This window comes from Cupressus sempervirens, chromosome 8 (assembly GCF_028749045.1).
Source record: "Cupressus sempervirens isolate cs-2001-9-10 chromosome 8, ASM2874904v1, whole genome shotgun sequence".
Lineage (NCBI taxonomy): Eukaryota > Viridiplantae > Streptophyta > Pinopsida > Cupressales > Cupressaceae > Cupressus > Cupressus sempervirens.
The window spans coordinates 501,709,975-501,782,063 of record NC_143125.1 but is presented as its reverse complement, the minus strand read 5'-3'; the positions used below and the strand labels follow the sequence as shown (position 1 = coordinate 501,782,063).

Sequence of the window (72,089 nt, the reverse complement as noted above, 5' to 3'; positions counted from 1 at the left end):
CTCTATGGCTAGCTTAAGGGAGTGATCTATGTTTATTAAGTTGGATATGGCTAACGCTTATGATAGAGTCAAATGGATCTTTCTACGAAATATTCTTCTTGCCTTTGGCTTTAGATCACAGTGGGTGAGTTGGACTATGAGTCGTGTTACTTCTTCCTCTTTCTATGTTCTTCTTAATGGCCAACCCTCCTAGTTATTTGGTGCTTCTAGAGGCCTTTTCCAGAGTGATCCTCTTTCCCCCTATCTTTTCATTATTATGGATGAGGGTTTGGGTAGATTCATTAAGCATCAAATGTCCCAAAACTCTATCCAGGGGTGGTGCTGGGGCAATATTGGTTTACCTTCTCTTTCTCATCTTCAATTTGTTGATGACTCCTCTTGTGAGAATTGCTTGTGTCATGGAAGTTGAAGATTTCTGACATACTTTGGATATTTATTTGGTGACATGCTAGAAATTTAATGAACACAAATCTTCTATATATTTATTTAACACTCCTGAACCTATGCAGTGGAGGATCGCTAATATCCTTAGGTTCCATATTGGTTTTCTCCCTTTGACTTATCTTGGCATTCCTAGCATTGTTTCTAGGCATCCACGAATCTTCTAGCAAAATTTGATTAAAAAGCTTAAGGAGAAGGTAAGTAATTGGACCTATAGATGGCTCTCTATAGTTTCTAATGTTACCCTTCTTCAATCTATTATCTAGGCACTCCCTGTTTATAGAAGCATGGTTCAAGCTACTCCTTTTTACTTTCTTAAGGAATTTGATGCTCTTTCTTGGAAATTCCTTTCGAGTGGTAATTTGTGTAACTCTAAATAGAGTTTGATCACTTGGGAGACTATTTGCAGGCCTAAGAAGGAGGGTGGTCTTGGTCTCTAATATGCTATCTTGAGTAGCCAAGCTTTGGCCAATAAGATTTACTGGCAATGGTGCTCCGGACAAAATCAAGTCTAGGCTTGCATAATTACTCATAAGTATTTTCGAGGTATTGATCCTTGGTCTATTTCCATGCGTCCTCTTGAAGGTTGTGGCTCTATGGTGTGGAATACTCTCAAGATTGGAGCTCAATTGGTTAAGAGGGGATTTTTTATGGATATGTAAGGGAGGCTCTAAGGCTTTGTTTTGGTCTAATCCTTGGGATGGAAACCCTCCCATCTTATCCATTTACCTTCATCTTCAGACTCTTTCATTGCTGCAGGATGGATAAAGTGGCTCATTATAAGACTCCTTATCAACAGGGTCTTATTGATGGATATAGATGGAAGCACTCTTCAAATTAGCCTCATGGGGGCTCAGAGGTGGAGTACCAAGAGCTTTCTATGATTTTGGCTTCTAGGGAGTGTTTCTTCCTATTAGGGCCAGATGTTTAAGCCTGGGGTGGTACCCTATCTGGTAAATAGTTTTTTTCTGATAGATACTAGGAGATTACTAGACAATTATTAGGGGATATTGAGGTCCCTTTGGTGGAAATAAGTTTGGAATAAATTTTCTTGGTCCAAATCTAATTTTTGCATGTGGCTGGTGGCTAAAACTTGTGTCTTACATGGGATAATACTTATAAACACAGATTTTAGGGCCCATGCTTTTGTGTGATTTGTGGTAATGGAGAGGAGTCTATCTCTCATCTCTTCTTCCATTGTTCTTTTTCTACCCACTTATGACATCTTTGGTGGAGTGTTTGGGGTTTCTCTTGTTGGCATGCTTCCTCCTTGCCTGAGTTTTGAAATTTCTTGGGGAGTGCCACCTCCAAGGCTTCACCTCTTCAAGCTACATGGATTGTTGGCTCCTCTTTTATTCTTTGGCATATTTGGTTGGAGAGAAAATGACAAATCTTCTAGGATGTCTGAATCAAATTCATGCATCTTTGGTGGAAGATTTCCCACTCTCTTTAGAAAATTATATAGGCTAAGTGTAAGTTAGATAGAGGTATAGATCCTAGTGATCTTTCTATTTCTAGTTTTCTTAACTTTCTATTTCAGGATGAGTTCTCAAGGGCTACAGGTCAATGGTATCATAATGTTTCAAACCATCCCAAACATTAGGGGAAGTGACAGGTGAACTATGTGGGTCATTGGTCGCCTCCTCCACCTAGAGTTATTAAAGTCAACATTGATGGTTCTTCTCAGGGAAATCCATGCCATGTTGGCATTGGGGGTGGGGTTCAATGCATCTCTAGAGAAGTTCAATTTATTTTCTTGGTGCATAAGGGTTGGCATACTAACAATCTCATGGAGGCCCTGGCCATTATACATGTTGTGGAGCAATGTTGTTTGAGGGGATGGAAAAAGCTTATCTATGAATTTGACTCTTAATGGTAGTGAATTTTCTTACTTTGTAGTTGCTTGATGATGTTAGTTGGCAATTGGCTTTAGTTGTTAATCAAACTCTTCTCTTTTGTACTTCTCTAGAGTCTGTTAGTTTTAATCACATTGCTCGAGAATGGAATAGAGTTGTTGATTGTTTGGCCAAATGGGCTTCTGATCATGTTCAAGATTGGAATATCGTGGATAGGGAGAAGTTACCCTTAGATCTATCTCATGAGTTAGAAGGCATTATTTCTCAAGATAGAGCTCCTTGTTGAGCTCTCCTTTTTGTTTATCTTTTTGTCTTAATAAAAATTTACCCCTCTTTTGGTTTTAAATAAAAATTAAGTAAAGTTTGTAATTTTTTTAATTATTATGAAGTATAAGTTGACTATCATTAGCACATTTAAAACTTATTAATAGAATCTTAGTTATATTTATTTGTTTATTTAAAGTTAGTAATTAGGAGGTTAAATATGTATGCAATAAATGATAAGGGGAACATAAATCATAATAGTATTGTGGTTGAAGCTTTCTAAATTTGGAGGTTAGATGTCTAAGTTTGAATTAAATGAGTAGACTAATTATTCTTAGTATTTTACCTCAACACAAAAATAATTGATTAACATATGCCAAACCATACAAAACATCACACTATAGGCAAGAAATTTGACGCTTGTGTCCCCTTGTTTTTTAAAGGGTATTGGTCAAATTGTTTCTGAAATTAGTTGTAACATAAATTTCTTTATTTTGATTAATAAAATAGACAAAGAATTAGGAAATGCAACTGGAGACTTTAAAGTAGTAAAATATTATAAAATAAAATTGTGGTTGACATCAAAAAGTAAATTCACTCATATATATTGTAATATTTTCTACCATCTTTTTCTTATCGCAATTATTTCTTTATATGGCACAAAGTTTTGTAGGGTAAAAATTAAATTTCCTATCGGCTCCTTGTTGCATGCACAAAAGTATGCAACTGCTAGTTATTATTATATGTCGGGTTTGAGTAGATTCAAACCCAAGACCTCCCACATGAGAGGCTCACAAGTTACAGTTGCCTATAGGTTGATTAATATTTTGATTCTTAAAAAACTTCTCATTTTTTTCAAAAAAATGACGATTCTTTATACCATGTTCTACCCTGATTTATTAGAAAGGAATGGTCATTAAAGCTTTAAAAAACAAAACTTGAGTTAATGCTATGAATGAATTATACTAAACAATCTCAATATTTAATAGTTTAGCACATGGTAATGATATCACGTGGCCAACCCCTTCATGGATCAATTTTTTTGTTACTATCTTTTTTTCTTTTCCTTTTTTAATCTTATTTCATTATACTTATCTCTTAAACCAAGTTTTCTCTCATTTTGCAGTCAGTTTTCAATATCCCTTCAACTATTAAAGCTTTGTTTCTAACCATGAATCTATAGACTATTCCATATCATCATATGACTCATGCAATTCAAGTGGATAATTCTTTATCTCAATGTTAGTTGGTCTCTCCAAATTTAAATTTTAGCAAGTCTTACCTCTAGGTGGGATAGATTTGTGTACAATCAATGTTCCTTCTACATATTAGGCATTAGAGCCAAAAATATCTTTAACTTGGATTATAAAATACTTGTCATCACTATCATCCTCACTTGACTCATCATCTATTTCCTCAACTAATAACATGTTACAATTACTAATAAATCTCCTTCCATGCCTTATTTTTCATCATAAAACGTTAACATTAATCACCTTCCAGTGACTTTTTTCATTTAGGATCTCAAGTCTCACTATCCCCTCCTTTTACATAACATCATGTTGGTGTAAATAAGTATTTACTTATTACACTTACTTAAGTTTACTTAGGTTAATGCATTATTTAATTATTTTTATTTGTGAGACACTTAGGAGTTTGCGCACCTTTTGAGTTGTCATGTAGACAACATAGGAGTACGCAACTCTATGTAAGCACATGGTGTCTACAACACTATTTTGCATGTCACACCCTTGTAGGCTTATCCTCTCATCACCACACTTACTTCCATGCTTAATGGAGGATAACCCATATCTGGTGGACATGTGCTTGGTTGTATGACACATCATGGTGCTGATTATGAGGCATTCTAGATGTATTTCAAAGGCCTTTATATACAGGCACTCCTAGTGTACTTTTACATTGCATTATTGATGACATATTGAATACATTGTCATTCTGATCATACTCTCTCTCTCTCTCTTTGGTCTACTGTGTGCTTGTGTTTGAGTTCTTAGTTCTTGGGTGAATTCTGCCCTTAGGCAAATTCTTACATGGTATTAGAGAAACTTGGAGATTTTCTCATCACATAGCCATTCAAGACCACGCTTGCTTCATCACCTCAACCCGAATCTGGAGTGCTGCAAAAATTGAGAGTGTCTAGAGCCAGATCTGACCTCACCATTGCGTCCGGAACGCTGAACTGGTGAAAATCAACTATAAACTTGGCTACCTTGGCCCAAAGTCGATTGTTAGGCAAAAAAAATTTGCAAATCGAAACCCGAAGGCCCCGATTTGCAGTATGGGTATGGTCTTTTTTCGCAGATTTAATTAATTTTGGATATGCAATTTTTTATTTCTCTGCATTTATTTTTCGTCAATTATTTGCGAAAATTCAGAGAAATTTTTTTTAGCAGACCCAGGCAGTGACACCTCGAATTTACCATTTTCTGAGGGTTTTGTATGTTTGCAGAGCTTTAACAAATTGAACCGTACTATAAATTGCCCTAATTTCGCAATAGTCATCGCCGAAAGTCTAAATCAAAGTTTTCGGCTAGCATAACAGGCCTGGCTACATCCTCCACCGACGACTTCTTTCTCTAGCTTCATTGGCGGCCCCTTCATCATAGCCTCCACAAGCTCTTTGTTTGCATATGGCGGAGGTTGGTTTTATTCAACGCTTCAAACGCACCCACCTTCAATGTGGGATTAAACCACAAATCTGGTGACAGCATATTTTATTCAGCGGCTCATGCATTAATAACAGATTTTTGGCCAGTTTGCAGGATTTTTCAATGCTCGGCCCTACTCCCTCTATTACCTGCAACACTACTCAAAATTTGACGACTGCCCGTGAAGTTTGGTATACCAGTGTTCTTTTAAAAACAGACGGCGACCGTGGTATTGGCTCCCATTCTCAACCCCGTCTCTCTGCGCAATTTCTTGGTGAGGGTTTAGCAGGTTCCCGGCATGGACTGTGGCTCTTCTGGCATCGCGATTGAAGATCCCGGCAGATGGTAAAACCCAGCGTCAGCTTGGCATTTTCTGGCCCACCCTTCGTCCTTCGGTCGCGTAGTTTGTTTCTGGCAAGGTTTATTGCTCTAGCGCAGACTGTAGCTCTCCCGGTGTCATTTTTTGGGGATTTGGCACTTCGTGATTCCCGCCCATGACTGCAGTATTCTCGCCCAGCGATAAGCCATGCAAACCTATCCGCATTCTCGACACGGATTAATCCATAACAGCCACGTCAGGCCTTGTTAGCATTGCTTGCCCACGACTGCGGATAGCTCAACCTCCACACCAACAGACAGGTGGACTACACAATCAACATCGCGGGACTACCACGTCATCTGTGGAACCTGCTGATTCTTACCACCTCAGCATATGAAATTTTGACACGTGTCATTTTTGTATAGTATGGACAGGCACGCCAGCTGACACATCATCCCCAGGCATAAATTTATGGCCGATTGATCGTCATCTTTGGGTATTTTACAACTGCAATGATGACCATTTGACCGTCAAATTTAGACTCACAATTTTTCTTCTAGACCCCTCTCCAGATTGCTTTTTAGTTTGGCAGCCTGACTTTGGGAGCCCATATCTCGGACATTCGGACTCCGATTCTGGTGCAATTTTTTTTGAAATTAGGTAAAATTTCCTGAATTTTTCTAGTGGTGATGGTGTTTTCTAGTTTTGGTGCACAAATTTTGTAGAAATTGCATTTTTTGGTGACTGTACCTGCATAATCCTGCGTTTTGCAACTTCAGAAGCTTCGTACGGGCACATCAGGTCACTTTTTCAAGTTTTTTTTTTTTTTGAAAGTGTGTATTTTTTCGTCTACTTTCCAGATTTGAAGTTCGATTCTAAGGTTTTTTGGACCAATTTCTCACTTTCAGAATTAGGCCTTCTTTGGCATTGTAAAGCTTTGGTTCTTTTTCAGAATTGTTGTAAAACTAAGCTACAGTGCTTAAGTGACAGATTTCAGCCTTATAAGGTAGTTGTAAAAGCAAAATTAGAAAGTCCACTTTGTTCATTTTGACAAGTGGCCCATTGTAAACACACTACTTATAAAGTGCCAACAACATCTTTTTTGGGGGGGTCTTTTGATTGAGTGAAAAGTGGGGGTGTGTACTATGTTTCTTGTGTCTCTATTTTGTGCTCTTTCATTTCTGCATCATGGGTTTTAAATGTCCTCCTCTAACTTCACGCAACTATTCTACATGGAAAGATATTCCATGGAGTAGATTAATGGAAAAAGGATATAGTCTTTATGTTGATGGTACAATTACCAAACCTACTGATGCTAAAGAACTCATTGATTGGCAAAGACAAGACCGACAAGCTTTAGGTGTTATCAAGAATTGTGTACATGGGGATATTCTCTTTCACATTAAAAATTGTTTAGAATCTAAAGAAGCTTGGGATAAACTTGAGCAGTTGTATGGTAAAGTTGATGAAGAAAAGAGATTTCAAATTAAGGATGATCTACTTCTCTTGGATCCTAAGAACTATGACAAAATTCAAGATTACATCATTAAAGTCAATGAGTATAGGGCACTTCTGAAAGATTGTGGAAATCCCATGAAGGATGACAGGTTGATTCATCACATCTTGAAGCGGCTACCTTCTAAGTACACTAACTTTGTTTCGAGTTTTAATACTCACAGGTTAACCATAGGATTTGCTTACCAGAAGCCTTCCTTTGATGGATTTGCAGACATGTTGATTGTTGAACAATCTCACTTGGTGGATTTTGGACTTCTCAAGTCATCTAAGACCAAAGCCTTGGTGGCTAGTGATGATCACAAATCAAGTCAAGGGGGAAAAAGCAACAACAAGAAAAAGAAGCAGTGGAAGCAGAAAACACAATCTGAGACACAACAATCCTCCTCTCAACAAGGCAGTTCTTCTTCAAACAAGAAAGGAAGTAATGTAAAGAAGGACAAACTCTTTTGTGCATACTACAAAAAGCCAAATCATGACGAGCATCATTGCAAGACAAAAAGAATCGATGAGTTAGAAAATCTACTCAAGAAGAACAAGATTCAAGTGCCAGGTACTTCCAAGGATTCTACTCCAACCTCTTCAAAAGGTAAAGGTCAAGCACTAATGGCAAACACAAGTTCTTCAGAATGGATACTTGACTCAGGTGCCTCTTACCATATGTGTTCTTCAAGAGAAGACTTTTCTTCATTGAAGCAGTTAAAGGTACCACACATCTTCATAGGAGATGATGCTAAGATGGAAGTTGAAGGGAAAGGACATGTGGAAATGGAAGATGGGGAATTCAAAGATGTTCTCTATGTTCCAAATCTAAGCTCCAATCTCCTATCAGTTTACCAAATTACTCACCCTGGAGATGGTCATAAGGTTGAGTTCCTTCCAGATTCAGTGATGGTGTGAAGTCTTAGAGATGATTCATTGGTAGCAGTGGGGAGAGTCAAAGATGACAAGAGGCTTTATTCCTTCTCCCACTTTATGCCTAAGTGTCCTTCTCAAGCCTTGTTAACTCACTCTACTTCACAAAATAACTTATGGCATGAGCGGTTTGGTCACCTTGACCTTCGCTCTCTTCAACAACTTTGCTCAAAACACATGGTCAAAGGTCTACCTGATATCAGCTTTTCTAAGGGAGAGTGTTCATCTTGTTCAACGGATATGAATCTCAAGGAGAAGTATGATAAAAGGAATTCTTCTCGAGCTCCAGTTGTTCTTCAGCTAGTTCACATGGTATTAGCAGGACCCTTTGCAGTGACTTCAGTCAACCAAGGCCACTACATACTCACATTTGTTGATGACTTTTCAAGATTCACTTGGGTCTTCTTCCTTCATCATAAAAATGAATCGGTTCATAAGCTTCAAGACTTCAAGACTCATGTTGAACACAAGTCAAGAAAAGCCATCAAGGTACTAAGAGTGGACAATGAGAACAGATATGTTGACAGAAGACTCAAGAACTTTTGCAAAATTAAGGGGATTGATCTTCAAAACTCACTAGCATTTAGTTCGCACAAGACATATGTTGTAGCTATGAGGATTAGGACTCTTAAGACCATGGCAAGTTGCATGATAAAGGCCATTATCAGTGCTACTCACATACTTAACAAGTCTCCTCATCTAGCCTTAGATGGCAAGACTCCTTTTAAGGCATGGTGCGATAGAAAACTGGTTGTGAGTCACCTTTGAGTCTTTGGTTGTCCAGCATGGGCAAACCTATCCTCCAGGAGCTGCAAGGCACCGACACCTAGGCCTTGTACCTTTATCGGCTATGAAGACAATGTGAAGGCTTATAGACTTATGGATCCAGAGACTCATGAGATCTTTGTGGAGAGGGATGTTCACTTTGAGGAAAGTTCTCCCAGCTTATCCTCTAATCCTCTCCGCACATCGTACACAGTGGAAACTGATAGTGACACCAGCGATAGTGCTTCAACAGGTTCATACATGTGGGGTTCTATCGACAGCTGCAGTGAGAGGTCACATCAGTCCAGTCCACGTGCTTACATTACCATAGTGAAAGGTCCATCACATCATGGTACATCTCATCTTCCAGCTCTAGCTTCACTTGACTTGGGAGATAGACTTGAGGACTTACATCTTCTCATTGATGATGATTCTTCTACAGTTGTTGTGAGGGCTCACTCTGACCCTCATGTCCATTCTCTACATGATCAATCTTCACGATTTGGCATGATTATGGATCATTATGAACAACAATTAGTGGAGGTCTCTTTGTTAGTTGAGGAGACAGATACAGTTGGAAGGGGTGAACTTTAGCATCAATACATGGATACTTGAGCAGGTTTCAGGGCCACCATACATCTTCAGGGTTGTACCGTTGCCATTGTTTCTTCCTAAGGGGAGGAACATCTTTCTGCATTCTTGGACCAGCTTCTTCATCGGAGCAACTTTCACTTGTTGGCATTCTTCTTTTGGGGGGGGAGCCTGTACTGTCTCTCTTCCTTCTCTCATTCTCTGTTTTATATACTGGATGTATGTCATAATGGGGGGGTCTTGATTATTCCATCCATCGATGCATCCTCTTTCATCTCTCTTTTTGGGGGAGGGTTTTTCCCATGAGATTTTTCCTCTTTCCCTGCTTTATGGGAGATTTGCATCTTCATTATGTACATGGGTACCTAATATGGCCTAGTAGCCGGGACCCATTATGCATCTTCATCCTAGTTTTGTAAGCTTAAGGGCATTCCCCTAAGTTGCACATAAGGGGGGGTGTTGGTGTAAATAAGTATTTATTACACTTACTTAATTTTACGTAGGTTAATGCATTATTTAATTATTTTGCATTATTTTATTATTTTTATTTGTGAGACACTTAGGAGTGTGCACACCTTTTTGAGTTGTCATGTAGACAACACAAGAGTACACAACTCTATTTAAGCACATGGTGTCTACAACACTGTTTTGCGTGTCACACCCTTGTAGGCTTATCCTCTCACCACCGCACTTACTTCCGTGCTTAATGGAGGATAACCCATATCTGGTGGACATGTGCTTGGTTGTATGACACATCATGGTGCTGATTACGAGGCATTCTAGATGTATCTTAGAGGCCTTTATATACAGGCACTCCTAGTGTACTTTTACATTGCATTATTGATGTCATATTGAATACATTGCCATTCTGATCATACTCTCTCTCTCTCTCTCTCTCTCTCTCTCTCTCTCTCTCTCTCTCTCTCTCTCTCTCTCTCTCTCTCTCTCTCTCTCTTTGGTCTACTGTGTGCTTGTGTTTGAGTTCTTAGTTCCTGGGTGAATTTTTCCCTTAGGAAAATTCTTACACATCATTTATTGTGAGTTATTTAATTTTGGGAATAAGGTTCACACTCATCATGTAAAAGCAATAACACAATAAGAGGAATAAAATATAATTAGGGGAGCATTCACAAAAATAAGAAGATGTAAAGGAAAGAAAGAGGACCAATATCTCATGTGCAATAAATAAAACTCACATGAAAAAAATTATGAATTAAACAAAAATTCCTTATTGGTAAACTAAAATGTGAGAATGTATTCCCATAATTTAATGGCTAACCTCAAATTATGCATGTACTAAATTCACTCTGTTCTATTCTTTGAAAGAAAAGCCTTCATTGTTTATGAAGAGCACCTCCAAAGACAAGTTATATGTTTCATTTTTCCTCCCTCTTAATTAGGTGTTAATGCCACAATTTTGATTTTATTTTCTTTCCATTTGAGAGATTGGAAGAATATCCATTGAGATCAACTAGTCTTCCACTTCCTTTGATTTATTCAAAACCTTCAACAACCTCATTTTTTAGATCACTATTAATACTTAAAAGGACAAATTCTACCTTTTCATCCATACCTTTGAGGTTTGAAGGCATCATAATAATCTACTTGCTAATATTCAAGTTAGTGATGGGAATGCTCTTTTAAAAGACTATTAGTGATTTATCCAAAGTTAATATTTAGAGAGCTAGATTTTGACGTCATGCAAGGCTAGATAAATCCCTAAAAGAGATGACCAAGACCCCAGCTAACAACCACACAATGCAAACACAACACAAGATACAAGACATGATACCAAATTTAATTCTTTTATTCATAAACAAATGATTACATGAAATGTTTCGGGTTGTAAGGACTTCTTGATTATGGCCAAATACAAAGCAATTAATAGATTTGCAAGACCTCGTAAGATCCAACCTAACTCCCTAGCTAGTCCAAACTTGTAACATCACAAAAAATTGGTAGAAACCTCAAGAAATATCTAAATTTGTTCTCACAAGCCACCAAGCAATCCCTTGTTTCCTAAGCCTGCACTCGACTACTAGCTTTTTTCACAAATTTGCAACTCTAGATTCCTTCACGAATCTCTTATTCTCAAGCATGCCTACAACTCTACCCAAACCCTCCTTATATACTTGCACAATCACAAGTTGGCATGTTACAAATAGAATAATCTAGAACCCAAATAAAAATAATATACCTTAGACAACTTACAAAAATTAATAAATGCACATAGGATAAAGAATCAAGACCCCAAATAGGTCCTCATGCATCACAAGATTGATCCACGTCATGATCATGCACAACACAAATTAAATGCACCAAGTCAATAGATCAAACCTCCCAAGAACATCATTTGGTGAGCCAAACCATTGATCGTCAACAAAAACCATTGAGAAAGCCAAGCATCATCAAGTATACCAAGAAACCACTTTTAGAGAGCTATTACAAGCATCACCGAGAATGGGTTCCATCAAGCACCTTAATCATTATTGAGTCCCTTCAGTCACCAAGCCCCTCGAGAAACACTATAACTACAAACTCCTCAATAATGATCGGGCATCACCTTCTTCAATCGAGTCCACCAACTCCAAGGTCAAAAGAAATTCGACATACCAGATTTCCAACTACCCTAGGATGCTCCTGCATTAGATACCCCATGTATGAAAAGACATTCTTAGTAGCTAAAAGAACATCTTCTAGGATTCAACCCATAAACCCCAAACTGGTTCTTCCCATACATGTCCTCCAAGTTTCCAAATAGTACACCCATTCCTTTGTTCCACTTTTGCAAATCCTTTTCAATAATAGACAACTTATTAGTTAGCCTCTTCACATCCCTCATTGGTGTATCACATATCTATTTTCCATGTTAATATCTAACCCTTTGAGAATCTATCAACCCAACTCACCTACTGAAACTCATGCTCCTCCTACTGAGTTTTGCATTCTGTACAAGAATTAGTAAAAAATTCCTACCACCCCTCACAATAGTAAATACATTCTTGACACAATCACACACTGAACTACAATCATACTGCCAAGGTCTACCAAGTAATATGTGACAACTGCTCATGTCAACAATATCACACAAACTTTGATCAACATACTACCCAATCTAAAAATTTACAAGACATTGCTCCCTTACTTATAAAGAATGCTCATCTTGTAACCAACTGATCCTATAAGGATAAGGATGTCTCACTCTCTTCAAGCCAAGTTTTTGAACCATCTCCTCAACAACTAGGTTATGTACTATCACTATCCACAATTACATTCCAACATTTACCTCTAGACTTGCAACAAGTTTGGAACAAACTCCTCCTCTGAAAAGACAAACTCCTCCTTTGACAAGGTTCTACCTTTTTACCAAGCACCACATGTTGAACCAACATGTTGTCCTCTCCCTGCTCAAGCTCATTCATCGAGTGGTCAGTCTCATTCACATGATAGTTCTATGATCACTAGCCTTCTGGGAACATTCAAAAGATCGACGTCCTTCTCCATAATGAAAACAAGTACCCTTAAATGAACCTACACATGTCCTTCTCCTCTGTTCAACAAGATTTGGTTCATCCTCAGTAGTCTGTTTCTCCTTCACCAAGTGATCCTGCTTCTCCTTCCCTTGAGAATTATCTTGATGTCTGATCTTCAACTTATCTTCTACCTCCAGAGCATACTAATAAGAATCCCCAACTATATCAATCTTTTGCATACCAATCTTATCTTGAATATTGAATATCATATCATTAATATACCTAGCCACCTTTTCCTTGAAAAGTTCTCTATGTCTAGACTGAATTGTTAACTTGTAGAATTCCTTGGCACAATCCTTCACAGTCATATCCTTTTATTTCAGATTTTGCAATCTCTTAAACAACTTAAGTTCATAATCAATAGGAATGAACTTAGCCTTCAATTTTATCACCATCAATATTTATCTAATGATATTCATTTCACCTTCTTCTCTATGTATTTGCAATTCTTTCAACCATAAAGAAGCATGTCCCTTTAACTTAGTATGTGCCAACCACACTCTAAGTGGGTCTCCAATATCCTCTAACTCAAAGTAGTCTTCCAACTCACCAATCCAATCAATCAAGTCTTCAAGATTCAAAGTACTTGAGAAATTAGAAACATCCATCTTATGCTTTAGTTTCCTTCAAGCTCCACATCTATCCAACCGACCAACTTTGTCTTCTACAAATCTCTCCACCCAATCGGTCCTATCCTCACCACTAGCTCCAACAACCTTAAAGTCTTCAACAACTCTTCCTCATAACCATCCTAAATATAGCTCTCATGATCTCAATGACCATATCATTCTTCACCAACTCCACCTTAGATCTGAAATCTAATCTAACCTTCTCTGAAATTTTAGTTTCCACAACATCATAGAGATCTACAATTGCCCTATGGTCCAATCTTCCTGGAGGCACCTTCCAAGATCTTCGTAAACCTTCAACAAAAAATCCCTAACAATCACCTACTAGATCAAACTTGGCTCTGATACCACTTGACACCATGCAAGGCCCAATGAATCCCCAAAAGAGATGACCAAGCCCCCAACTAACAACCGCACAACACAATATACAAGACTTGATATCAAACTCAATTCTTTTATTCATAAACAACTAATTATGTGCAATGTGTCGGGCTATAAGGCCTTCCCAATTATAACCAAATACAAAGCAAGTAAAGGTTTTCAAGACCTCGCAAGATCCAACCTAATTCCCTAGCTAGTCCATATATATAACAACACATCAATCTAGTAAAAGCTCCAAGAAAGAAATAAACTTGTGCTCGCAAGCCATCAAGCAATCCCTTGTTTCCTAAGCCCACACTTGACTACTAACTCTTCTCACAAATTCACAACTCCAGGGTCCTTCAAAAATCTCTGCTTCTCAAGCATGCCTACAACTCTACCCAAACCCTCCTTATATACTTACATAGCCACAACTGAGCCTATTCCAAATAGAATAATCTAGAACCCAAATAAAAATAATATGTCTTATTCAACTTATAACAAACATTAAATGCACATAGGATAAAGAACTAAGACCCCAAATAGGTCTTTACGCATCCCTAGATTGATCCACATCACAATCATGCACAACACAAATTAAATGCACCAAGTTAGCTGATCAAACCTCCCAAGAACATCATTCAATGAGCCAAACCACCAAGTATTAGCAAAAACCATTGAGCAATCCAAACATCATAGAGTATATCAAACAAGCACGTTCACTGAGCTCCTATGAGCATCATCGAACATAGGTTCTACTGAGTAGATCATCAATTGAGCACCTTAAGCATCATCGAGTCCCTTTAGTCACCGAGCCCCTCAGACTAAACTACAACCAAGAACTCCCCAAAGTGACCGAGCATCACCTTCTTCAACGAAGTCCGCCAACTCTAAGGTCAAAAACACTTCAACACAGAAGATTGTCAACTACCCCAAGATGCTCCTACATTAGAATTCCTAATTCACTTCTACAAATAGAAAGAGAAAGAACCCAAAGACCAAATAGAAATTCAACCGCAACTTTATACCCTAAACTATTATAGTAAAAATATTTAAAAGGAATTCCTTGATAATTGATAAATTAAATCCAAATACCCTAAGAACTCAAGTTTCCAATGGAGTAGAAAATTGAGTTGGGAAGATGTACAATGACATACATCCAAACAAAAATATATTTCAATAACTAGGTGATTCCTTGTCAACTTTAATAAAAATACCCACCTTTTCACCAAACATCTAAATTAAAATAAACACTCTCAATACAAATTAGAGGTTATACAGTAACAAATGCCTTAACTATCCCAAAACAAGGGGCATATGGATTAACAAATAAATTGAAGCTTCCAAACGATGAGTGAACCTTATGTTTCATGAAATCCTAGTACTTGGGGCTTTGGAATTATCTAAGAATTTATTTTACAACAAAGAAAAATGGGGATAACACTTTGAGAAAATCTTAGAGTGAGAAAAATCTTCAAAATAAAGTTTCTTCTCCATGCAATGACACATTAATGACCTACCTTCAAGATCATCTTCATTTATCTTTTGAAAATCACAAACAATGCATATTTTAGGGTCCCCCTCTATCACTATTAAAGAAAAATTTCATAGATATAGTAATGAAATATTTGTGTGTGATATATCCATCTTTGATTGGTTGTCTTGCCATAGAAAGAGTAAAATCCCTTTTTAATAATCAATTTACAATTTAAGTTGGCCTACTTGAAAAAGAGGTCACAAGTTCATATCCCATGAAATATAAGATATGGGCACTTTATTTGTACTATAATTAAATGCTTCTAACAAAGTGTACACAATAATCCTATATTACATCACTTATATAATACACTATAAAAGTTCTTTTCATTTTTTAATCTAAATCATATAAAAATAATACTTTTCTTCCCTACATTTATGAAACCAAGAAATAATACACCTTACTATTATTAACTAGGACTCGCATGATTTTATGCCCAACGATAAGTTGATAGAAATGATTTTTAAAATTTTAATTGTTTATATTCAATTTATCTAAACTAGCAGTTGCACGTTTTAGTACGTTCAACAAGAAGCCGATAGGGATGGTATTGAAATTGGTTAATTTGAAAATGATGACAAACATATTTATATTTTGAATTACGTAGAAATTTGCAAGTTATGGTTGATTTTAAATTTGAGAATTTGAAAAAGAAGTAGCATGCATTAAGAAATAAGAAAGAAAAAAAAGACTTTTTTAAAATTTTGTATTGGATAGAGTGAAGAATAATAGTTTGTAAAAAGACATATTTTTGTAATGCCTGTAAATCTTGAAGCACCATTGTAATAAGGGAGTAGTAAAATTGCATTGTTTTTGTAGGAGAGTACTTAATAGTGCAATGTTAATAATTACAAAGCAATGAAAGGAAACACAAAATAAGAGCATTGATTTTATGTTGTAGTGAATGAGGTCAATGACTTTGACTGTATTTGAGTTATCTCCAATCAATAATTGTACAATTGTTAATTTGTATGCCTTTTGAGTATTAGATAACATGATTTTATGGTTGCATTTTTTCAAAGTGAAAGAGTAATCTAAGTTACTTTATAAAGGAAGAAATATTTGTTCCTTCATTATTTCACGTTAGTTTTAGTTAAATACCTTGAGATGTGTGGAGTGTGAAGTTGGCAATACTTACCCATGAAGATTTGAATGCATAGTTGAGAAACAGTTTGTAGCAACCAGTTGAGGAAAGGTTATGTATTATTTTCTTGCAATTTTTTTTTTCAAACTAAGTTAGTAAAACATAATATAAATTTGTGGTTAAATTTTATTTTTACTGTAAGGATGGCTATGAATTTATGAAATAATCAATTTTAGAAAATATGATAACAGTTAGGTTAAATAAAGTAGTAGTTACTTATATAGATTGACATGGTTACATGTGTACATCTATATGCATATTCTTAACAAGCATGATAGTAGAAAGTTAGCCTTCAATAATTAAGTGAAACTCGTTTTAGATAATATTGTAAAATTAATTGCTAAATTAATTTAGAGGAAAATAGTAAGGTAATATAGATTCATGTAGATAGTAATATGACAAATATATGTATTTCATGCTCATTTTAATAATAAAAAACTTTGAAATGGAGAGATGTGTATATGATTTTTGTGAGAGGAATAGAGAGAGGCACAATGAACAAGTTAAAGTTAGTTGCACTTACCTCAGTGGAATTTTGTCCTTCCTGAAGGTCTAGAACTTTGTTGGTAGTTTGCATTAGTTCAGATTGTGGAGAAGGCAATACGTTTGAAGGAGTTTCCTACATAGTCCCAAGGAAATTGATTGAATACTTGTGTTTGAAACATAAGTGTCAATTTATTATTTAAGCATGTAATTTTACAGATGGGTATAAATATGAAGAGACATAGACAGATATAATAGAAGTTGAACATACAATATTGGCTATTCTTCTTTGTTGATAGGGTGGAGATGCACTTATAGTTATTCCATGTTCAGATTGTGGAGAGGTGAGTATGGTTGATCCAATGTCCTGTTCAACAACAATGTAGGTATGAACAAGGAGAATAACTATATTATAGAGTCATGAAAATTAATTTTCTATGAACAAACATGGAAATATAGTATCTAACAATATAGGTAAATATATAAGTAGAATAAAATATAATAGATAGAGAGAGGTAGATGTTAACATACAAAAGTTGCATTTAAGGATTGTTGATAAGGTGGAGATGTTGGTTAGGTACCCATTGTGGAGGTGTTGGGGATGCCAATATGTTTGAAGTAGTCTCCTGCACAATACATTTGAGGACATTTAGTTTTAGAACATTTAAGGAAAAAATTTCATGTTGGTAAAGAAATAGTTTAAATACATGAATGTATGAAATTATAAACATATGTAGAGAGAAAGAGAGTCAATGAAAAGAGTGAAAGGAAGGTGAACATACCAGATTGACAAATCTCCTTTGTTGGTAGGGTGGAGATGCACTGTTATCTCGTTGTGTTTAAGAATTTGGAGATGCCATTATGTTTAACAAAGTGTCCTGTAAATTGGTAATGTAATTATGAATTAAAAAAATAGTGACATTTTCAAAATGAGTTAGATTTTTTTTAGCAATTTAAAAATAAAAAATTGAGAAATAAATGAGAAAAATTAGCACTTTTTTCCATATATATTTTTGATTGTTGCAGATTAAAATACTAACATTTACTGATCACCGTTACAGATTCATTTTAACATTTAATATTAAGTATTAATATTTAATAACTCTTTCTCCTCTTTAAAATTTAAGACTAAAATTTTATCAGTATAAACTTGAACTATCTAACTTATGATTTTATATTATACGATCAAATAGATCAAAATAGTATCAGTTAGAAATACGATTTTACCAAATAAACTTTACCAATCATTTTCATTTGCACTCTTTTATCAAAATTGTTAATGGAGCACATTAAAACAAAAATATGTAAAGGTTTCATCATTTTATGATCTTTGTAATTGTCTTTCATTCTTCCAAATTTTTTGACTTGATATGAAACAAAAATAATTCCTTACCAATCTACCATATCACAAAGAATGGCAACCTTTTCAAAAAATGCCTAAAAATTGACAACCTTCTTGAAACATGCCTAACATTGTAGTTTTATGGATCGTTTCCTTTTTAAAAAAATGAAATTTTAATTACTAATCTAATTCGTGAATGTTTTAGAAAATTCTAAAAAATTAGTAAGAAATTGGGGTTGGAGCTGAAAAGTTTCAGGTAAGAAATTATAAAATGCGGGAGGCCTGTGGGCTTAAGAAATTGAAAAACATAAACATTGAATAAGACTAAGAAAACACCATATCTACCATTAGAGTCAACCCAAATCTACCTCTATAGCATAACCTTCACCACAAAGAACCCAAAGAGCACCAGATTTGTATTACCTACTACACCTCGCGTTCCCACCGCTTGGCCACTGGGTCACAGCACACCTAAATTTTAGTGAACTCTAATTGGCATTCGATGTTTGTCCCACGCAAGCATACGCGGAAACTCGATCTTTACATGGCGTAATTGACTCATTGGTAGAAAACAAGGCTAGATGATACTGAGCTACGAGAAAAAAACATGGCATGCAATGTGTTGACGCTGGACCGTTAGACTATCTGGAAGCCGTTTTGCGCGTGGTACTTGAAAAGTGAGCTCTCAAGCTGGTGGGTAGGTAAGATTTCAGTTTACACTCAATAAATTCATGAGATTCTTCAGACGCTCAAGGCATGCTAACATTTTTTTGCTTCAATTTTTGTGACCATCTTGAAGGCGTCAAGGAGTGCAAACTATTGTAAGGTTTGCTGTTGGGAGTTTTAGATTTCTTCAGTGAGAATGACTATGAATGGAGATAGGACTTATGGAGAGGACCGAATTGCAGAAGAGCAGGTTGTCACTCCTTGGAGTCGCTCGGTTGCCAGGTAAAAGCATCATATTTAACTTCAATGTAACCAAGGTTGAAGGTGATTGATCAAAATGTTGGTTCAGCATGAAAAATGTCTTTTTGTTGGTATAAATGTGCTGACTTGAGGTTGTGGGTGTATGGTGGAAGTTTTGGTGATTGGTTCAAAACGTTGGTCTAGCATGAAAGATTGTTCCTTAGAACTTCTGAGTTTATTCTCTTATTTGTATAATTGGGCTCTTTTGGTGTTTTGGGTGTACGATGTAGGGGAAAACTTTGTTTTAGCATGAAAGACTGTTTTTCGTTTTGGTTTCTTCCATTAGTTGCGCAATTGGGCTCATCGGGTGCTTTGGTGTAGGATGTAGGGGGAAGCGTCGTTCTAGCATGCACGATTGTTTTTCACTATTTTTTCTTCCATTATTTGAGTAATTGGGCTCATCTGGTGCTTTGGTGTAGGATGTAGGGGAAAAAGTTGGTTTGGTGTGAAAGATTGTGTTTTTTTTCGTTTTCTTCCCTTATTTGTGTAATTGGGCTCATCTGGTGCTTTGTCTGTAAAATGACTTTTTCGTTGATTGAATGTGGTTTTAAGTTATTTGTGCTGTGTATGGTAATGCAATATTTCTTACTGTTTTGGACTGATCACAGTGGGTATGAATTGCTGAGGAATCCACGGTACAACAAAGGATTGGGGTTTACTGATCAAGAAAGGGATTATCATTATCTCCGGGGTCTTCTGCCCCCTGCTCATCTGTCACAGGATCTTCAGGTAATGTCCACCGGAAAACCTTGATTTTGATGTTCTTGATTGTGTCATGGTACAAGCGAAATGACTGCATAAAATGGGTGTTTTTAAAAGATTTAATTTGAGCAAAACCCTGGGAGGTTGAGGTAGTGTTTTATGTGACATTCGGTTAAAAGAGAAGAGGCCTAAAATGGTAAATGTCTTGTTTGTTTTCTACGTACAGATATTTCATGATAGCTCTCTTTGTTCTTCGTTCATGACTGCATAATGTGTAATATTCAGAGTTTTTTTTTTCTTTTGTCAGATTTTACAATTCTGTTAATCATCTGGGTGTAGGTCACACTTCTTTTTACATTACAATCTCATGATAGCATAGTACATTACAATCTCCTTTTTCGCTGCTGATTTGTACTGTGTATACTTCCATACTTCCTTGTATGAATTGACTAGAGAAACACCTTATTGGAACAACACCATGATTCTGATTTTTGAATATCCTTTGCTCCATTGTGCTTACAATTGTATTGGTAAATTGTTCACAAGATGATCTTGGTTTTAGCACTATAACTTTCCACTCCTAACATGTTCCCCAACCGTGTGCAATACATAAATAATCTCCTGTTCAATCCATAATAGTAGACTGTGATCCTCTCGGAGATTTAATGGTTTCTCTTCTATATAGTGGCTGGATCTGTTTCCTAGCTATATGCGCTATTTCTGACATGACACAAACGTATACACATTCATCATATTCTACCTTTGAGTAGCTTATACTTAATAACAGTTGAACAGAGGGTGTCTTTAGGCAATGTGGATGATTCACAAGTCTTGTTGTACTCAATTCTTACAATCTTTGGTTGGTAAGTTTTTTCTTACATTTTCATCTCCTCCTTTTTCAAATATATAAGAAAAAGGTGGATGTAATTCTATGATAGAGAGAATACCTAAAATAGGACTTGCTGGATGTTGATCCTTAGTTAAAAGCTGCAATCTTTGGCAATATACATTCCCATTAACCTTGTGTTATTTTACTCTGGAGGATATGTTGCTAATACTTGGAAAGAAGACAAAACCCTTTGTTAATGAATACAGATTTTCAAAAACAAAAAGATCAGACCATGATCTCTGGCAATTTACTTTTTCTCATATTAGTCTACTGCTTGTTTATTTAATACCGAGGTTTGCAGTCACATGGCCACAAAGGAATGTGAAATATATAATATGAAGAAATGATCCTAATTCTTGTTTCATGGTTGCTACAAATATTTATTATATCTGGGAGTCTCCATTACACTCTTGGCTTGGAAAATGGCTGTTGAATGCAGGCTTGTCAGATTTGTTTCTGATTTCATGATATTGTTGATCAGGAAAAGAAGCTAATGAATATCATTCGGGCGTACCAAACACCTTTGCAGAAATACATGGCTATGATGGACCTTCAGGTATTTTCTTTTTTGTTCCAACATATTTTTGAGTGCTATCAATGGATTCTAGTATTTTATCATTTCACATGATAATGTCCAAAGCTGCAGAGTTGTATTAAATTTGGATATTAAATAGTTTTTTGGTTTATGGACCCCTGAAAGGCGAAACCTATATTTTCTTTAATTTTTATTCTCTCTGATATCACCACAATATCTGTGCTGCAGCCTGTATTATATTAGCTTGCTTGGAACTCTTTGAACATCCCTCTTATTTGAAGATAATATTAACTTATGCAAAGAAGCTTTTGTGTAATTAATTTACACTTGCAATTTGACATGGATATACATGTGTAGGAGAGGAATGAAAAATTGTTTTACAAGCTCTTAGTTGATCATGTTGAGGAATTGCTTCCTATAGTCTATACACCCACTGTTGGTGAAGCTTGCCAAAAATATGGAAGCATTTTCAGGCGCTCACAGGGCCTTTACATAAGTTTAAAAGAAAAGTATGTATATCTATATCACCTTATTCTGTTACTTATTGACCAGGATCGGGTATTCATTTTCTTGCTAACCAGGATCTTGTAGCTCATAGCTGTATGGTAAATGAATGCAATCTATGTCTGTAACTTTCTCTTCTGTTTTTTGTCAACACTTCTTTTAATACAGCTTCTCCTAGGACACTTTTTTTTGTTCAATTAATGCTTGTAACAAACATCTGAGTTGCAGTGCTTAATTAATCATCATTTATTATTTCATGGGTGGTAAATTAGAATAATAGAATGCCTTATAACCTGCTGTATGCAACTTTGTAGGCACTGACATGTTTCCTTCATTGAAGCATATGCTATGAATATCTTACATGCTTCTGTTACGAAGTTGGATTATATTATCTGTTCTCTTGTTCCAGTTTGGAATAACTACCACTTCAGTCTAAGTCTAGCATATGATTTAAAGGTCATTGATATTGGCAGGGGAAAGGTCATTGATGTTTTGAAGAACTGGCCTGAACAGAACATTAAGGTTATTGTTGTCACTGATGGCGAACGTATTCTGGGACTTGGAGATCTTGGATGCCAGGTAAGTCTTGCTCTGACAACTTTACTACCTATGTGCTAGGTATATTGAATTTTCTTTAGTTCCAATTTTTTTTTCTCCCCAATAAGTTACATTTTAATTTTTCTTAGCTATGTTATAACTGTTGGAATCTGAGATGCCTGTACAAATAATTATTAACAGGGAATGGGAATTCCTGTTGGAAAACTAGCTCTGTATACAGCTCTTGGGGGAGTTCGTCCTTCAGAGGTATTCAGTCCTACTTTTGAAGTAGCTTTCTGATGATAGGTTATTAACCATTTATTTTTCACTGGATATTGATAATAATATCAATTGATTTTAGTTATTATTGGCAACTTATTTCTGGTTGATTCTCAGTACGAATGAAAACAGTACTAATTTGCAAGAACCTCATTTTTTCTTCTGATTATTGGATCATTGTCTGTATTTCTTTTCATGTTCATACGCACATGATTCATTTTGTGTTATTTGGATTTCATCTAGTGAAATGCCATGCTAAATGTATCAATATTTTATGTTTTTCTTGTGTAATTTTCAAAATGTTGGCACTGACTTGAGAAAAATGCATTTTGGATCCTGGGGTCTGAATTATGTTGCATGATAGCCATTAATGTCCCTGACTCTAGTCTGACAACTTGTATGTGAGCAGTGTCTTCCAGTAACTATTGATGTTGGGACCAACAATGAAACATTGCTGAATGATGAATTCTACATAGGGCTTAGGCAGAGACGTGCTACAGGCCAGGTACTAATCATTGCTAGATTGTTTGGGATTTTAATATTTATCATATGAATAGTCTTTACTTTTGTAATTCTGTCTATGGCCCAAATCTACATAGCACAAGTTTCTAATGGTATCATGTGCTAAAGGAATATGACGATCTTCTTCACGAGTTCATGTTTGCTGCCAAACAAGCTTATGGAGAGAAAGTTCTTATTCAGGTCAGGTGGAGAACTCCTGTTTTCTTCTGAAATGGATCTTTAACTTGAGATTGTCTTTTTCAAACTGGGTTAATTTTTTTGTATAAACTTTATTTTAGCTTTCCCCATGGCAAGTGATAGTGAGTACTTAACAATAAAATATCCATAACAATTCCATATTCAACTACACCCAGACTACAATATTTAGCTGTTAGAAGAAATAATATATGCATAGAATTTGTTGGTTAATTATTTGTGAACCTTATATCATTAATTCATATTTAGCTTTCAAAATCATAAGGAAACTGAAGAAAAGTATGCTCTTGTGACAGTTTGAAGACTTTGCTAACCACAATGCCTTTACCTTGCTGGAGAAGTATTCTTCAACTCACCTTGTCTTCAATGATGATATCCAGGTATGTTCAGAGCTCGCTGTGAGTTTATCGTCACAATTCTAGAATGTTTTCATTTTTTGTTAAGAGTTTGTAAAATGGTGATCATGTAATCTTTCTGTCATTGTAAATATGGCTCCTTGGGCATGTCTCTGTGATAGAGACATATATTGAAATGGGATATGGTTTGGCTTTACCTAGAAGATGCCTGAGACATTTTTGGCACACTCCAGACTTTTGTGGAATGTCTCTTATTTTTCAGGAGACTTATAAGACAGATTGAAAGCAAAAACTAACCAAATTGTCTGTCAAACATTGAAAAACATGTCCATCACCAAATATCTTTCAGAAACATAAAAGAGTGCATGTTCTATTGAAAACAAGGAAACAGTGAAGGTTTTCAGGGAGAATCTATAGGGATTTTGGGAAGAATTTAATGTTTTTATATTATTTTTCAAAAGGTGTACCCATCCTCTATACCTGTCCTTGTACCCATGTACCCTAGAAGTCATTATTTTCATCTTACCTATAATCTGCATACAACTAGAATATTGACTTGGCCATATGTAAATGTTTTTGTAGTTGAAAGATTGGATAACACTATTACATACAACATAGAATAGCTTTTGTGACTTAATTAACCCGTCTTATAGCAACAATGTGTTTGGCATTTGCAGGGGACAGCTGCAGTGGTACTTGCAGGCCTTGTTGCATCATTAAAACTGACTGGTGGGAAGTTGGCTGATCACAAGTTTTTGTTTCTTGGAGCTGGAGAGGTAAGGCAAAGAGACAGTTAAAAATTTCTGTGCAATACCATGAATAACTCATGAGATATCAATATATTTGGGGTAGTTGTTGAAGAAACTTATAGACTGTATGAAAGCTTTACTGTCCTTGTAATCTTTAAAATGAAAAGATGCTGAAATTGTCAATCAAATACTAGATTGTTCAGGATTTTGTCGTAGAGTCCTAATCACAGAGATTGGGCTGAACAAGTAAATACTTATTGTTAGCAATAAAATGCAAATGACTGGAACTGGTATGAGAGATTGGCACTGGTAATGGAGCTGGTATGTCTTTGAAAAATTTGAGTAGAGTACTTGGAGTGGGGTACTTGTAGACAAAATTTTCTATGTAAAACACACAAATGATAGTGAGTCAAAGAGTTTCATAGTACATTTTTTATATTTCATATTGCATATTGAAATTCATAAATGTCAATTCATTCTTCTATCTATTTATATGGAAGCTCATCAAAACCTAGGATTGTTTTTTGTTTTAATTGAAAAATTAAGGAAACATTGGTGGGACATCTCCAATTAGTTTTGGTATGGGGAAACAGACTTTGGTATCCAGGATGCGTCCCAATGGCCAGAGATGCATCACCGTGTTTGCTAAGTGACGGTCCATGGCTTGATATGTTTCTGGATTATTTTTTTCACAGCCATTGTGAATGGAAGTATCCTTTAAATTCAAACCAAATATTTAGGAATTGTAATTCATGACCCACAGATTATAGCCCTGGTAGAAAGTATAATTAAAGACCATGCAAATGCATCATAGTGGAAAAGACAAATGTGCAGGAAAACTACTTCCAGCTAATTTGCAATGCGATTGCGCTTTATACATTTGAATCTCATTCAGCTAAGAAAGCTTTATTGTTCATCATGCGAAGCCTTTAGTTGCTGTCATTTTGAAGAATTAAGAAACTTGATGAAGCTGCATTTTCTTGCAATCAGGATGAAGTTGGTCCTCTGTCACAATTTAGTAATTGTTTACTTATATCATTGTCAATTTCTTGTTTGAAATTAAAGCCATATGTCTATACCCTAGACATTTTATTAATTTGTAACTCTTTTGCCTTCTTTTCTTGCCTTTTTTTGAAAATAAAGTACCATGAAAACTGTGCAGGCAGGGACAGGCATCGCGGAGCTTATTGCATTGGAAATAGCCAAACAGGTATTATAAAAAGCTTAATTTAATGAATTGTCTTACTATGCTGTTTTTTTTTATTGTATCAACAAGTTTGACACTGAAATACTTTTCCCAGGGAAAAATATCATTGAATGAAGCTCGCAAGAGGATATGGCTGGTGGACTCTAAGGTCCCTCTTACTCTCCCCTCATAGCCTCTGCTCAAATAATTTTCACTAATTCACACAGAGAATTGAAGTGTCCTTGATCTAAATCACTTAATATATAATACAAAGCCATAAAATTTTAGGAGTCGACTAAGTTGTCTTCCTGTATTAAAACTGTTAAATCATCTGTTGACATAGAGGAATTATAAGAGAGTGGAACACTTGTTTAACACTATCTTTTTGGCACCACAGGGGCTCATCATAAAGTCCAGAATAGAGTCTCTCCAACACTTCAAAAAGTCATGGGCACATGAGCATGAACCCTGTAAAAGCTTACTGAACGCTGTGGAGGTTGAACTGGATTTCTTTTCTGAGAATTTAATATCTCTTTTGACAACAGACACATACTTTTAATATTCCCTCTTGAGTTGTCTTAAATATTAGCTGATACAGTTTCTGTACTGTATTTAAGTTGATCATAGCAGTTCTGGTATACCATTGCGATTGACTATGAAGTATGTGGACTTTTCTCTTTTGAACAGTCGGTCAGGCCTTCGGTTTTGATTGGAACTTCAGGAGTTGGAAAAACTTTCACAAAGGAAGTGATTGAAACTTTTTCATCTTTTAACGAGGTAAATCATTTGCTGTAGTTTCATTTTTTTAATCGTTTCTTTTTTAAATTGGTGTGTTGCAGTTTCATTTATTATTAATAATAACAAATATCAAGATGGAGGAGCATATTCAAGCAATTTTTATATTCAATCTTTATTCATTTATTTAGATTAGCAACCAAGTATTCATTACTATTATAAAGGGATTTCAGCTCAGTATTGAACTAATATTTGTTCATTTCCTGTAGAAACCATTAATTCTAGCTCTTTCTAATCCAACTTCTCAGTCGGAATGTACAGCAGAAGAAGCATATACCTGGAGTAAGGTATATTTGTTTTATCAATTTACATAAATCGCCATGAGGAAATTGCTGAGTTACTTGTCATTTTAATGCCAAATGAAATGTTTATCCATGTAACCACAATTGACAAGGACTTCATTTATTTTAAATCCACAAACAACTACATTAATATTTCCAACTTCAGATGCAAATCAAAGGAAGCATTTAGTTGTTAGGAGTTCAATGAACATGTTATTAGATCAAAGCATTAGAAGACACCCAATAAAGAGATTGTTATTGCAGCTTGAATTATTGAATTTGGGACTCCAGGTGCAAGATGACTTTTACAGTATCAAATTATAGTACTCTGATTCATGATTATATGTCTACAGGGACGTGCTATATTTGCCAGTGGGAGTCCTTTTGATCCTGTCACTTATGATGGAAAGACTTTTACTCCTGGCCAGGTTATTTATCACTTCTACTTGGTGCTCCTGTGAATAGCTAGCAAAATCTATCTTATTTGATTATGTTTTGAAGCACTTGGAGCATTTTTTTAAATATTTGCAATTTCAATTTTCTAGGGTAAGGTGCATTGTCAATTTTATGAATTTTTGGGATTGTTACTTCCATTAGATGTGATTTACATCTATAGTAGCTCCACCAAATGAGCTTCTTCTATAGTTGAGCGCTACTTTCATTCACACTAATTGTCAGCATACTCTCTAGAAGTTGTTGAGCTTATATTTGTTCTTTAATGATTTCCAGTCAAACAATGCGTATATTTTCCCTGGATTTGGCTTGGGCTTGGTCATGTCAGGGACAGTCCGTGTCCGTGATGATATGCTATTGGCAGCTTGTAAGCCTTTTTTTTTATATAAACCATAGACATGATTTTTTCTGTACTAATCTCAATCTGAATGGCGTAAACGTTGGTATTGTGTAACAGCCGAGGCTTTAGCTCAACAGGTTACTAAAGAGCATTTAGAGCAGGGTCTCATCTATCCACCATTTCGAAATATCAGAAAAATATCAGCCCACATAGCTGCAGAAGTTGCCGCCAAGTCCTATGAACTAGGTAAGCTCTAAACTTTTGAAACAGGGCTAGAAATTAAAATTAATAATGGAGGTCTTGAATGGATATGACAGTCATCTAATTGATAGCAACTGCAAGGGAAAAACAGCAGCAGCTAGGCAGCCTTATGTTATCATCATGTTTTATTTTGAAGTTCATGTCTTGGGATGCAGTTTATTCATTTTACATCTTTTCCAGTACTTGGCTCTTTCTCTAGCTTGTTTCATGAATAACATGTGTCGACTGTTGTAATTAATTAATTATAGGAATGGTCAGATAGCCGTTGGACTTCACATAACACTTAATGCTTCTAATGGTCTCTTTCCTTTCTTCTCCTAGTTTCACGATTTTATGTTAATCCGATAAAAAATTCCCATAAGATGTACAACATGATCAGAACTAAGAAATTGCCTCCTATGATTTCCCTTTGGATTTCTATTTTAATTGTTTCTTGATTGGATACTTCTAGCCTATGTTTCTTGGTGCTCCTGGGTGGTTGTTGAGTGTTGTGTTCGTTGACCTTAAGCATTTATGGTGCTGTTTAATGACATGTTTCAAAGTGGCTTCATGAGAAATTCTGTTTTTATTTTATCTCATTAACTTTCTTTTGTGCGGTTATGAAAGGAGAAACCCTCAAGTTTTTAACTTAAAATTGGTTCCAGAGGAATTAATATTACCAAATCTGATACCAAGTCATCTCTGCTATCATTGACTGAAATTTATGTTTCTTTGTTCAGGTTTGGCGACAACCCTCCCACGTCCTGCAGATTTGGTTAAATATGCAGAAAGATGTATGTACAGCCCATTGTATCGAGACTACAATTGAGATTAATATGGATTTCATCGCAGGTTACCCTTTGAATTCTTTCATCTGGCTGAGACCAAGTGACAAGGGATTTTAGATGACTTGGTTAATATATTAGCAATGGTACTAGTTATTCCCCATGGTAAAAATTTAGGAATTCATCAGGACTCTATATGTATAATGCAACCCATATTCCATTGTTTGGGATTGCAAATATATAGGGTGCCATTAATCAAGGTGATTCATAGAAATTAGATAGGTTATATTTTTAATCATTCTAATGTGTAGAATGAACCCATGCAGTTGACTCTGAATTTTTATTATTTGAAATTTATATCTTAAGTTTTAAGTTGCATGGAATGACTGCAACTGAATTGGTAACAATTGTAATTGAATATTCATTAACTTTATTTGAATAGATTTTTTTATTTTTATACTTTGCAATCAAATTGAAGCTTGAATGCGTTTATGGTGTTTCAGTATGTGAGCTGGGGAAGGTACAGTGTTGGCATTGAGTATTTTATCCATTGCCTTGTGCTATGGAAATCCTAAAAGCCGTTTTATGCTATCAGTGTGAAATACTTCAAAAAAATGCAAACGAATAGTTTTTGAGAACTTTGCTGCAAAAGTTTGCAAAAAAGAATAATCAGTAGAAGAAAAAGTGGTCAATAACATTAAATGATACAAGTATTAGGCATTACTAAGGATTCTAGTCATATTTCTAATACCACATAGTTAAATTCAATTTTATATCCAAAATTTGATTTGCAGCAATAAGGGGTACCAACATCTTTAGGCATCACACTTTTTGAGGTCCAAACTTTGGACATTGTCTTCTACAGGGGTTTAAATCTCTTCTTTAAGATGTTTTATTACAAGGTGTTACCAAAAGCCTACGAGTGTTAATAGTAATCTTTCCATTGACTCTAACCATCCATACGTTCAAAAAAGTCATTTTGTCATAGTTTGTAGTGACTTAAGGATATACTAGATTCGAGTGACTTGCAAAGAGTATTTATTTAAGATCAAACATAAAAAAATCAGTACCTTTGTTGGTCCCACCCAACCCATTCAGCCATGCAATTCCATGTTTTCTCTAACAATGGACTAATTTTTTGTTCTTGATATGTTGATTATGTAATTGGTTGAATGTTGATATTTGGTTTAAACTCCTCCAAGTGGGTGAGAAACTATAGGGGAGAGGACTTGGTACTTGAACACCCTAACTTCACGCTTATCAAAACCTTACGTAAAAAATTCAAATCGCTCCCAATTTTTTACAGCAGCTTACTTGGCGAGTCGTAACTAAGGTTTCAAGTCCACGTCACTCGTTATGATGCCGCATCAACATGCTTTTTGCCAAGTTGTCCAAAACAGCCCAAAAAAAAAAGTGAGACCAATGGTCGTGCATAAAGGGTACCCATAGTTGAACAGCTAACGTGGCATCACATCATTGGTTACTTTTTAGATCAAAGGGTACATTTTCATTCATTTTTTGGTAATCATCATTGTACTAACAACTTTAAAGTCACAAGTATTGGTGCAATGTTGTCAACAAAATTGGACATTAAGTCAGCAAGTGTAGGTATAAAGTAAACAATTTCTATCACAACCATTGGAACACGTTCAAGTACTGGGTCCTCTCCCCTAGTTCAATTCTAGAGGTTATGAAAGGTTGACCTTGGGATGTCAAACAACTTTGGTAGAGCAGTATTGATATAATCTATTAGAGGAGGGTGAATGTGTTAAGCATGAATGTTTGATGTTGTTGTATGGGGGAGTTTGTCCGTATGTTAGAGAGATGATGTGTTGCATTCATGATAATGTTTGTCATTGATGCCAACATACTAGTTTTCTGAATAGTTCAACCAGAGTTGCAAAGGAAGATTCATTTGGCGAGGTTCGTGGTCAGAGAGTTATGTTATGTGCACTTAGAGGAGTATTTGGGAATGTGTTCTAAAGCTGTATCTATGTTTATAGAAAGAGTTATGTAGTTTTGCACGAGTTAAAGAAGATTTTGTGGAGACTTCTCTCAGAGCGAGTCTTTGGTAATTGTGTTGTATCTTTTCAGTGAGGCTAAAGATCTTTTAGCGGGCTTGGATTATGGTAGAAGACATGTTCAGGATTCTATGGTTAACATGGCAAAATCAAATGTTCATTTTGTGATGAGTTGTGAAGACCAATCATCATGTTGTTCCCAGGAAGCTAACTATTGTTAATATCATAATGGGAAGTGTTATTTGTAATACAACATATAAATATAATATCGTAATGTGATCGTATATTCTTCATTGTAAATTGAGAAAGCCTCAAGACTGACTCAATTAGTTATTAGGAAGGAAAGTTTGTTTCCTTGGATGTAAGCGTGACATTAAATCAGTGAGATCACATGTTATGTTATGCAAACTTTGGATGTGAATTATGTATGATTAGAGAAGAAACTAGCGTTGTTGATGTACTATGAGCTTCAAAGGAATTGTATTGGCAAATGAGTTGTTTAGTTAGTTCAAGAACTTGGATATGTTATCTTGAAGATTGTTTAGTGAAGATAGTCTCGAGGGTATTTCGACACTATGTTTAGTTGTCCTCTTTTCAACTCCTAACAGGGTTCAAACCTCCAGATAAGGATTCAAAGTCTCCTAACAAGGACTCACATGCAATGATTGTATTTCATTTGACTGCTAATAGGGTCACATTCTTTTACAAAGAACTTTCTATATTAGTACATCATCTTGTGGGCATTATTCCCATTGGAGTTTTTCCTTTGATTAAGGGTTTCCCTAGTTAACATATATGGTGTTATTGTGCATGGTTATCTTTCTATGGTTGTTACATCTTTTGATTACATGATTTAGATTTGATAAACTTATTAGAAGTTGTTTTAAGCCAATAACTGATTCATCTCCCCTCTCCCCTCCCTCTCAATTATTTTGGTGGGCTTTACTTTCTAAAAATTGGTATCAGAGCATCAAGTCATCAAAGGAAACGTCTAACAACTTAAGGAGATCTATGGCTTCTTATTTTAGGAAAGAAAGTTCGAAGTTTAATGGGATATGTTATGACACTTCGAAGGAAAATATGAAGACTCACTTGATGTGCACGAGTTTGGAATTTTGGGGCTTTATATTGAAGCAAAAGGATATAATAGATGAAGAAACACTTGGTTCTTGTGAACATACGGATAAAGATCCATTCATGCAAAACATGATTTCTAAAGAAGCATTGTTGTCAACTCTTCTTGAATCTTAATATGCAGAGGTAAAAACTTTAAAGCTTGCACATGAGATTCAGACTAGATTACAAAATATATATGAAGGTGATGAATATGCAAAGAAGTCTAGATTGCGAGTTGGATATACATATTTCAAAGTGCTAAAATGTAGGAAGATGAAACTATAAATGGATACTTTAGTAGGATATATGAGATTTTTGCAAAAGTTAGAGGTTTTAGTGGAACTAAAACAGAAGATGAGATTTTGTGGAAGATTTTGAAAACTTTGACACTTGTTTATCATCACAAGGCACAAATGATTGAAGAAGTTATTCCTTGCACACCTAACTTTACCAAAGAGACTCTTCTTGAAAAGTTGTAGGCATCTAAATTATTGATGAAATAGAATGAAAGACTACTTTTAGCATAGATAGAGACATACCTACATTAATTAGGAATGCGAGTACAAGTGGAGATTATGCTAGAGACATACCTACATTAAATAGGAATGCGAGTACAAGTGGAGATTATGCTAGAGAACAAGCAGTAAAACAAGAAGACAAGAAGATTGATAAAGGACTTGTGTTGCTTATGAAGAGAGAATCTAAAAGTAATAAAATTATTGTTTGTTGGACATGCAAGGAACTTGGTCATTATTCATCTAAATGTCCTAAGAGAGAGAAAGATAAAGCCCAGTAAGCCCTACAAGTCTAGATTGATTCTTTGCTAATGAAGATGATGAACTTGATTTTACGATGGTAAATTTCCTAGATGACAGTGATGATGAGGATGATGAGATAGGATTTGTTGTTATTAAGGAAGAACATCCAGAATGGAAATACGAAGAGAAGAAAAAGCCTTAGTATCACATGTTGAGAAGAAAAGTTTGATTGAATTATAGATAGTGAGTGTTCTCATCATATGATTGGATATATGAACAAATTTGTTGAATTCAATAGTTATGATGGAGGAATAGTTAGAGTTGGAAATAATATGGCATGTCACATTAAGGGAAAGAGATCTATTACACTTGATGGAAAGACTTACACTGATGATGTTTACTTTGTGGATGGATTGAAACATAATCTTTTGAGTGTTGGACAACTTGTTGACAAGGGATATCAGTTGCAATTTATAGTGAGGAATTGTATTATCAAAGATAAAGATGGTACATTGATTAGAGCATGTACAAGAATAAGAGGTAATGTTTTTTAGTTGAACCCTACTAAGATGACATGTTTGGGTGCTAAAGCATATGATAGCTAGTTATGGCATAAGAGATTTTGTCACATTAACTTTGATAACATTGTGAAGATCAGTACAATACTTGCAATAAGAGATTTTCCTAAGATTGCAAAACCTTCTAAATGTGATTTGCAAAGAATGTGTGATGCCAAAAGAAAAGAAAAGTTCATTTCCAAAAAAAATACTTAGTACTTCAGCAAAGTTGGAGATTGTGTACACAAATTACAGTGGTCCTACAAGAGAAAGAGCATTAAATGGTGAAAGGTAATTTATGCTTCTTATTGATGATTTTACTAGAATGATGCAGATAACATTTCTTAGAGAAAAGTCTGAAGATTTTGAGAAATTTAAGATATTTAAGAGTAGAGCTGAGAATGAATCTGTCTTGAAGATTAAGTGCTTGAGATAAGATAGAGGTGGATAATTTATTTCAAAAAAATCTAATATTGTTTTGTGAGGATAATGGCATAAAGAGACAACTTTCAGCTCCTAAGACATAGTAACAAAATGAGATGGTAGAAAGAAGGAAAAGATTAGTGACTGAAGTAGCTAGAGCAATGATGTTTGAGAATAATGTATCACATATAGTTTGAAGAGAGGTAGTGAAAACTAAAGTATACACAATGAACATTTCAAATTAGACAAGGTGCTAATAAGACACCTTATGAAATTTGGTTTGGACATACACCTACTGTGAAATACTTTAGAATCTTTGGAAGTAAATGCTATATTAAGAGATATGATGATAGTGGCAAGTTTGATTCTAGAAGTGATGAAGGAATGTTTCTGATATTCATTGTGTTAGATAACTCGGAGCGGGGGGGAGGAGGTGAATCAATTATACCCAGTTATCCCACATGCCTTAAAAACAATTCAGTGCCAAATCAAACTTTATATACTTTCACAACATTAACTTGGTAACCACATTCAACATCTCAATTCACACTTATAATCTTTACTATAACAAGTATCAGAATAATTATTTAGCTTATACTGAGTTCCAACATGAAACATAAACCATGGAATAAAGTTTACAAAAATAAGTAATCAACCAATTGAACACCAAATTTTTAACACGAAAATTGTTGGCAATATGGTCAGTTAGATGTCTAGTGAGTTGTCATTTATGGCAACATGTATTCAACATTTTACTTATGCATTTACAAATAGAAATTTGTCTAAGTGTTGGATAGTATGCAACAGTACAGAATATAGATGTGATGTGTACAAATGACACATTTCAAGTTAGCTCACATGTAGTTGAGGATAGCTTTATGACAATGTCATGATGACGTAGGTAAGTGCACTGATGTGTACAAACAATATGACACAAGTTATAGACAAAATACTAGTTTAGGTATTTGATAGAACATGACATAGTATATTAGAAATATGAGTTGTACGACTTAAGAAATTACTTTGGTAATAAAATAATTACTAAGTCATGATGAGCCAACTTTGTGGATATTAATCTATAAGTGATTTTATATTATGTCAAGCATATGAAGACATGAAGACCGACTGAGAAAAGAAATATTAATGTGCAAGGTATAAATAAAGATCTTATCTTACCCAAAGAATGTGAAGTTGACATGTAAGTTGTATGACATCTGAACTATTGTACAGACAACTTGAAAGATATATGAGCCTTATGTGATGCAAGATCTGATGTATGATAAAAAAAAGTTCAAATTTCAGTAGTGAGAAAGTATTGTATGTATACCTATATTTGTGAAGAACTTAATTGTATAATTGCATGTTAAGGTAGTGGGCTCTTCTTGCATACATTGTATTTGTTCTACCAACTCCTAATAGGGTTGAAGCAACTCCTAACGTGATTGAGGCTTCTAACAAGGCCTAGTCCTCTAACAAGGACTCGAGATACTATATGTACTTCATAGACTTCTAACAGGGTCAATATCCTTAACAAGATTCTTTTGTTTAGTGGATCATCAAGTGGATATAATCCCCACAAGGGTTTCATTAGTTAACAAATAACAGTGTTATGAGTTCTATTTGTGCATGGTTATATTTATTATTCAACATTGTTGGTTTACTTTCATATGAAAGTTATAAAGTAATTAACAATATTCAGTTGTGGGCAAAAGTTTGTAGAATACTGATTCACCCCCTCCTCTCAATATTATCTATTTCTAAAAATTGGTACTAGAGCACAATTACTCTGAAGAGGCTTGACAACTTGAGTAAGATCCATCTGGATATCGAACAATTAAAGAGGAATCTTGAAGAAGCTCTTGTACAGATTGACCTTCTTACAGAAGAAAGAGATAACATCAAAGATAGGTACAAAGATGAAAAAGTTTATATTGGCAAACTAAAAGACGATTGATGATATGGAATTTGGTAAGGAGTCAAATGTGCAGACTAGTGACAATAATGAAGTAGGAAATCTCAAGAAAGAAAATGAGATCTTGAAACTTGAGTTGAAAATTGTGGAACTTGAGTTTTAAGAAAGATGGTAGTAAGAGTGAACTTGATTTGAAATATGAGAATACAGACCTTAGATCCCAATTGAGTCAAGTAACATCTAAATTATATTCTATTAAGATTGAGCATACATAATTAGAAAAGTACAATACCATTGTGAAGGGAGAATTGACACAAGCTAAGCAACAATTAGAGAGACTTTATTCTAGTAGTGAGAAAATTAATGAAAAAATATTTCACCAGATACCTTCTTATGATAAGACAAGCATTGGTTACCTTATTGGAGAGAAACATGCCAAGAAAGTCAAAATTAGAAAAGAACCAGATCCAATTGTTGAATCCCCTAAAGAGTCAGATCTGAGTAAGATTGGATCAAGCATTACTATTGAAGTATCTAAAGAGATTGAACTAGTTGATCTATCTACGAAACATGATGAGCCTAAGGAAAAAAGGAAGTTGATAAACCTAAGCAAGATGAGCCACCAAAGGAGGTTAGACATGAGTTCAGAGGTAGATCTTTCATATGCAATGAAACTAGTCATATGAAAAGAAATTACACAAGTAAGTCTTTTAAACCTATTGCTAATTTCTATTGTTATAATTGTCATGGTTATGGACATAAAGCAGTAGATTGTAAGAAACCTAAGTTTGATAGTAATAATGCAAATAGTAGAATGTTTAGGAACACTAACCCTGCATGTAACAAAAGAAGGAGATCACAAAGTAGATCTAATGATAGAGGAAGATCTGATGGAGAAAGGAAATAGGTTGTATGTTACAAGTGTAACAATCCTAGACACATTGCAAGGAATTGTAGAGCACCTGATAGTCAGAATGGAACCAATCAGAGGAGGAATGCACATGTATGTTAGGTATGCAATAAATTTGGACACACAACGAGATATTGCAGAATGGATAGAAGAAATTTCAACAGGAATCCTAATCATAGAAGAAACAATAACAAAATTGACAGAAGGAATGATAACAACAATGATAATAGCTAGAAGGAAGCAATCAAGGAACATGTTGATGGATTCAAAGAAGCATTTGTGAAAGCTAAAGATCCATAAAGTTCTTATATAGTTTTGGAGGAACAATATTTTGATACACCTAATGAGAGATTAAAGTCAAAAGTTTTTGTGACTCATCCTATCTGAATTAAGAAGTTTCAGAAGAGGCAGAGCATCAATTTAATCATAACTAATTTCCAAAAGAGAGTTAGAAGTTGCATAGTTAATAGAAGGTAAAGGACTTAGAGAGAAGGCTATCGTCCAGTGCACAAACTTAGATATTATTGCAGTAAGCCACAAGATGGAAAGCAATTTTACTGATGATAAATGATAGTATTTGAATTTGTGGTAGATGCACATTTAATGTGGAGTTCGATTTGAAGTGATTTAAAGATCACAAGCAAGATTGTATGTACCATTTGATCATGTCAAGTGTCTAGAGCGACTTGAAGAGCGATTTTACAGTAAATTGAAGTGCAAAAAGAAGTTCTTGAATTGCAAAGTTGCAAAAGCCCTAAAAATGCAACTTTTAAGGATGTGCTTCATGTAGAAGATGTACAGAGTTATATCCACTACAAAATTGAAAGTATTGAAGATGAGGATATACACAAGGACTTAGGAGTCATGTGTAATAATGATCTATCTTTGAAATCTGAGTATGTGCACCTAAATGAGTTAAACCTAGTGAAGGATATGTTCTATATAGAGTTTGACAATCATTACTAGACTAGAATTATTCTAAGTAGGGTTCATGATGAAACGCTTTGGTTAGGTGATGCGCATGTCACAATTGACAATGACCTAATTCATAAGGTCATAGGTCTAAGTAATGAGGGATGCACCCCTGTAAATGATAGAAATGTAAGGAAGTTGGTTGAGATGGACCTATTTACTAGATTTGATGGAAGAAATATGAAGGTTGATACAATTCGAGATAAATGAGTCAAGCTATTGAGAAAGATTTTAGGGTTCAAGTTCAACGACGGTTCAAGGGTTAACTAAGTACCAACCAGATTTTTAGATACAACCTATGTAATGGCAGTTGAAAAGAGAAAAGAGAACTTATGTGAGATAATCAAAGTACAATTATTGGATAACATTGCAAAACTGAAGAAGAACAAGAATGAAGTCTTTAGATTTGAGTCCCTATATTAATACATTTGTTTATCTATGCAACAAAGAAGTTCCCAGGGATGACAAATTGGGAAAATAATGAGTGTACAATGAAGTTGGTGACTTAGTGCTACAGGGCAAAGATGGAAAATGTCAGAGATAATGACATAGACAGAATGATGAAGAGTTTTCAATCTGAGATGAAATAGAGAAACAAAATACCTCCTTCCATGGTAGAGAAGTACAAATATGATTATGCTTCATGGTGGAAATTGATAACACATGCATGGAAATAGTTTAACCCAGGGTGAAATTCATTGAGCCCATGGGATATGAGATGACTGTAGAACTCATAGAAGGGTATGTGTAGATCATACTCCAGTTAGAAAAGGACATTGAGTGCCCTAGATGGGGTACTTATGAAGAGAAAGTGAGAGAAGTTCATTTTGAACTTCATAGCAAGGAAAGCAAGAAGATAATTGAGAAAGTGATAGATTCTATTCTTAAGGAATCTGGCATGACTCATGAGGAGTTTAATGAGGTCAAAGGAATTACACTAGAAATGAAGGTAAGTGGGCAATCCTTGGTGATAACAAACCTATTTCTATTGCAACACCTTATGAAGGTGTAACTATTGCTAAACTAGGTGTGTAGGCACCATATGCAATAGTTGCACAAGTGCAATCGGTAGTAGTTCAGCTACCTAAAAGGAAATCAAAGGTTATCACACCTGTTGCACAGAGGAAGTCTGAAAGATTGGTAAAAGTGGAACAAAAACCCACACCACCTACCAAGAAAAGGGTCAAGCAAACTACTAGTGGACCCAGAAAGAGAAGAAAAACTCTACAAGTCAATGATTCAAAGGAATTAGAGTATGAAACTAATGATAGAATAGTGGAGCAAGCATCACAAGAAGGAAGAACACCAATAGGAAAGAGAGCATGGAAACCAAAGGTAAAAAGCCTTAACATGCAAATTATAAATGACGATAATTTTGTACAGTTAAATAAGTATTATAGCTTATATAATAATATGGATAGAAGGCAACTAGAGAATGCCATAGTGAGGAATATGATTTTGAGGAACAAAAGATTTGATAAGATCCAGAATAGGATTCTATAGGACCTATATAATAGGTTTTTTGAATAGGAAGAAAAGAGTGATAGAAGAAGACACAAAGTTGAGAGAAACAATGATTAACAAGTTGTGTGAAGTTAACTCTAAGGAGGACATGTACAAAATTTTGAAGGGTATTCAGCCCTTGTTGAGGAACAAAAGAAGAGTGATTCTTCTGATGGGAAGCAATTATTAGGATGTAAGAAAGGAAACATAGGAGACCATAGTAAAACATATGACATCAGTACATCCAGTATCAAAGGAGAGTGTGTAGCCACAACCAGTCAGTCTAGTTTATGTGGAAGCCAATACTCCCACTAATGATGAAGAAGAGGTTGAGGAGACACAATAGATACCCTCACCACCTCACATAGTTATAAGTACTAAATCCATGCAAGTGGATAGTATGCATATAATAGTGGATACAAGGGAAAATCCTTTTGTAGAATTTGACACATCTATTGTTGGCAATATCACAACCTACAAAAGCTTTGATGAAGAAGATGAGGAAGAGGAAAATAAGAAACAAACATAGGAGAAGAGGAAACAAGTAAAAATGCAAGAAGAAGAAAAGAAGAAAGAAACAGAGAGGTTAGAAGAGGAAAAGAAAAAGAAGGAAGAAGAAGAAGAATGAAATAAGAAACAATAGGAAGAGGAAGAAAGAAGGAAGAAATAAGAAGAAAATTCAAAGAAAGAAGATGAGAGACTAGAAGAAGAGAGGAAGAGAAGAGGATTGTAGAACATAAAGTAGTTACACTGATTCCAGTAGTAACTCTAGTAGCAACAACAACATCAATAGTGGTACCATTTGATGATGACGATGATCAAAAGCGATTGATGAATTCTTTGAGTGAATTTCTCCAAAAGAACAAGTCATTTAAGTCTTTGGAGAAGACATTATCAAAATTCTTGGACATGATGTAGAAGATAGTTACTACAACTATAGCTAATCAAGACTTGCGGTCAAAGGTTGAAGAATTGGTGAGATTCTTTGATGAAGAATTCACAACCTTGTCTAAAGTAGCTTCAACACAAGCACATGCAAAGCATGGTGTATCACTTTTTGACACAGTGTGCATGAATGTAAGAAATGATTTGAAGGCACTTAATGTATGTGTCAAGGAGTTGAGGAAAGATATTGATGAGGAAAAAAAGTTGTATGGACAGTGCACACTATTATACAAGCACTTAAAAAATATTTAGAATCAAATAAAGGATCAGATGAGCGAACTTAATACACTCACTACAAAGTTAGAACTCCCTGACACTCATTGCAAAGTTACAGCTCCTTGAGGCCAACATTGAAGACTGTGGAACAGAAGTGGAGAAGATCCATAATACAATAAGAGGTTTAGAGTTTGATGAGGAAAAGGTATTAAAGAGGTTCTTTACTCTTAGATAAATCCTATCACCTAAGATCATCATTTTGCAGAGGCAACTGGAGGAATGTCTTGTAGCAAAGACTTCCTATAATAAGTTTTCCTATACTAAATTGAGCACAATCGAAGTGGCATCCTAGGCACTATGTGCACCAATCAGTATCTTTGATATAGTTAAGGACAACTGGAAGAAGGAACTAGAAAGACTAAAACTTGTATATGCAGATTGTTTTTCTAGGATATCAAGTTGATCAACAATAGACTACCCAATTTTTGTATACAGTTTTTGACACCTTTTCCATTGATGTCAAAGGGGGAGTAATATATGTAAGGAAAATTGTATGTACTAAGGAGGAGAAATATTGTATGTGAAGGAAATCATACATGTATATGTAAGGGGGAGTACACTTATGCATCAATGTAAGGAGTGATAAGGAATGTAATGATCCATCAAAACATGAATAAAATGGTTATGTTTTGAAGGCAATTTTGTGTAGTTACTTTTATTTGTTTTTGTTTTGTATGAGATCATTTTGGGACTTAGCCAATTTTTTCAAATATTTCCATCAATGCCAAAGGGGGAGATTGTTGACAATATGGTTAGTTAGATGTCTAGTGAGTTGTTGTTTATGACAACATGTATTCAAAATTTCATTTATGCATTTACAAATAGAAAATTGTCTAAGTGTTAGACAATTTGCAGCAGTACAAAAGATAGATGTGATGTGTATGGATGATACATTTTGAGTTAGCTCATGTGCAGTTGAGGATAGATTTATGATAATGTCATGATGATGTAGGTAAGTGTGTAGATGTGTACATACAATATGATGCAAGTTGTAGACAAAATACTAGTTTAGGTATTTGATAGAACAAAATAGAGTACATAAAAAATATGAGTTGTACAAATTAATGAATTATTTTGGTAACAAAATAATTACTAAGTCATGATGAGCTGACTTTGTGGATATTAATCCATAAGTGATTTTATATTATGTCAAGCGTGTGAAGACATGAAGGATGACTAAGCAAAGAATTATTAATGTGTGAGGTATAAGTAAAGATCTTATCTTGCGCAAAGAATGTGAAGTTGATGTGTAAGTTGTATGACATGCAAACTATTGTACAAACAACTTGAAAGATATATGAGCCTTATGTGATGTGAGATCTAATGTATGATTAGAGAAAGTTCAAATTACAATAGTGAGAAAGTCTTGTATGTATACCTATACTTTGTAAGAACTTAATTGTATAATTGCATGTTAGGGCAGTGAGCTCTTCTTGCATACATTGTATTTGTTCTACTAACTCCTAACAGGGTTGAAGCAACTCCTAACAGGGTTGAGGCTTCTAACAAGGGCTAGTCCTCTAACAAGGACTTGAGACACTATATGTACTTCATAGACTCCTAATAGGGTCAATATCCTTAACAAGATTCTTTTGTTTAGTGGATCATCTAGTGGGTATCATCTCCACTGAGGTTTCCCCACTGAGTTTTCCCTTGGCCAGGGTTTCCCTAGTTAACAAATAATGGTGTTATGAGTTCTCTTTATGCATGGTTATATTTAATGTTCAACATTGTTGGTTTATTTTCATATGCAAGTTATAGAGTAAGTAACAATATTCAGTTGCGGGCAAAATTTTGTAGAAAAATAATTCACCCCTTCTTAGTATAATCTATTCTAATAGGAAACCTTGTAAAGGGTAAAAAACACTTGGGATTGGCAACCTAAATAATTCACTCTTTTGAAGTGAGCTCTACTAGGAGTCAACCTTGTAAAAGGTTTACATGAACATTTTTAGTGTGAATTTTTTAGAGGATTTTAACCAAAGATCATCCAGACCTTATCAACCCTTTACATTTCTAAAGTGTGACCTGCTTTAAAGGACTTACAAACATCACCAATCTATGTTACCATATAGGATTTCATAGACTAGTTATGTCCACTTAGTTAAGAGATTTTCTTTGCTACAATGACAAAAAAGTAAGAGTCAGATGATCCTAGTTTAGGTTGAGCATTACCATTACTTTATCAGATCTCTTCTTCACTCATTCTTCTTCCTTCTAATCTCTATCTAGCTGATTCACATCACACCCCTTTTGCTTGATCTTCCTTCCTTTGTTTTGCTTAGTTCACCTTGTTATTATTTCCCCTTCATCTTCAACTATAATTCACACTTAATTAACATTCAACCAACAACCAAAAATGGTCTCAATCATCTCCTTAAATAGTTAACTTCATCCTTCTAGATCCTTCCATATTTTTGCTGCTTAATCACAATAGTAGAACTCAGATTCATTATATTTACACACTCAAAAAATAGAACTTCCTTGAACTTTGTGCTCATCTTCATCTTTCTTAAATCTCCTTCATCAAGTCTTTGTTACATTTTCCTAGCCATAGATCTTGTAATAAAATTTGACTTTATCCTTTGAACTTCTCGAACATTATTTATTTTCATCATAAGTTGGCCTCAAACCTCATATTTCTTAACTTGTTCTTCCAGCTCATACTTGATGAACATTACTACTTGACTCGAGTAAAACTGTGCTTGGATAACAATAAAATCAATTAGTTAACACTGAACTTCATCTTTACTTTTCCATGCGCTTGGTTGATACTTTAGTAGCTCGAACAATACTATGTTCCTTCTTTCACTTAGTATAACTAGTGTATCTTGGTGAATACATGAACTTTATTACACCTTTACATTATTGCAAAACAATCAAACCACCATTACACTATCATAGTCAAATTCATTCAAGTACCCATTAAAAACCAATTCATATCAACTATGTCATCATCATACTTTCTTCAAATCCTTTTCATCAATGAAATGATATGACACTCTACTAAATTAGCATAATGTCTAACCAACTAAGGCTTGACATCTATGATATCCCCATTTCGACATATAAATTAACTAATAAATAAGTATTATACATAGTATAATATTAATAATCGATAATTTGTGTAAAATATTATTATACTAAGATGCACATATAATTTGTTATATATTATATAATTTTATAAATATCAATTACACACACACACAAACAAACACACACACACACACACACACACACACACACACACACACACACACGAATATTATTATATATTTATATGTCATGGATAACTAATACATATTTGTATGACAATAGTATATGATATTATATCTTTTATATATTAAAATAATTTTTAAATAAAAATATTCATATATAATTAATATAATAATATATAATATAACTACTTTATTAAATTTAATGAAAAGACACATCCCTATGAAACGTTGGATATATATATATATATATATATATATATATATATATATATATCAAAGTTGAAGAGGATATCATAGGAAATATTATTAAACTGATTCAGATAAGAGGAAAATCTGAAGATGTCCTAAAATAGGACATTACAAGTGGTATCAAAGCATCTTTCTTTCTAGTCTATGAAAAATAGTTAATGCAAAATCACCAAAAGATAAAAGAGCACTGGAAAAGGAAAGAAGGAAACAATGAACTTGTAGGGAGATTGGAAATCCTACAATAAATATGGGAGAGTCAAGTCAGTGGAATAAGAGTCACAAAACAAAGGAGAATTGTAATTTTGTTTGAATAATTAGGGCTAAAAATATGAAACCGTCACATTTGACAATATACAATTGTTCGTTGATTACATGGAGAACTACAATCCTCGACAACACTAGAATTAGAAACACTATGTGTATAGGATTCCTGCCCATTCCGTATTCCATAGTCGGCAACACCAATAGCACCAGTCTACTTCTCCATAACCAATGAGTGAACACATCCTCCCCAGGATCCCCGGCTAGGGAAGTTCAAAATTTAGCCTGAACCAGGAACAAAGGTTCAATCGTGTCCCCATTCCCCCACAACCATAATATATCATTGCCATTGCTAATACCATCTCAACTTTATAGTATTCTATGTCTCATTGCCAAGCTCCGCAGGTGATGGACAGTTTCAAAGAATATGAACCAGATCTCCTTCGATGTGAGCAACATATACCATGTGTTTCTGAGCTTTTGGGGAGAAGATGTGAGGAAAAGCTTAGTGGACCATCTGCACGAGTCTCTCAGTGTAGTGGGGCTAAGGGTTTTCCTGGACAACGAAGCATTGGAGAAGGGTGAAGACATCAAATACAGCTTGCAAAGAGCCATAGAGAAAAGTGATATCCTCATCCTAGTATTTTCTCAACTCTTTTCTAAATCAACTTGGTGTCTGAAAGAGACGGAGAGGATTTTGAGATCAAATGGCATCATTGTTCCTATCTTCTACGATGTGGAGGCCTCTAACGTTTGCTTCCCTTGAAGAGAGGTAATTTTAAAGAGGCATTTGGGAAGCATTACAACCATTTAGATCAACAGGATGAAAGTACCATTCAAAACTGAGAGAATGCTCTTCATTGAATCCCTCATCTTTCTGGTTGGACACTCCAAGCATAATCTGGGAACATTATCATTTCGTTTCCTAAATTACAAGAGTAGGGGCAAAATTAAAAGATACCTGCTAATACCATCATGATAATTACCATAGTCAACTTTACCTTGGATGACATAGTGAAGAAGAAATCGAACATGTCCATTTCTGTGGATCAAACGGAAAGATTGGCATTTGCAGTGAGAGCATCACAATATGAGCCCTGCATCGAGCTTCAGAAAGGTTCGTCACATGACCAAGTTACATAGAGAGGCACGAGGGAGAGAAATACAAAAAAAATAAAGAGAGCAAGTCATATATGTTAAAATGAGAAGTTTTTTATTTCTTATAAAAGGGTCCACATATAAAAGATCTCTTGCATTCGTGCAATTCATAAGAAAAAATGAAGTCAGGTACAAACGTTTTGACTCAGTTTATTGGCCACATTTGAATGCAGAGCTGAGAAGAGGACTTGACTCTTCAATAGTATTTACTGAAATTATTTCTCACACAAATGGAAGTTCAAACTCAATTAACTCTGCTAACTTCAAGATGGGTTGCGACGACTAAATTGCAATGGTAGAGATTTGTGTGTCTACATTATGCGTAAAACAAAGAGAAGCAATCTATGAGATTTTCTTGCACTATGAAAAACAAAAACAAAGGAATAACATTACCATGCAACAAGATCACCAGAGAAGAAATATAACTATCCATCAATGTTGTGTAGCGAATAGTAAAGAGAGTTTGGTGGTTTAATGTTAGTGGGTATAAGATAACTAGCATCAACATTGAGAGCCCCAATTAATAATTCTGGAACATGACTACAAAAAGAACTTGAATCCTCAAAAAAGTAAAAGGACCATGATGGAACAAGCGAAGGAGAGTCAAATTGTATGGAAGAAGAGTATTGGAAAAATGTATACATTTAAACATTTTATGTGTGCAAGACATGTACTAAGGGAGATAATAATACACCTGAGTAAAAATAGAGATTAAATACAACCAAGTCCAATGTATTTCAATACACTCCATATGATGATGCCAAGATAAGGGACTTTAATATGGAAAATGGATATGAAGGTTGTTGTAAGCTCTTAAATCACCACTCAATACATAAAGGTAACCAGGTAAGTTAGATATTTTTTCTTCATATATTTTATTAAGAAATAATTGTTAAGTATCTTTATTATTGACACATTTTGTTATTGTGATGAATATTGGATAGTCTAATACCCACTATCAATGACTCTAACATGATAGTTCCAAGGAAATGAAATTGATTTTGTAATGTCCCTTTACTGATTTTTTATGATATTTCCAGCCTCAAATCAGAACTTTAAAATCAAACAACCAATATTACAAAGATCTGCCAATTCTCCAATAAAACCCAAATCGGGTATGTCCAAATTAGTGCCAAAAAACTTCACAACTTCACAAATTATTAATAAATCTGAAAATGGACATTTTTACAGAAATTTCAGCAGCATAACAGCCTACAAAATGACATTTCCAGATTTGTACAGCACTTACACAACAGATCACAAATGTAGAGCAAAACTATGCTCAATCGGGCTCCCGAAATTAACACAAAAATGCCCGAAAACACCAAAAAACACTCATAAATTATCTCAGAAGTTTAATCACGACCCAATACATATATTCAGCTCTATTTTAACATCATAAAGTCTGAAATACAACAGCAAACCAAACTGATATGAAACACTCAACTGAAAACCCAAATTCAAACCAAAAACAACCCCGAAAACACCCAAATCGGCACTATTCAGCACAAGGGCAAACTCTGTATGAGCATGCACATGGAATGGCTTCAAACTCCCGTCCTTAGCCTTCCTGAAAACCTGCAAACTCCCGTTCTTGGGTCTCCTTCTCCACAGGTTTGGCAGCCTCTGAAGAACAACAAGAAAATTAGCAAGAATCAAGATGTAGAATGAGCCCAAAATGCCTCCAAACCCCTTTTAAAGAGGGCATAACCCTAACTCACGTCCAAGAGGGGTTAATAAAATATAATTTAATAATAATTTTTATTTATTAGTCCATTGGTTTCCAAAGATTAACCCCTTTTTCCGAAATTTCACCTTTTTGGAGCCTGCCTGCCTTAACAAAGTTTATTTTTTTTAATTATTTGAATAAGGGACATGACAAGTCCTCCCCTCCCAAATATTGCTTGTCCTCAAGCAATGAAGGTTGGAATTCTCAAGAATATGTTCTCCTTCCCAAGTTGCATCCTCTAGTGGTAATCCTTTCCATTTGACCAAATGCTCTATGATGCTCCTATTTCTCAACCTTTTCTCTCTTGTATCCAAAATCTCTTTTGGTATCAAAACTAATTTCCCTTCATCATCAAGAGGTGGTAATTCTGTAGATACTATGGTTTGCTGGCCTAGAACCTTCTTTAAGCAAGATACATGAAAAATATTATGTATTTTGCTGTTTGGTGGGAGCTCCAATTCATAAGCTACCTCTCCTACCTTCTTGATGATTTTATAAGGCCCATAGAACCTTGGCTTGAGTTTCTCTGCCCCACTTCTCTTCAAGGTGCTTTGCTTATATGGCTGCAACCTAACAAATACCAAATCTCCCACCTCAAAAGATCTTTCAATCCTTTTCCTGTCAGCATATATCTTTTGTTGGTTTTGTGCATGTTGTAGATTATCCTTGAGGGACCTTATTATGTCTTGGCTTTGCTTGATGAAATCACTTGCTGCGGGTACTCTACTATCGGAAAGTATTAGATCAACAAAGGAAAGGGCATCGTAACCATAAAGAGCACGAAAAGGAGGCATACCAATAGACATGTGATGAGATGTATTGTAACAATACTCCCCTAGGTGTAACCATTTCACCCAAGCATGTTGTTGATTTGAAACATAGTTCCTCAAATATCCTTCTATCCATTTATTAACTATCTCTGTTTGTCCATCTGTTTGAGGGTGATAGCTAGTACTGGGAGTGAGTTCAGTTCCTGCCAAATGAAAGAGCTCCTTCCAAAAAGAGCTGAGGAATCTACTGTCCCGGTCACTAACAATGTTTCTAGGCAAACCATGTAATCTAAAAATTTCCTTGAAGAACAATTCGGCCACTTGTGATGCCTTGAAATCAGATGTGATAGGAAAGAAATGTGCATACTTAGTTAGTCTATCTACCACCACATATATGCAATCCTTACCTTGAACCTTGGGCAACCCAGTGATGAAATCCATGGAAATACTTTTCCATTTTTGTTCAGGAATAGGAAGTGGCTGCAACAACCCTGCAGGAAAATTTTGCTCACTCTTGCTTTGTTGGCATACCATACATTCCTTAATGTGTTTAAGGACATCCTCCTTCATACCCTTCCATGAAAACCACTCTCGAATTTTCCTGTATGTCTTGAAGTATCCCTGGTGACCAGCCAAAGGTGTGTCATGAAAGGCCCTCAATATCCTCTCCTTAGTTTTTGACCCTGGTACTAGGAAGATCCTGTTCTTGTAATAAATCAATTCATCAACAACCTTGTACCTGTTATCATCCACTAACTTATCCAAAATCTTGGTGGCAAATGAATCTTTAGCATACTCTAAAATTATGGAGACTTTCCAATCAGCAGAGATAGATGATAAGGAACACAAAGTGGGCTTTCTTGAGAGAGCATCAGCAACCACATTATTCTTTCCTTTCATGTATTCAATATCAAAATCATAAACTTGCAATTTGCTTACCCATTTTTGTTGACGATCATTCAAATCCCTTTGGTTCAAGAAGAACCTGAGGCTATTATGGTCTGTCTTTACAATGAATCTCCCACATACCAAATATTGTCTAAACTTATGAAGTGCATGCATGATTGCCAACATTTCCTTATCATAGATGGAGTACCCTTTCTCTGATTGATTTAATTTTTGACTCTCAAATGCTATTGGATGTCCCCTTTGAGTTAGGACAGCCCCTATACCTTCTCCCGAAGCATCACATTCAACAACAAAAGGTAAAGAGAAATCTGGAATTGCAAGCACAGGGCATGAACTCATTACCTCCTTAAGCTTATCAAATGTTTTTTGTGCCTCTTCTGTCCAAACAAAAGCTCCTTTCTTCGTCAAATCAGTCAAGGGGGCAGCAAGCTGAGAAAATCCCTTGGCAAATCTCCTATAGTAGCTACACAACCCGAAGAAACCTCTCAACTGTGTAAGATTAGTGGGTGGAGGCCAATCCAAAATTGCCTGGATTTTTTGTTGATCAACCTGTACTCCTTTAGAGCTTATAATATGTCCCAAATATAGGATCTCTGTCAAACCAAACTCACATTTAGATAGCTTAGCATAGAAGGATTGCTGCTCCAAGATTCCCAAAACAGTGTCTATGTGCTTTAGATGCTCTTCCCATGTTTTACTGTATATCAAGATATCATCAAAAAATACCAAAACAAATTTTCGAAGATGCTGACTGAATACCTTATTCATACAAGATTGGAATGTTGCTGGTGCATTAGTGAGTCCAAATGGCATAACAAAAAATTCAAAGTGCCCATAGTGACATCTGAAAGCAGTCTTTTCCACATCTTCACTCCTCATTCGGATTTGATGGTAGCCTGATCTTAAGTCAATTTTTGAGAAGTATACAGCACCATGTAACTCATCAATGAGTTCATCTATGCGTGGTATGGGATACCTATTTTTTATGGTCTTCTTGTTTAGAGCCCTGTAGTCTATACACATTCTCATTGTACCATCCTTTTTCTTGACAAGTACCACAGATGATGCAAATGGACTAGAGCTAGGCCTTATGAATCCCATGTCCAGGAGTTCTTTAATAGTTTTTTCAATTTCTTCCTTATAACCTCTTGGATGGAAGTATGGGGTTGTTATAACTGGTTTGGCACCCTGTTCTAACTCTATAACATGCTCAAAACCTCTATCTGGTGGTAATCCTGGAGGCAAGTCATTGAAAACTATACTATGCTTATCAAGAATATTTTGAATTTCAAAATGGAAATTACCTTGATTCTTGGGAGAGCTTGTTGGTTGGATTATGACTCCTGCTGCCCATGTTACTTGTCCTCTTCGAAAAGTCCTCTCCATCCTCTTTGCAGAGACCGCCTTAGGTGCTCCATTTGATAACCCTCTCAATATGACTTCTTTCCCATTGGGATGAAATTTAAACTCCATAGTTTGATGGTTCATGTAATAGCCTCCGATAGAGTGCAACCATTGAACACCCAATACAAGATCTGTCTCCCCAATACCAACCACATAGAAGTCATCACATAACTCATAATCTCCTAAGGTCATCTTGAGTTGTTTCACCACCCGTGTGCAAAGCATAGTGAATCCATCAGCTACAGTAACATTGAATCCCTCAAAATCTTCTGCTTTAAGCCCTCTTTTCATGACAAATCCCTCATCAATAAAATTGTGAGTTGCCCCACTATCAAGAAGAACAGTCAACCTTTGCCCTGCTAGTACCCCTCGAATTCGGAAGGGATGGTATCTTGGGACTCCTGATAATGCTGCTAAAGTGCCATCCTTGCTGATTTCTTTTACTTTCTCTTCTTCTACCTCCTCCTTAGTATCATGAAATTCCTCATGCTCATCTGAATCAGATTCTGAAGCAACTTCAATATAGTGCACTTGACCTTTCCCCAAACATCTGTGTCCTGGAACCCATGGTTCTCTACAAGTAAAACAAAGCTTTTTCCTTCGTAATTCACTCCTAGTCTCTTCATCTACCTTCTTTTTTGCCACATTTGTCACATCTTTTGGTGGTAGTGTTGGGAAAGTCTTTTTCTGAAAATTTCCCTTATGTTGCCAAAGATTTGGGGGTTTTTGATTAGTGATTGATTTCATAGGCACGCAAGTTTCAAGTTGCAAGCTTCTTTTGATAGCTTCCTGTAAGGTTGAGGGTGAGAAAGCCTTAACCAAACCCTTAACAGAATCTTCTAAACCATCAAGAAAAAGATAAACGATCCTCTTTTCACTCATATCAGGTACCATAACAGCCACTTTTTGAAATTCTTCTACATACTCATTAACTGATTTGGTTTGCTTCAACTTTGACAATTCTTTAAAGTACTCTTCATCATCCTTGAGGTCAAATCTATCTATCACCCTTTGACTGAAATCTTCAAATGTAGTTACCTGATCGTGACCTTGAGTAGTCATTCCATGATACCACCAATCATAGGCTGCATCTTCCAAGTGTAGACTTGCAAATTGAATAGCATCACTCTCTTTCATGGGGTTAAGTGTGAAGAAAGTTTGTAATTTTTATAGCCATGCTCTAGCTGAAATTTTATTTGTTCCATCAAAAGTAGGCGCTGTAAACTTGCTTATTTTATTTTTAAGCTCTCTTCCACTTGTGTCATGCTCCCTCCTATTCTCTTTCTTGGGCATCAAAGCGTTCATCATATCCACATATTCTCTAAAAGGAACTGAACTACGAAAGTCATCATTTAAGCCATTGTAAGTAGCTCTTAATGTAATCAAATTACCTGTAACCTCTTCCACTGGATTAATGGCTGGATTTGGTACTGGTGGCTCATCTGCAGGCAAGAAAATAGATTTGGTTGATTTAGATGGTGTGGATCTCCCATTTCTCGGCTCCTCTGAAGTGCTCCCTTTCTCATTAATAGATGCAATTCCTTGTAATTTTTCTGTCAATATTCGCAAAGCCTCTCTAGTTTCCGCCAAACCATCCACTGTTTGCTTCTGAGTATTTTGGATGTCTTGGAAGAATTTCTTTGCCATCTCATCTGGATCAACCATACTTTTTTCTTCCTTGGATTTTGTACTTTTGCTTTCAACTGGGGGTTTGATCAAAATTTCTTTATTCTTTTCTCGCTGCAAATATCTTTTTTCTCTTTCACTTAGTTGCATGCAATCATAAAATATGACATGCAAGATCTAGGTAGTTATCAAAACTTGACATGCAAGATCTGGGTAGTTGTTAAAACTGACATGCAACTTCTACAAACCCTCAGGCTGGCAAGATCACGGCTCTGATACCACTGTAATGTCCCTTTACTGATTTTTTATGATATTTCCAGCCTCAAATCAGAACTTTAAAATCAAACAACCAATATTACAAAGATCTGCCAATTCTCCAATAAAACCCAAATCGGGTATGTCCAAATTAGTGCCAAAAAACTTCACAACTTCACAAATTATTAATAAATCTGAAAATGGACATTTTTACAGAAATTTCAGCAGCATAACAGCCTACAAAATGACATTTCCAGATTTGTACAACCCTTACACAACAGATCACAAATGTAGAGCAAAACTATGCTCAATCGGGCTCCCGAAATTAACACAAAAATGCCCGAAAACACCAAAAAAAACTCATAAATTATCTCAGAAGTTTAATCACGACCCAATACATATATTCAGCTCTATTTTAACATCATAAAGTCTGAAATACAACAGCAAACCAAACTGATATGAAACACTCAACTGAAAACCCAAATTCAAACCAAAAACAACCCCGAAAACACCCAAATCGGCACTATTTAGCACAAGGGCAAACTCTGTATGAGCATGCACATGGAATGGCTTCAAACTCCCGTCCTTAGCCTTCCTGGAAACCTGCAAACTCTCGTTCTTGGGTCTCCTTCTCCACAGGTTTGGCAGCCTCTGAAGAACAACAAGAAAATTAGCAAGAATCAAGATGTAGAATGAGCCCAAAATGCCTCCAAACCCCTTTTAAAGAGGGCATAACCCTAACTCATGTCCAAGAGGGGTTAATAAAATATAATTTAATAATAATTTTTATTTATTAGTCCATTGGTTTCCAAAGATTAACCCCTTTTTCCGAAATTTCACCTTTTTGGAGCCTGCCTGCCTTAACAAAGTTTATTTTTTTTAATTATTTGAATAGGGGACATGACAGATTTCTAAGTTGATAATCAAATAATTATTGAGTTAGATATTTATCATTAAATAATGATTGAATATAATTATGTTTTCAAAATTTTAAATATTGAATTCTAAGTGAGATTAGTTTTCAATCATTATCACAAATAATATTATTAAGTAAAATCAATAAGGTCATCATCTTCCAAGATAAGATAAGGCCTATGGTGGAATGGGTTGGGTGACACCACTCGAAGGTACTAGGTAAGGCCTGCGGTGAGATGGGCATCAGGCTGCATCATCCAAGGGTACTAGGTAATGCCTATGATGGAGAAAATACCCCAAGGTACATCATACAAAGGAACTATCTTAGAGATGATGATTAGAGAGAGATGACAATAATGAGGGAGAACGGTGAGGCCCATGACTGGGTAATAGGGTACCCTATTATAGTTTCTCCTCCCATACTTAGTAAATGATGAATTAATGAAGTATACTTTTGATTGACAAGTTTCTAAATTGAGACCATAAATACATTGTTAGGAGATTGATATAAGGAAATCCCCCTCAAAAAAGAAAATTTATATATAAATATGTACTAATAATTTTTTGTGGTTACAGGTTCATAATCAAGAAATTGCGTAATGTGTATCTTCATTTGTCTGCATCGTGTTTGCTTCGTGTTTTCATTTGTCTACATCATGTTTGCTTCGTGTCTTCATCTGTCTACACCATGTTTGCTTCGTGTTTTCATTCATTAAGATGTATATTTCATAAATCTTTTAAGGCTTGTATATGCAATTATGTTTTGTATCTATGAAGGAGTTTGTGTATGAATGATTTTGCTTGAGGACAAGCAAATTCGAGAGGGAAGGACTGTGATATCCCCATTTCGACATATAAATTAACTAATAAATAAGTATTATACATAGTATAATATTAATAATCTATAATTTATGTAAAATATTATTATACTAAGATACAAATATAATTTTATATATATTATATAATTATAAATATTAATTACCCACACACACACACACACACACACACATATATGAATATTATTATATATTTATATATAATTAGATATTTATATGTCATAGATAATTAACACATATCTGTATGACAATAGTATATGATATTATATCTTGTTATATATTAAAATAATATTTAAATAAAATAATTCATATATAATTAATATAATAATATATAATATAACTACCTTATTAAATTTAATGAAAAGACACGTCCCTATGAAATGCTATATATATATATATATATATATATATATATATATATATATATATATATATATATATATATATATATATATATATATAAGAATATCAAAGTTGAAGAGGATATCATAGGAAATATTATTAAACTAATTTAGATAAGAGGAAAATCTGAAGATGTCCTAAAATGAGACATTACAACATCAATGACAATATAACAACTGATATGACTCTTTCACATACAATAATAACATTCTTAGTTACATTATCAGTTGAGGCTAGAATCTCCTTCTTTGGTATTGATGACAACACATAACATAAGATTTTACATTTACAAAATATTACACATAAGATAATCAAATGCATGCATTAAAAACAATACAATTTTTCATTTGGGTTCTCTACAATAGATTTATCATTGGAATCACTCAGTCTCTATCTTCATTAACTTTGTCTTCAACATTTTCCCCCTTTGGGTATACTCCACTTTTCTGATTCTTTCCCTTTTATTACTTAGATTCTTTCCTCTTTTATTCATTCTCTCTCTTTGCATATCTTCATTCTTTCCTCCTTTATTCATTCTCTCCTTTGGTTATTCTCTCCTTTAGTTATTCTCTCCCCCTTTGACAACAATGCCAAAGGTATCTATAATTTCCAATTTGAATCTTTTAAAACCTTATAGTTATACCTTGTACCTTGCATGTATTGTTTACATTAGTTTCATTACAAATATTTTCACAACTTCAAAAATTCTCCTAAAGTGTGAACTTTTGCATGAACTCCAAAAAGATATATCTGATCGTCCATGAATAGATGCAACATGCACTTTTCTTAGTGAATCTTGGATAGAGGAAGCACCCCTAACTTACCTCTTAGATAATAAAAAACATCCTTAGACAGTGGCTTGGTAAACATATCAGCAATTTGTTCATTATAATTCACACATTCAAGCCTTACTTGCTTCTCTTGTACTTGCTCTCTCAAGTAGTGATAATTGATAGATATATTCTTTGTTTTTGCATGCATCACTGGATTCTTTGATATATTTATTGCACTAGTGTTGTCACATCAGATCATAATAGGCTCAGTAACTTCTTCTTGCAGTCCTTCCAATAGTTTCTTAATCCACACAATATTAGAATAATTAATAGCAACAACAACATACTCAAATTTAGTAGTAGATTGTGAAATATAGCTATGTTTCTTGCTCAACCATGTTATCAATCTTTCTCCTAAGAATAAATATCCACCAATTGTACTCTTTCTACCATCCACATTACTAGCCCAATCAACATCAATGTAAACCTTTAGTTTAAAATTACCATCTTGTTTGCACCACAATCCAAAATCTTCACTACCTGTAAGATATGAATATCCTCTTAATAGAAATCATGTGTGTTTCCTTAGGATTAGAGGAAAATATTACAAAAACTCCAACTACATGTGCAATATCTAGTCTACTATGCACAACATACAATAATTTACCAATCATTGATCTGTACTGTGTCTCATTTACCCTAGCTATAGTATCTTCTTTTGATAATTTGCATCCAGTTAGGATAGATGTACCGACTAGGCTTCACTCATCCATGTCAAATGTTTTCAAGATCTCCTTTATGTACTTAAACTGAGTCACAAATATACCATTCTTTATTTGATGAACTTGTAAGCCAATGAAAAATTTGATCTCACCAAACATAGACAATTCAAACTCTCCTCTCATTTGATCACCAAATGATTTACATAGAAAATCATTACCACCAAATATAATATCATCCACAAAATTTTTAGCAATCAATACTATATTTTTAGCTTTACGCTTCAAGTATAGATTAATTTTTCACTAGTCCTTGCAAATCCAATTTTAATCAATTATTGATGCAGGAGCATCCTAGGATTTTTGGCAATCCTGCATGTTGGAGGTATTTTGGCTAAGAGTTGTGGATCTGGTCACCAAAGAGTGATGCTTGGTCATTGAAGGGTCTAGTTGTGGCCAAGGACCTCAGTCATTGAAGGGGCTTAATTTCTAAAGGAGCTTGGTAGATACAGATTGCTTGACATTCTCTGCAGTGCATATGTTTTGGTTGCTTGACACTCTGTGTGTGCTCGACATGTATTGGTTGCTCAAAATCTTTTAGGAGCTCACATGCACTAAGAACTCAAAAATGTTTGTGGTTTGGATGATGCTCTCTTGGTTTCTGTAATGCTTGGTTTGGTCTTGGTTCCTGTAGGTGCCAAGTTTTCTGTGAGCCGACTTTAGGTATTAATTTATGTTGTAGCTAACTTTGGGTATTTAATTTGTGTTGTAGCCGACTTGTGGCTCAAAATATATTTAATGTAAGAGATTTAATTTAATTTGTAATGAACTAGACTGACTTGTGGCTTAGTTGGGTATAAGTAGGGGGTTTTGTAGAGTCTTTAGGCATTAAATGGCCATCTAACTTGGAGAAGAGAATGCAAAATTTGAAGGACTAGTAGTTGTGGCTTGGGAAACTAGGAGATTGTTTGGTAGGCTTGCGAGCACAAGTTGAGATTTCCTTAGGGTTTTCTTCTAGAGTATAGATCTAGACTAGCTGGATTAATGTTTGGATTGTGAGTTGGATCTTGTTGGATCTTGCATAATTGTTATTGTAATTTCTATTATATTTGGCTGTAATTAGGAAGGCCTTACAACCCGACACATTGCATGTAATCAGTTATTTTATGAATGAAGTATTGTGATTTGGTATTAGATCTTGCATTTTTGTTGTGTTTTTATTGTGTGGTTATTTTCTAGGGGCTAGGACATCTCCTTTGGAGATTCTTCCACCTTGCACTATATCAAGTATGAATGCAACCTTTCACACCAGGCTCTTAGTGCTAGTGTCCATGTGTTATTTTTCTTCAATATAATCAATATCTTCATTCATAACATTTATCCAATCTTTATTGTCAAGTGTAACTTTCATAGTTCTTGGTTCAAATTCAATAATTAAACATGCATGGTTCTTTAACTTACTTCTTGTCATTACTCCAACGCTTCTACCTCAAATGATTTGTTCAGGTGAATGGTTCTTTCTCTTATATGCTAATAGGATAGGTTCAATTCTCTAATCTCCAACATTATCTCCACTTGATTAGGTCTCTTCATTCTACTCAGGTTTTTATGTATGTATCTCAAGTATAATAGATTGATACTCAACAACATTCTGCTAACACTTGGTAGAACTATACTATTGTTCAGGTATTGCATACTATCTTTTGGATACTCCATCATGTGTATCATCATAGACATAAATAAAGTTAATTTAATCATCAGGTTCCTTTTTTCTATCCTCATCATTCCTATTTGCAAATTCATCAATTATCATATTCACACTTTCAATCATTGTGTTAGTAGTTATGTTCAAATATTTATAAGCTTTTCTCTTAGAGGAATAATTAAGGAATATGCCTTCATTACCTTTAGAATCAAATTTACTATTTCTTGCATCTTTGTGAATGTAGCATCTATTTCCAAATACTTTGAAATCACTTACATTAGGTGTATGACCATACTAGAGTTCATAAGGTGTCATTTTTTTGTTCAGGTAACTCGGTTGAGAGTATAGACTACAATATTAACTACTTCTCTCCAAAAAAAATCATCAATCCCTTTTTCAATCATTTTAATCTTTTCACAATAAATAATTGACCTATTTCTTATTTCAACAACTCCATTCTATTGTGGTTATTGATATTGTTGTGAATAATCATGTAGTGGGTGTTGATGTTGTGGCAACTTCTCATTGTAAGAATTTGCCTTAGGGAAAAATCACCCAAGACCAATAAGCTCAACAAGTAGCATAATATAGACCAATAGAGTATGATTAGAATAACTATATGAAATTCAATTGATGTACAAGTACACCAGAAGTGCCTATATATAAAGGCCTCTAGAATGACTAGGAGTTGGCAAAATGATAAGCCTCACAACTAAGCACATGTCCAAAAAAAGTGGATTATCCTCCATTGCGCACAAGAGTTAGTGCAATGATAAGAGGATAAGCCTTCATAGGTGTGTCACATAAAATTATGTTGTAGACACCATGTGCTTAATTAAGAGTGCAAACAATTATGTTGTCTACATGACAACTCAGTTAATTATGAAAACTCCACTGTTGTAGACACCATGTACTAAATTAGAGTTGCTTACTCCTGTGTTGTCAACATGACAACTCATATGAGTATGCAAAATCCTAGGTGTCTAACCTAATAAATAATAAAATAATGCATTTATCTTAAGTAAACTTAAGTAAAGTGTAAATAATAATTATTTACACTAACACTCACATAGTAAACCAACAATATTGTAAAATTGTAAATGGTCAATTTTAGAGGTTTCCCTAAAGTGCTATTATAAGTTGCTAAGATGCATAATGCATTGTAATGTTGGTGTACGTTTGCTGGATAATAGAAAGGTTGAAGGCTGTGTAGGTGGATATAGCCCAAGTTTGAGGTGAACCATGTTAAATCTCTATGTTATCTATATTCTTTGTGTATTCTTTATTTCCCTGCATATAACTATTTATTCTTATATTGTTCCAGATCTGTCAAACCCTAACAATGGTTTCCTCAGTGAAGATAACTGTCTCTTGATTCCATCTCAACATAGAAGTTAGTAAAATCAATAGACATAAACTCACCACCTCTATCAGATCTTAAACATTTCAATTATTTACCAGTATCCTTCTCAACTCTAGATTTGTACCATTTGAACATATCAAAAGCATGTGACTTAAATTTCATGAACATGATATTCATCATCCTATAATAGTCATCAACAAATATTTTGAAATATCTATCACCATAATAAATTCATAGTCTCATTGGTCCACATAGATCAACGTGCACAAGTTCCAAGATATCATTATAAGTATATGTCATACTTGCAAAACTTGACTTGGTCATCTTACTGAGTTAACAATCTTTGCACGTATCATTCTTAGGTTTTTACAGTTTTGGTAAGCCTTGAACTCTTTTCTTTCTACTAACCTCAAATATGTTCTCAAAGTTAACATGACATAAAATTTTGTGTCACAACCATACATCTTCAACTTTTGTAAACAAAAAAATATCAATTGTATGATCAAGGTAGAACATATTACCTTTAATTTGTTCACTAGTGCTGACCAAATTCTCATCATCATCAAAGATTTTTACTTTCTTATTGTGAAATTAAAGCTTATGACCTATATTATTAAACTTCACAATAATCAGCAAATTGTATCTTACTACTTGTACCAAAAATGCATCATCACATTGTATTTTACCATTAATCATCAATGATCATCTATATTTTTATTGGACATGGAATATATATCATTCCCCAACTTAATAGTTCCACCGTCACATTCTTCAAATTTGTCAAACTTATGAAGGTCACTAGTCATATTATGTAAGCAACCACTATCAATGATCTAAGTATCATTCTTACAAACATGTGAAATAAGGATTTCTTCTTCTTCACACCTTTCCTCATTAGGGTCTACTTTAACATAAACATACCCCACTTAAACCCCATCTTTCTGATCTTCCATATCTGACTCGATGTGCTCTTCCTCAATAATGTAGCATGACTTCTTCTCTTTGTCTTTGTAGTCTTTGTTCTTCATATACTTGTGATATTTCTTGTCTTTTCTATCTTTCTTGTCAACCCTATACTTGTTAGGGCATCTATCTGCAAAATGTTTTTCTTCATTAAATTTGAAACATATCAAATGTAATTTACCTTTGCCTCTAGGTAACCTCCTTGCAAGTAATACTTCAGTCTCTTCTATATTATCTTTTGATTCCGACTCACTTTAATATTTACTGCTCATGTCTTTCTTTAAACTACCAATAATTAGTGAGGACTTGAAATAATTCTTGAGTGTAGGCATAATATTATCATAATTTCTTAATTAAAATACACTTAACCATCTAACTAAACCATCAAGTGTAACAACATTACCATGCATAGCTCTAACTTCTTGAATCATAGAAACTTTTCTAGCATAGATAGGTAAGAGTGTTCTAATAATTTTACTTACAATTTTAGTATCTTTGATAAAACCTTTAGTGGATTTGATTATACTCACAACTTCCTTGATTCAGTTCACATACTATGCAACATTCTCACCTTCCTTCATTCTCATGTCATTATATTTGCCTCTCAAACTTTCTAACTTATCTCTCAATACACTATCATCTCCACCATGTACAAGTGCTAACTTGTCCCACATATTTTTAGCATTGGTGAAATTATTGATATCATCAAATTCCAAATAATTTAGGGAAGATGCAATTTCAATCATTAGGCTATTGTGTTCTCTTTTTTGATTTATTTTATCCCCAGTCATAGGCCCAACAGGAGAAACATATGCATTGTCTAGCTAGTTTAGAGCATGATCACCAACTCTAGATAAGTGCAACCTCATTCTATTTTTTCATGAAGATAAGTTCTCCTTGTTCATCTTAGGTGCCTCTCTATTGTATGACATCTTAATATCTTTAGCTCAAGTCCCTTTAAACTTCTTTCCTTCAAGCACCCAACTCTAATACCAATTATTAGATAATTGAGAGTGGGGGAAAGGGGGGGGGGGGGGTAATAAGTTATATCCAGTTATCCTACATGTCTTAAAAATAATTCAATACCAATTAAACTTTATATACTTTCACAACATTAACTCAGTAACCACATTCAACATCTCAATTCACACTTATAGTATATTTACTTCAAAATGTTATCTCACTATTTATGACTAAACCTAGCATCATAATCATTATTTAGCTTATAGTATGTTGCAACATGAAACATAAAATATGAAATCAACTTTGCAACATATAAACAATGACACAATTAAACACATATTTTTAATGTAGAAACCTTATAAAGGGAAAAACCAGCTAGGAATGGTAACCCAAATAATTCACTCTTCTAAAGTGATCCTTGCTAGGATCCAACCTTGTAAAAGGTTTACGTGCATAGTTTTATTGTGACCTGGTTAGATGATTTCAAAAAAATATCATCTAGACCTTATCACTCATTGATATTTCTAAAGATTGGTCTTCTTTGAAGGACTTATAAACATCACTAATCCATGCTACCATATAGGATTTAATAGACTGGTTAGTTCCACTCGGTTAAGAGATTTTATCTACTATAATGAAAACAAAGTAATAGTCAAATGATTTGTTTAGGTTTAGCACTACCTTTTCTTTATCAAATCTATGATTTTCTCAATCTTCTTAATTCTAATATCTATCTGGATGATTCACAATCTTTCTCTTTCACCTTATAGTTCCTCTACTTGATCTTCCTACCTATGTTCTTCTTGGTTCATCTTATTCTTCTTTCTCCTTCAACTTCAACTATAATTTGCACTTAATCAACATTCAACCAAAAACCAAAAATAGTCTCAATCATCTCTTTAAATAGTTAACTTTGGCCTTCCAAATCCTTTCAAAATTTTCCCCTTAATCACGATTGAAGTTCTTGAATTAATTGTATTTAGACACTCAAAAAATAGAGCTTCCTTAAACTTTGTGCTCATCTTCATCTTGCTTAAATCTCCTTTATCAGATCTTCATTATATTTTCCAGTTGTAGATCTTGTAACAAACTTTTACTTTAGCCTTTAACCTTCTCGAACATTCTTTATTTTCATTGTAAGTCGGCCTTAGATCTCATCTTTCTTAACTTGTTCTTCCAGCTCATACTTGATGATCATTACCACTTCAATCAAGTAGTACTGCACTCGATTAATACTAGAATCAGCCAGTTAACACTAAAATCCATCTTTACTTTGCTAGGCACTCGATTAATACTTTAGTAGCTCAAGAAATACCGCGTTTCTTCTTTCACTTGGTGTAACTAGTGTAGCTTAGTAAATACATGAACTTCATTACAACTTTACATGATTGCAAAATAATCAAACCAATGTTATGTTAGAAAGTAAAGCCCACCAAGATAACATGAGGGGGTGGGGGGGTGTGAATCAGTTATGCAATTAAAACAACTCTCAATATCTTCTTTAATTCTAAAACATGTAAACAATAAATGTAACAACCATAGAACGATAACCATACATAATAACACCATATGTTTTTAACTAGGGAAACCCTTGATGAGAGGGAAAACCCCAGTGGGGATGGTACCCACAAAATAATGTAGTACTATAAAAGTTCCTTGTGAAAGGATGGACCCTATTAAGAGTTAATGAAATGCAATCTATACATATGAGTCCCTGATATAAGGGATAAAAATCAATGAAAATTAAAATGTCCCCAATGCTCCAAGAATCAACATCATTAAAAAGTGTTCAAAATTCTAACTCCAACACAACTTGAATGGACAAAATCAGAGTTCAAATGCCAAAGTTATGGCCAGTCAAAATTTGGTCAAACTAGGTATAAAAGCCATAAAAAATAGTTAAATTTGACCATCTCAAAAGTGGTTAGCAATGGGTTTCAAATTGAAGAGTTGAGAGCTTTTTGATGATAGTTTTATATTGAAAATGGAGATCGTATGTGGAAGGTATGGTCATTTGAAGTTAGAGGAAAAAGACAAGTTTTGATGACATCATAACTTACCAGCCATCTGCTCTAGCCGCTACACTAAAGGTTACCCTTATCAATAATAGGTTGCATTTTTACTAAATACCATTTGAAACATCTGTTTCTATTAAAAGGGGTCAAGTGTGAGTGGATCTCCCAACCACCAGATTCCTAAAGTGGAGGACAACCATTACGCTATTGTTAGCGTTTTAAATATTTTTGGATGAGATATGATTTGAAATATACCTATCTCACCATCCTTATTTAAATAAGGATTATCATTAAAAACAAAACCCTTGCAATTAAGTGGTGGAAAAAAATTGGAGTTATAAAAGGGATATTGATGAGATTATGTGTTTGAAAATAGGGATTTTATAGTTTAGTGGTTAAAGCCTAATGATGGCTAGTTTTATGTATCAAAGGGGGTATTAGGCCTTTGAAGGAATCTAGGTGATGAGAAGGAAATTATGATCTTGAAGACTTGATGATTATTCCTGCACATTAGAGAATAATGTTTCCATTGTGCTTGAAGGGAAGCTCTTGTAACACTTGTAATTGATTTCTGGAGCTAATCAGATTGGTCCCCCTATTTGAGTAGGACCCAAAGATGTAGTCAGACCCACAGATGAACTATGTTACCAATTGTGTTTTGTCTTCTATCTCTCTACTCTCTTTGTTCCAATTCATTGCCTTATTATGCTTTGTTCATTTAAGAATTTCAATTACGTCAATTCTCTTATTTAAAGCTCTGAATTAACTTTATGTAATTATGTTAAGCATTCCTCTGTAATCATCCTAGATCCTAACTAGATCAAGTTTTGTATCAGGGCTCTTGTGTGACTAGTATTGTAGATTTGAATGCTAGAAAGATCTAAGATTCAACAAGGTGAAAGAAAGCTCGAGGAATACAATCCTGAGATTGAGAAGAAAAGAACTAATCCACCATAAAAAATGGAAGACAAAGGTGGTGGAAAAGATTCTGAATACAAGAGTATCCAAAAGACTCTTTAGAATTTGTAGACAATGATAGAAGTTTTAGTACAGGAAAGAGAAGAAAAGATGCGAAGATGTGTAACTCATAAAGACAAAGGGAAAAATAAAGGAGGTGATTGTGATCCTCCAAACATGCCTCCCTCTTCCCCCTCTTCTCTCCTTCTTCTCCTTCTTCTACTCATTCTAAGTCTTCTAATATTTATAAGGGTGCACATAAGCCTCAAATCAAATTGGATGTAAAGCTTGACTTGCCAAAGTATTGTGGGGAGTTAAATGCTGAGAAATTAGATGACTGGATTCAACAAGTTGAAGTCTATTGTAGAGTTCAAAACCTCATAGATGATGCTGATAGGATTTAGTTAGCTACTCTTTAGTTAAGAGGTATAGCTCTAACCTGGTGGGAGAGTAGGAATTTGATGAAACTTCACAACATGGTAGGTTCAATTTGTCTTGGTCATAATTTGTTGGTGCTCTTAAGAAGAAATTATATCCCCTAGGCCATATGAAATAGTTAATGATAAACTAGTAACATTTTAGGCAAGGGAAAGATTAGTTTGTCCAAGAGTACACCCATGAATTCTGCAAAAAGGCTATTTCATTAAATGTCCCATTTTATACCCATGATACTAATTTACTCAAATATATAAGTGGTCTTCATTCTTACGTTAGACATTCCATTTTGGCTTTGAATTTATATAATTTAGATAAAGTATATGTACAAGCATTACACTTAGAGTTAACCGGTAAGGGTACTTTCATTGATAAAGTTGATAAGAAGCCATCTAATATTGAAGGTAAACCCAAAGACAAAGGAAAGGGAAAAAAGAAAATTACAATGATGAAAGAGGGTGAAAAAACCACATGCTCATATTCCAAGAAAGAAGGGCATGATGATTCTAAGTGCTAGAAACTGCACCCAAAAAATAGGGCAAAGCGATATGATGGAAACTATAGATGCTCAAAAATGGTTCACATCTACTATTTAATCACATTGTATACTAACACGTCCCATTTTCTCATTTCACTAATTCTGATCTTTTGGCCACCTTGATTATCATTCAAGTATATTTTTGACAATATCCTTCATCATTCACACCCCCTTTCAAATCAACTATAGATTACTTTAGAATTGGGTCCGGTTCTATCTGAACTTTTCAAGATTGACTCTAAATGATTTCAACATCATTAGAATCTTGTATGATCAACCCTAAATCATTTTTATATCATCAAAATCCTTTTCAATTAACCCAGAATCATCTCAAATCAACCCAAAACCATCCCAAATCAACCCTAAATGATCTGAAACATGTTAAAAATCCTAATTAATCATTATTTATCCAACCCTAGGCATTGTCATGTCCCTAAGTGCCTTTTCAATCTATCAAAGCTATCAAATATGACCTTAGCACTACCATATCCCTCAGTGCTAGGTCAACCTTTCATTTCTATCATTCGATCATCGATATTGTCAAGTCCCTCAATGTGAGATTGTGGCATTATCCAATCAATTTAATAACATTGACAATATCTATCGATGTTATTGTGATCAATTGTATCAATCGACTTTGATCCTATGGTATTTATAATGTCTATTAAATGTCACATATACTTAATCCATGTCACATGTCCTTGACATGTTATCAATCCTAATCTTTCAATTAATTTGATCATGACTTTGATCTATCCACCTGTTGAATATAATTGATTAATTGTGTATTGTCTTTGATGTTACACAAATGTCATATCTTTGCCAGTCAGTGTATGCCAAGCTCACTTGGGTATTGAATACAATTTTCAATGTCTACCAATCATTCCAAAGTTTACCTAGTTTAGAAGACAGTATCTACCGAGTTCACTCGGGTGCTAAAGGAGAGTTTATGAAAATTGAGTGTTAATCGAGTCCACTTGGTTAATGAAGGGAATTTTGGATGGAACCAGTGTTAACCGAGCTCACTTGGTTACCAAAGGAACTTTGTGAATATGCAGTATTGATTGAGTTCAATTGGTTACCATAGGAAAATTATTTCTTAGTTAGTGTCTACTGAGCTAGGTTGGCTAACAAAGGATTTTCTTGTTTTGGCTTATTAAGTTCAATTGAATTGTCTATTGGTTCTAGCCAACTAAGGAGATGAATACTAATTATTCTAAGTTATATTATAGCCAACTTGACAATATGAAAGATATAAATATGAGATCAAATTGAGATTTAAAATGTGTGAAATGCATGGATGATAATTGAACATTTGATGATGCTAAGAGGAAGAAAATTAGAAGGATAAGTAGAATATCCTTATGAAGCTGAAAAGATACAATCGATCAAGAAGGATCAAGTATACAAGGAAGAATTAAGATATGTAATTAGCAATTCAGTTGCACCAGTAATTAGGTCATCTCATTGTTACTCTCTAACCATTGTAGCACTGATCTAAATCTCTTAACAGAGTTGGGTTAACATCTATTTGTAAATCCTCTAACAAGGTGACATTTCTATCGAATTGTCTAAAGACCTCTAACAAGGCCACTCTTAACAGGGTGATTAAATCCTCTAATAGGGTCACACCTAATAGTGTGTTTTTTTACCTTTAATAGGGTTGGCTCCTAATAGGGTTCACTTTAGAAGAGTGAAAATAAGTAACTAGTTGCAATTGGTGTTTTTTCCCAAATTGGGTTTCCATGTTAAATCTTGGTGTCAAATGTGTTCATGCTATGTGTTTGCAACTAAGTTAAAGTAATAGTAGTCATAGATAACATCTTAAATATTTTTATGTTAAGTATATATTGAAAATTTTGAGTGTTTATTGAGTTACAATATTTTTTGTGTGTTTATCGAGCATCAACAGAGTTCAGTTTTCAGAGTTTATTTTGTACTGACATGTAAGGGATCTAGGATTTACTTTAGTGGTAACCGATTCAACCCTCCCCTCCTAGTTACTCCTCTTATATTTCCAAAAATTGGTATCAGAGATTTTGGTGCTTTTAGAGAAAATTTCAAGGACCTAAGTGAAAGATCAGGATGTTTTACAAAAGAGAGATTCCCAGGTTGAATCGAGACAACTTTGTAGCATGGCAAGGACTTATAAGATTACATCTAGAAATGATTAGTGATTCAGGTTGTAAGTATGTTGATACTGAATACAAAACTCCTACTGGAACATTATTAGTTGAAGGTATTACTGAAAAGAAACATCATGATGATTGACAATGCATTTTCTCTTAATTATGCTGAATTTGATGAAGTCAAAAATTGTACTACAACTCATGAAATGTGGACCAAACTAAAAGACATCTATGGAGGAGATGACAATGTAAGAAGAGCCAAATCCAAAAGTCTTGGAGAACAACTTGATCAGATGAAGATGAGAGAAGAGGAAAATATTGCAAAATATTTTGAGAGAATCAAAGCAAGTGTAAGTGCAATCAAAGCATTTGGAGGAGACATTGATGACAAAACAATTGTAAGCAAGGTACTCAGAACCCTTCTTCCTATCTATGCAATTAGAGTGTTTTCTATTCAAGAAATGAGATGTGATCCAAATAGAAAAATAACTTTGGATGCTCTAGTTGGAAGATTGACAACTTTTGAGTTGGATAACTATGACAACTATGTCCCTAGTTCCAAATGTATTGAGTCTGTATTTGAAGCCAAAATCTCACTCAAGAAAAAGAGTAAGAAATCAAAGGCTAACCAATTAGGAAGTGAAGAAGAATAAAAAGATAGTTTAGATAGTGATCTTGAAGTTGTTGAATCCCTACTCACAAGGAAATATTCCAAAGGGAGAGGAAAGTACAAAGGTAAGATTCCTCTAATCTACTTCTCTTGTGAAAAGTTGGTCACATTGCTGCAAGGTGCCCAAATAGAGAAAACAAGGATGAAAAGAATAATAATAAGTACAAAGGCAAGAAGGAATTAAAAAAATACGATGACTACAAGGAAAAAGGTAAGAAATCTTGTTTTATGGCTATAGATTTTGATAACAGTGAAGATGAAATGGTATATATTGCTATAAAAGATGAATCTGATGATGAAGGAGATAAGATGATACTTATCTCTCATGTTAGAAAAAATGACACATGGATTATTGATTGTAGTTGCTCACATCATATGGCTGGAGACAAAACAAAGTTTGAAAACATGGAATATTATGATGGTGGTAGTGTGAGATTTGGAAACAATGAACCTTGTTGCATAAAAGGAAAATGATGTATCTCATTAACCAATGAACTTATATGTTATAATGCTTATTGGGTTGAAGGAATAAAGCATAATCTACTAAGTGTGGCACATATGAATAACATTTGTTTCAAGGTAGAATTTATGAATGGGAAGGCCAAACTACTGGATGGAAAATGAAATCTGGTTGGATCTGGAAAAAAAAAAAAGGTAATCTATTCTATCTAGATCTCAGTGAAAGTTCATGCTTTATTGCTCAAGTAGAAGAAAGTTGGTTATGGAACACAAGATTATTTCATGTGAAATTTGATAATCTAATTAAAATAGGAAAAAACAAAAGAGTAAGAGGTACTCCTAGCTTGAGGAAACCTAATATAGGTCTATGCAAAAATTGTCAAATTGGTAAGATGAGAAAGACTAGTTTCAAAAGCAAGAACTATCATTCTGAAGAAGTCTTAGAGCTTGTGCATACAAACTTATATGGACCTATTGGAATAGAGATTTTTAGTGGAGATAAGTCTTTTATTCTATTTGTTGATGACTATTCCAGAATGATGACTGTAATGTATCTAAAAGAAAAATCTAAAGCTTTTCAAAAATTCAAGTGGTATCTAACAAGAGTAGAAAGAGAAACTAGAAATAAGTTGAAATTTTTAAGATTAGATAGAGGTGGTGAATTCATCTCCAATGAATTAAATTAATTTTTCATTGAAAAAGGAATTAAAAGACAAGTATCAGCGCTTGGTACACCTCAACATAATGACATAGTTTAAAGAAGGAACATATCCATCATGGATTGTGCAAGAACACTAACGATAGAAAATAATGTTGCAATCAAATACTTGAAGGAAGCAATCAAAACTACAATACACACCTTGAATGGAGCATAGTTGAAGAAAGACTCAAATAAAACTCCTTATGAACTATGGTATGGCTATAAACTTAATGTAAGTTACTTAAAAGTATTTGGTAGCAAATGTTATATCTTGAAGGAATCTAGGAAAGGTAAATTTGATGTCAAAGGTAATGAGGCATAATCTGAGGATACTCTTGTAGAAGTAAAGCATACAAATGCTTAAATTTGTCTACTCATAAAATCATAGAAAGTGCACATGTGAGAATTGATGAGTTTGCAGAAAAGAGTGAAGAAGAAAGCAATAAAGAGCCTGAGGATTACAAACGATTTGTTTACTATGAACTTTATACCCTACCAAATCTATCTAGTAGATAGGAGGCTTCACCTCTCGAGTCCCCAAAACCTCCAATAGCTACCAAGTTGTAGACAATGCAACCTAAGTCATAGTTTAAAGGACTAGAATCTTAGTTAGAAGCTACCAAGCTACTACAACAACAAACTGATTCGAATGGACTTGAGTCACAACAAGTGGAACTCAAGCCTAATACTAAGTTCATGATGAAATTAGTGAAACACACTCCAAATCCAAAGAACCTATGGTAGCAAGATATGTTAGAAGGCATCATGCACTTGATCAGATCATTGGAGAAAAATCATATGGAACAATGACAAGAAACAAATTGAAAAATCACTTTTGATGGCTCCTGCCCGTGTTTTTAAAAAATCACTTCTCACTTGTGATGCTTTAGCTCTAGCCTATGATGGTGTATGGGAGGCTTGTGGTGCAACATCTACCTTTGCTGTGGCCAAGCTCCCTACAACAACTTCCTTTGTTAGGGTTTCTAGGCCCCCTCCTACTATGATTATTGATGGATCTGGTGTGACTGTTCTTGCTGTGGTCACCTCTCCTACCATTTCTCGTGTGGTTGGTGGTCGCTTTGCTATCTCCAATGTAGATTTGGTAGCTTTCAAAGAAGGTATTGCTTTGGCTATGAGTAAGGGGTCCCATTCGGTTGAGGCTATGTCTATTCCTATTTATAAGCCACTCTTGCTTCACCTTGAATTAGACATTGTTGATGAGATTAACACATATGTTGATGATTTCTCTGCTACTACTGCTATCTTTCATTTTAGGGGTTTTTGGCCCTCTCTCATGGATTTGCATGCTTGGATATCCAAATTTTGGGAACCAATCATTTCATATTTAGTTTAGATCTACCCTATGGCTGGGGGTTTTTTATTGTTAAATTTACTAATGCTAAGGATAGGGATTGTATCCTATGCCATGGCTTCTCTTGGGAGGAATGGTTCCCATTGATGGCCAAACCTTGGTATTCGACTTTCAACCCGACTAAGGAGTCCTTTGATAAGATTCATCTTTGGGTTCAATTGCTAAATTTTCCCCTTCATCTATGGTAGGAATCAGTCTTGAAGGCTATAGGGGAAGCTCTTGGGGATTTCTTAATGGTTGATTCAATTTCCTCCAATGTCTTTAGGACAATGTATGCTTGCATCGTTGTGGAGATGGATATGTCTAAAGGGCTCCCTATTATGATAAAGCTAGCTTCTTTAAGTGGTTCATGAAGCCAACTATATTATGAAGGTATTCCCTTTAGATGTTGGAAGTGTCATATTACTGGTCATCTTGACGCTCTTTTCTCTTCTGATAAGGTTAGATCGAAGAAATCACCTTATTGGTGGTTGAGGGTTTTAGATGATCATTATACAGTTCAAAAAGCTAATTTAGTTGTGGATGGGCTAGATAATTCTTCGCATAATGATCTCACTTTGGATGAGGATTCTATTGATTTCTCAGATGCTATGAATGGTGTCTCTTCTATAGTTTTGACTCAACGTGTTGTTGGTGTTTCATCTCCTGCTAACTTAGTGGTTCTTGACTCTTTGCCTGCTTTGAGTCAAAATTTTGTTGCTGTCCCTTTTACTATTGATTTTGTCTAGAACATTATTGTTGGCTCTTCAGCTGGGGGGTTTCTGGGGGTGAGCGGGGATTGGAAAAAAGCTGTGGGGAAGGTCAAGGATGGTTAGATTGCAATTAAAGGGAAAAAAGGAAAGTCTTCCAAACCCTCATTTGATATGGCTTTATGCTCTCAAAAGAAAGGACAAAAATCTAAATATTGATGATCTATGTGTGATTTGGGTTGTTTTCCCTCTTGTTGGGAACATTAATGTGTCCCTCTGGTTAGTCAGGTGGTTCTTCATAGTTGTTTAAGATTCTCATTGTTATATCTTTCTTGTCCCTTTGTACAAGGTTTTGGGTCCTTTCAAAACCTATTTTTACTTAATCAAAATAAACTGAAAGGTTCATGTTTACTTGCTAAATTTGAACCTAGAAATGTTAAAGATGCTTTAGATAATGAAAGTTGGATTGAAGCAATGAATGAAGAAATAGAACAGATAGAGAAGAACAAAACATGGACTCTTGTTCCTAGACCTAAAGATAAAAATGTAATTGGCACAAAATGAGTATTCAAAAATAAGCTAAATGAAGATGGAGAAGTTTCTAGGAACAAAGCAAGGTTGGTATGTAAAGGCTATTCTCAAGAAGAAGGTGTTGATTATGGTGAAACTTTTGCTCTTGTTGCAAGATTAGAAGCTGTTAGAACTTTACTAGCATATGCAACATGCAGAGGATTTAAACTTTATCAAATGGATGTAAAATCTACATTCTTGAATGGAATTCTTGATGAGGAAGTCTACATTGAGCAACCTAAAGGTTTTTTAGACCCCAACAAAAAGGACATGGTATGCAAATTACACAAGGCATTATATGGTCTCAAGCAAGCTCCTAGAGCTTGGTATGAAAGACTTCATAACTACTTGATACAGATTGGTTTTCAAAGAACAAATGATATCAGTAGCATGTATATCAAAGGACCAGATAAGAAGATTGTTTTGGCAAAAATATTTGTGGATGACACTTAATTCATAGGAAATGATGACTTGTGCAAGGCATTGTTAGGAGAAATGAGTAAAGAATGTGAGATGTCTATGTTTGGAGAGATAAAATTCTTTGTTGGATTGAAGATCCAACAAAAGAAAGATGGTATCTACATTACTCAGTCTAAATATATCAAGGAAATTTTAAAGAAATTTGGAATGGAAGATTCAAGATCAATTGGAACCCCCATGTCTACTAGACATAAGCTTTCCAAAAATGATGATTCCAAAGAGGTAGATCAAACCACATATAGATCAATGATTAGAAAATTGCAGTATGTAGTGCACACAAGGCTTGATATTACATTAGCAGTTAGTATGGTGGAAAGATTCTCAAAAATCCCAAAGAAAATCACATGATGACAATAAAAAGAATCATGAGATATCTGAAAGGTACTGAAGAATATGGTTTATGGTACAAAATAGGAAGAAATTTGGACTTAAAAGTATTCACAAATGCTGATTAGGAAGCAAGTATTGATGACAGAAAAAGTACCAGTGGTGGAGCATTATTTCTTGGTAAAGGACTAGTGTTTGGAAAAGCAAGAAACAAAATTGTACATCTTAGTCCATAGTAGAGGCAAACTATATGACAAAAATAGTTAATTGTTATAATATTTTTTGGTTCAAACAACTGTTGATAGGTATGAAGATAGAGATCAAAGATCTAGTAGTCATATACTATGATAACACCAGTGCAATCAATATATCAAAGAATCTAGTGATGCATACCAAAACAAAACACATTGCTATAAAATATCATTTCTTGAGAGAATCAGTACAAGATAAAGAAGTTAGA

At 34.6% G+C, this 72,089-nt stretch overlaps 1 protein-coding gene across 1 annotated transcript; it reads left to right on the top strand.

Annotated features, from left to right (window-relative positions):
- Positions 1-19,114: 19,114 nt before the first annotated feature.
- Positions 19,115-29,134, top strand: LOC149543388 (NADP-dependent malic enzyme-like). The gene is made up of 19 exons (XM_089798185.1): positions 19,115-19,311; positions 19,938-20,058; positions 21,402-21,476; positions 21,813-21,964; positions 22,433-22,538; positions 22,698-22,763; positions 23,185-23,280; positions 23,406-23,477; positions 23,789-23,872; positions 24,526-24,624; positions 25,760-25,807; positions 25,899-25,952; positions 26,181-26,279; positions 26,471-26,560; positions 26,788-26,865; positions 27,213-27,287; positions 27,589-27,679; positions 27,770-27,898; positions 28,633-29,134. Exons 1-19 carry the CDS (start codon positions 19,226-19,228, stop codon positions 28,719-28,721), a joined length of 1,710 nt encoding a protein of 569 aa, XP_089654311.1. The 5' UTR covers positions 19,115-19,225; the 3' UTR covers positions 28,722-29,134.
- Positions 29,135-72,089: the final 42,955 nt, after the last annotated feature.

Excerpts from the sequence above, each read along its gene's own strand:
- LOC149543388 (XM_089798185.1), top strand. The coding sequence starts at position 19,226 with ATGACTATGAATGGAGATAGGACTTATGGAGAGGACCGAATTGCAGAA. Across the intron at positions 23,281-23,405 it reads AGAGACGTGCTACAGGCCAG|GAATATGACGATCTTCTTCA; the intron begins GTACTAATCATT and ends CATGTGCTAAAG. Across the intron at positions 26,280-26,470 it reads GCTTACTGAACGCTGTGGAG|TCGGTCAGGCCTTCGGTTTT; the intron begins GTTGAACTGGAT and ends TCTTTTGAACAG.